General features: G+C 38.5%; 1 protein-coding gene across 1 annotated transcript; it reads left to right on the top strand.

The window, feature by feature from the left end:
• The first annotated feature begins 25,428 nt into the window (after positions 1-25,428).
• On the top strand, positions 25,429-66,293 carry LIPK (lipase family member K). Its single transcript, XM_005897709.2, has 10 exons — positions 25,429-25,505; positions 48,455-48,570; positions 49,489-49,603; positions 51,591-51,789; positions 54,458-54,567; positions 55,473-55,609; positions 58,924-59,070; positions 59,566-59,637; positions 62,228-62,299; positions 65,532-66,293. The coding sequence occupies exons 2-10, from the start codon at positions 48,466-48,468 to the stop codon at positions 65,763-65,765; spliced, it is 1,191 nt and encodes a 396-aa protein (XP_005897771.2). The 5' UTR covers positions 25,429-25,505; positions 48,455-48,465; the 3' UTR covers positions 65,766-66,293.
• The last annotated feature ends 895 nt before the right edge of the window (positions 66,294-67,188 follow it).

Below are 67,188 nucleotides of genomic sequence, written 5' to 3'. Positions count from 1 at the left end.
TTGCATGAAATGTTCCTTTGGTATCTCTGGTTTTCTTGAAGAGATCCCTAGTCTTTCCCATTCTGTTGTTTTCCTCTATTTCTTTGTATTGATTGCTGGAGAAGGCTTTCTTATCTCTTCTTGCTATTCTTTGGAACTCTGCATTCAGCTGTTTATATCTTTCCTTTTCTCCTTTATGACCCATTAACCATAGGTAATCCAAGCCTCTGCCCCAACCAGCAACGCTGAAGAAGCTGGACAGTTCTATGAAAACCTACAAGACCTTTTAGAACTAACACCCAAAAAAGATGTCCTTTTCATTATAGGGACTGGAATGCAAAAGTAGGAAGTCAAGAAACACCTGGGGTAATAGGCAAATCTGGCCTTGGAGTACAGAATGAAGCAGGGCAAAGGCTAATAGAGTTTTGCCAAGAGAACGCACTGGTCATAGCAAACTCCCTCTTCCAACAACACAAAAGAAGACTTTATACATGGACATCACCAGATGGTCAACACCGAAATCAGACTGATTATATTCTTTGCAGTCAAAGATGGAGAAGCTCTATACAGTCAGCAAAAACAAGACCAGGAGCTGACTGTTACTCAGATCATGAACTCCTTACTGCCAAATTCAGACTTAAATTGAAGAAAGTAGGGAAAAACACTAGACCATTCAGGAATGACCTAAATCAAATACCTTATGATTATACAGTGAAAGTGAAAAATAGATTTAAGGGACTAGATCTGATAGACAGAGTGCCTGATGAACTATGGATAGAGGTTCGTGACATTGTACAGGAGACAGGCAGCCTGACCATCCCCATGGAAAAGAAATGCAAAAAAGCAAAATGGCTGTCTGAGGAGGCCTTACAAATAGCTGTGAAAAGAAGAGAAATGAAAAGCAAAGGAGAAAAGGAAAGATATAAGCATCTGAATGCAGAGTTCCAAAGAATAGCAAGGAGAAATAAGAAAGCCTTCCTCAGTGATCAATGCAAAGAAATAGAGGAAAACAACAGAATGGGAAAGACTAGAGATCTCTTCAAGAAAATTAGAGATACCAAGGGAACATTTCATGCAAAGATGGGCTCGATAAAGCACAGAAATGGTATGGACCTAACAGAAGCAGAAGATATTAAGAAGAGGTGGCAAGAATATACAGAAGAACTGTACAAAAAAGATCTTCATGACCCAGATAATCATGACGGTGTGATCATTCACCTAGAGCCAGACATCCTGGAATGTGAAGTCAAGTAGGCCTTAGGAAGCATCACTACTGGAGCCGATTTTACAGAGTGAAGTAAGCCAGAAAGAAAAACACCAATACAGTATACTAACGCATATATATGCAATTTAGAAAGACGGTAACAATAACCCTGTATGTGAGACAGCAAAAGAGACACAGATGTATAGAACAGTCTTTTGGACTCTGTGGGAGAGGGAGGGGGGGATGATTTCGGAGAATGGCATTGAAACATGTATAATATCATATAAGAAACAAATCGCCAGTCCAGGTTTGATGCAGGATACAGGAAGCTTGGAACTGGTGTACTGGGATGACCCAGAGGGATGGTATGGGGAGGGAGGTGGGAGGGGGGTTCAGGATTGGGAACACGTGTACACCCGTGGCAAAGTCATGTTGATGTATGGCATAACCAATACAATATTGTAAAGTAAAATAAATAAATAAATAAACCACTTGTTCAAAAAAAATCTTTTAAAAAAATAAAAAGAAAGGGAAGCATCATTACGAACAAAGCTAGTGGAGGTGATGGAATTCCAGTGGAGCTATTCCAAATCCTAAAAGATGATGCTGTGAAAGTGCTGCACTCAATATGCCAGCAAATTTAGAAAACTCAGCAGTGGCCACAGGACTGGAAAAGTTCAGTTTTCATTCCAATCCCAAAGAAAGGCAATGCCAAAGAATGCTCAAACTACCACACAATTGCAGTCATCTCACACACTAGTAAAGTAATGCTCAAAATTCTCCAAGCCAGGCTTCAGCAATATGTGAACCGTGAACTTCCTGATGTTCAAGCTGGTTTTAGAAAAGGCAGAGGAACCAGAGATCAAATTGCCAACATCTGCTGGATCATTGAAAAAGCAAGACAGTTCCAGAAAAACACATATTTCTGCTTTATTGACTATGCCAAAGCCTTTGCCTTTGTGGATCACAAGAAACTGTGGAAAATTCGTAAAGAGATGGGAATACCCGACCACCTGACCTGCCTCTTGAGTAACCTGTATGCAGGTCAGGAAGCAACAGTTAGAACTGGCACAGAACAACAGACTGGTTCCAAGTAGGAAAAGTAGTACGTCAAGGCTGTATATTGTCACCCTGCTTATTTAACTTATATGCAGTGTGTATCATGAGAAATGCTGGGCTGGAAGAAGCACAAGCTGGAATCAAGATTGCTTGGAGAAATATCAATAACCTCAGATATGCAGATGACACCACCCTTATGGCAGATAGTGAAGAGGAACTAAAAAGCCTCTTGATTAAAGTGAAAGAGAAGAATTTAAAAAGTTGGCTTAAAGTTAAACATTCAGAAAAATAAGATCATGGCATCTGGTCCCATCACTTCATGGGAAATAGATGGGGAAACAGTGGAAACAGGGTCAGACTTTATTTTGGGGGCTCCAAAATCACTGCAGATGGCGATTGCAGCCATGAAATTAAAAGATGCTTACTCCTTGGAAGGAAAGTTATGACCAACCTAGACAGCATATTAAAAAGCAGAGACATTACTTTGCCAAAAGAGGTCTGTCTAGTCAAGGCTATGGTTTTTCCTGTGGTCATGTATGGATGTGAGAGTTGGACTGTGAAGAAGGCTAAGCACCGAAGAATTGCTGCTTCTAAACTGTGGTGCTGTAGAAAACTCTTGAGGGTCCCCTGGACTGCAAGGAGATCCAAACAGTCCATCCTAAAAGAGATCAGTCTTGGGTGTTCATTGGAAGGGCTGATGCTGAAGCTGAAACTCCAATATTTTGGCCACATCATGCAAAGAGTTGACTCACTGGAAAAGACCCTGATGCTAGGAGGGACTGGGGACAGGAGGAGAAGAAGACAATGGAGCATGAGATGGCAGATGGCATCACCGACTCGATGGATGGGAGTTTGAGTGAGCTCCAGGAGTTGGTGATGGACAGGGAGGCCTGGTGTGCTGCGATTCACGGGGTCACAAAGACTTAGACACAGTTCAGCAACTGAACTGAACTGACTGAATATGACCTGTTATTACTTTTATAACTCCAAACAAAATCTTGGCTTTAAGCTGGACTAACCTACTTAGTGAGAAGTTCATAGAACCATCAACATTATATGTACTGTCTACTGAACAGCAGGCCTCATGACCTTCATACTTCTCTTGATCCTCAAGACCTACAGGAATAATGTGAAGGCAGACCTAGATAAACGCTGGATGTACAGTGTCTCTATGTCACAGTGAGGATTCCTATGCTTAGGAAACCCCCAAACTTATGGGGGGAGGCAGCGAGTATACCTATCTCCCTGCCCCCAAGAGAGATATTTTCTTTATCATGTTGGTCAAGAACCAACCTGCCTTCTACCTTGGAGAGAGCTATTACAGCTATCTTTCAAAGCTCCTGGCTATACAAACATCCTTGAAAAAAAAAAAGTCTAGGAAAAAACTACTCTGAAAAGTGCAGAAATATCCTGGAAAATATTCTTTCAGTGCCAACCTTTAACGTACATCAGAATCAATTGAAAGTCTTTAAAACACAAATTGCCAGGACTAACCCCCAGTGTTTCTGACTGGGGTCTGGGATGAGTCTAAAAATTTCTTTTTCTAACAATTTCCCAGGTGACACTGATGTGGCTAGTCAGAAATACTTGAGAATCTCTGTTCTATGTCTATTAAAAAGATGACATTTTGTCGTGTTGCTTGTTGTTGTTGATTCACTTTCCTTTGGCTATGCTTGAAAATCGGAAACTCACATTTCTAAACTACCTACATCTATTGTAATCTATTCATTGAATCTGATATGTAATGTTATCTCTCAGTTCAGTTCAGTTGCTCAATCTTTGTGACCCCATAGACTGCACCACACCAGGCCTCCCTGTCCATCACCAACTCCTAAAGTTTACTCAACCTCAATCCATTGACTTGGTGATGCCATCCAACCATCTCATCTTCTGTTGTCCCCTTCTCCTCCTGCCTTCAATCTTTCCCAGCATCAGGGTCTTTTCAAATGAGTCAGCTCTTCGCATCAAGTAGCCAAAGGATTGGTGTTTCAGCTTCAGCATCAGTCCTTCCAATGAACACTCAGGACTGATCTCCTTTAGGATGGACTGGTTGGATCTCCTTGCAGTCCAAGGGACTCTCAAGAGTCTTCTCCAACACCACAGTTCAAAAGCATCAGTTCTTCGGTGCGCAGCTTTCTTTATACTCCAACTCTCACATCCATACATGACTACTGGAAAATCATAGCTTTGAATAAATGGACCCCTTTGTTGGCCAAGTAATGTCTCTGCTTTTTAATATGCTGTCTAAGTTGGTGATGATTTTTTCTTCCAAGGAGCAAGTGTCTTTTAATAACATGGCTGCAGTCACCAACTACAGTGATTTTGGAGCCCCCCAGAATAAAATCTGTTTCTGTTTCCACTCTTTCCCCATGTGTTTCCATGAAGTGATGAGACCAGATGCCATGATCTTAGTTTTCTGAATGTTGAGCTTGAAGCCAACTTTTTCAGTTTCCTCTTTCACTTTCATCAAGAGGTTCTTTAGTTTTTTTTTTTAACTTTCTGCCATAAGGGTGGTGTCATCTGCATATCTGAGGTTATTGATACTTCTCCCAGCAAATTTGATTCCAGCTTGTGCTTCATCCAGCCCAGCATTTCACATGTTGTACTCTGCATATAATTTAAATAAACAGGGTGACAATATACAGCCTTGATGTACTCCTTTTCCTATTTGGAACCACTCTGTTGTTCCATGTCTAGTTCTAACTCTTGCTTCCTGACCTGCATACACTCAGGAGGCAGATCAGGTGGTATGGTATTCCCATCTCTTTATGAATTTTCCACAGTTTCTTATGATCCACACAGTCAAAGGCTTTGGCATAGTCAATAAACAGAAGTAGATGTTTTTCTGGAACTCTGTTGCTTTTCCTACTATTGAAAGATGTTGGCAGTTTGATCTCTGGTTCCTCTGCCTTTTCTAAATCCACCTTGAAGATCTGGAAGTTCACAGTTCATGTACTATTGAAGCCTGACTTGGAGAATTTTGAGCATTACTTTGCTAGCTTGTGAGATGACTGCAATTGTGTGGTAGCTTGAGCATTCTTGGACTTCCCTGGTGGCTCAGGTGGTAAAGTGTCTGTCTACAATGTGAGAGACCTGGGTTCAATCCCTGGGTTGGGAAGATTCCCTGGAGAAGGAAATGGCAGCCCACTCCAGTACTCTTGCCTTGAAAATCCCATGGATAGAGGAGCTTGGTGCAGGCTACTATCCGTGGGGTTGCAAAGAGTCAGGCACGACTTCACTTTCACTTTCACTTTGAGCATTCTTTGGCATTGCCTTTCTTTGGTATTGGAATGAAAACTGAATTTTTCCAGTCCTGTGCTGAGTTCTCCTAATTTTCTGGCATATTGAATGCAGCACTTTCACAGCATCATCTTTTAGGGTTTGAAATAGCTCCACTGGAATTCCATCACCTCCACTAGCTTTTTTCAAAGAGATGCTTGCTAAGGCCCACTTGCCTTCAAATTCCAGGATGTCTGGCTCTAAGTGAGTGATCACACCATCTTGATTTTCTGGATCATGAAGATATTTTTTGTATAGTTCTTCTGTGTATTCTTGCCACCTCTTCTTAATATCTTCTGCTTCTGTTAGGTCCATACCATTTCTGTCTTTCATTGTGCCCATCTTTGCATGAAATGTTCCCTTGTTATCTCTAATTTTCTTAAAGAGATCTCTAGTATTTCCCATTCTATTGTTTTCCTCTATTTCTTTGCCTTGAACACTGAGAAAGGCTTTGTTATCTCTCCCTGCTATTCTTTGGAACTCTGTTTTCAAATGGGTATATGTTTCCTTTTCTCCTTTGCTTTTCATTTCTCTTCTTTTCTCAGCTATTTGTAAGGCCTCCTCAGACAACCATTTTGCCTTTTTGCATTTCTTTTTCTTGGAGATGGTCTTGATCCCTGCCTCCTGTACAATGTCATGAACCTCCGTCCATAGCTCTTCAGGCACTCTGTCTCTCAGATCTAATCCCTTGAGTCTATTTCTCACTTCCACTGTATAATTGTAAGGGATTTGTTTAGGTTATACCTAATGGTTTTCCTTACTTTCTTCAATTTCAGTCTGAATTTGGCAGTAAGGCATTCATGATCTGAGCCACCATCAGCTCTCGGTCTTGTTTTTGCTGACTGTATAGAGCTTCTCCATCTTTGACTGCAAAGAATAGAATCAATCTTTTTTTGGTATTGATCATCTGTTGATGTCATGTGTAGAGTCTTCTCTTGTGTTGTTGGAAGAGGGTGTTTGCATGACCAGTGTATTCTCTTGGCAAAACTCTATTAGCCTTTGCCCTGCTTCATTCTGTACTCCAAGGCCAAATTTGCCTGTTTCTCCATGTGTTTCTTGACTTCCTACTTTTGCATTCCAGTCCCCTATAATGAAAAGGACATCTTTTGGGGATGTTAGTTCTAAAAGGTCTTGTAGGTCTTCACAGAACCATTCAACTTTAGCTTCTTCAGCATTACTGGTGGGGGCATAGATTTGGATTACTGTGATATTGAATGGTTTGCCTTGGAAACGAACAGAAATCATGCTGTCATATTTGAAACTGCATCCAAGTACTGCATTTCAGACTCTATTGTTGACTCTGATGGCTACTCCATTTCTTCTAAGGGATTCTTCTCCGCAGTAGTAGATGCAATGGTCATCTGAGTTAAATTTCCTCATTCCAGTCCATTTTGGTTCACTGATTCCTAAAATGTCAATGTTCACTCTTGCCATCTCCTATTTGACCACTTCCAATTTGCTTTGATTCATGGACCTAACATTCCATGTTTCTACGCAATTTTGCTCTTTTTGGCATTGGACTTTACTTCCATCAACAGTCACATCCACAACTCAGTGTTGTTTTTGCATTGACTCTGTCTCTTCAATCTTTCTGGAGTTATTTCTCCACTAATCTCCAGCAGCATATTGGGCACCTACTGACCTGGGAGTTAATCTTTCAGTGTCCTGTTTTTTTGTCTTTTCATACTGTTCATGGGATTCTCAAGGCAAGAATACTGAAGTGGTTTGCCATTCCCTTCTCCAGTGGACCATGTTTTGTCAGAACTCTCCATCATGACCTGTCTATCTTGGGTGGCCCTACCCGGCATGGCTCATAGTTTCATCGAGTTAGACAAGGCTGCGGTCCATGTGATCAGATTGGTTAGCTTTTCCTCTTAAATCAGGTCATACACATTTTGTCAATTGATCCTGCTTATTCTCATTGCGGCTTCCCAGGAGGCGCTAGTGGTAGAATCCACCTGCTAGTACATGAAATGTAAGAGACGCAGGTTTGATCCCTGAGTCCGTAAGATCCCCTGGAAGAGAGCAAGGCAATCCACTCCAGTGTTCCTGCCTGGAGAATTCCGTGGACAGATGAGCCTGGCAGGCTCATAAGGTCTCAAAGAATCGGACATGACTGAAGCGACTTAGCACATACACACACATGAGCATTCTCATTTTATGTAGTAATTTGAAGAGGAAAAGTTAAATTTGTACATAACCTCCTGCTCATTCTGCCTCTGTAACTCAGCTTGCTTCTTGCAAAGTCTGGGTCATGTATGTCACGTAGTCTCAGAAAGTGGGGACTTACAATACTAGGAACTGGAACTTATCTCACTCACCCTTGTCCTACTCTTTGCAATTGCCCAGCCCCTGCAAACCTGCTTAATCATGCCTGTCTGTGTAGAGGTCAGGCATCTCCCTCCCCATCTTGACTGCGGGTCCCACACGCTCAAAACCGCTTAGTTTAAACCAGCCTATTAACAGCTAGTGTTGCCCACTATAGTATGTCTATAAACTCTGAAACCCCTTTGTTTGGGGCTCAAAGCTTGGAGTGTTAACTACTCTGGGCCTGCCAGCGTAATAAACCTGAGTTCTCCAGTTCTCCAAGGGTGGAGCTTGGTTTCTCGATTACTGGTTTCTGCAACATATTAAGACCCTGTGTAAAAACTGTAGAAAACTTATCTCAAAAAATAGGAATTGAGTCCGAGAGAAGTTCACAAAACATAAGATAGGGAAAACAAGCACTTTGCTTAGTTATTTATAATGGCATCACAATTCCCACAAAAATATTACAAACCTGACATTATAGCAATTTTAAGAAGTAGGATGATGCGGATAAATTCCTTATGCAAAATCTCACAGAAAATAGTGGAAAGAAAACTTTAACTCAATTCTGTCTGACTTGAAAACCCAAGTTTGTTTAATATTCCACAGCACCAATTCCATGCCTCAGATCAAGTCCTAATACAAAAAAATCTTTCATATGATAGCATGCAAAACTACATTTTTACCTCTTTTATGGCTCTTACCACTTTCCTTTGTGCAGGATGTATGTTTGATGTATTTTAATCATGTCTGTGTATATCAAGTCTGTAAATTCAGGGAACCCAGTTTGTTTCTTTTTATATCTTCTTTTATGTGTGGCACAGGCAGACACATAGGAGCTTTCATTTAATAATTGAAGCTTATTACCATGTGTGTCTGTAATTAATGCCTTTACTAATTTTGTATAACAAAGAATTGAACAAGATTTTCTCCATGTGCCTACCGTCCATTTCTTTAATATGCCAGATTGCCTTAAAATCACATGTAGATAGCAAACACTTGGAACTGGCTTAATCATTAAAATACTGTTTCCAAAAATTAATGCAAAACTCACAATTCTCTAAATTTTATCTGCTTCATTTCTTATTAGTTATTTTTTAAAAGCTTTTATTTTTGAATTTTTCACATGCTTAAATTGAGAATCTAATATGGTCCCCAAATATCTACCATCCAGCATAAATAATTATTACCCATAGCCAAGTTTGCTGTATTTATATCCCACCACACCAGCAATAGATTGTTTCAAAGCAAACTTCCAGACATCATATCATTTCGTCTGGAAATAAAGACAATTTAAAAATACAACCACAATATAAACATCACACCTAGACACCAAGCAGATCAAAAAGTCCTCAATATTATCAAATATCCAGGCAATGTTCACATTTCCATGATTGTCTCATAAAAGTGTTTTTTACAATTAGTTTGTCCTAATCAGGACATAAACAAACACTTCCATATGTTGTATTTTGTTTATAGATTATCTCAAGACTCTATATATTCCAGTTCTTCCTGTTTTCTCATTTCTTTCTTGCCATATATTTATTCTTCAGTCCCATATATTATACCACATAGTTTTCAATCCCAGTAATACAGTCTATCCTTGAGAACACTTTATATTAATTCTCTTTTTTTAAACCAAGTGCAATTCTTTTCCTCTAAAACAATAAAGGTATAACTGATTTATAATCCTGTTTTGCTTTTTAATGTTTCTATTTTTACCCCTAAATGGCCGCATAAACTCAATCTAGGAAAGGAAATAAAGGAAAAGTAACTCAGTTGTGTCAGACTCTTTGCAACCTCATGGACTGTAACCTGCCAGGCTCCTCTGTCCATGAGATTTTCCAGGCAAGAATACTGGAGTGGGCTGCCATTTCCTTCTCCAAAGCTCAATCTAAAGAAGTGATATATTCCTGTTAGAATTACACTCCCTAATCCATTTTAATCATCTTTTCCTACCATATAACTACAGTAGTATCAGGACCCCATCTTTAACCTCACCTTATTTAATGCTTAGTTTTTTTTATTTCATCTGACATAATGAGGCTCTCACAATTTCTACCTCTGAATTTAACCAATAGAAGCTTAATGTCTCAATCAGAATCAAGTTTATTTCTGAATTTCTTTTTAAAAAAATGTTTATCATGACACGACAGACCTGTGATATTAATAATATCCTTACACAATCACACCTCAGAGATACTGCGGTTTGGTTCCAGACAACTGCAATGAAGCACTATTGTGATTCAGCCACTAAGTCATGTCCAAATCTTTGTGACCCCATGAACTGCAGCATGCCATCACTGTCTCCCAGAGTTTGCTCAAATTCATGTCCATCAAGTCAGTGTTATCTAACCTTCTCATCCTTTGCCACCCCCTTCTCCTTCTGCTCTCAATCTTTCCCAGCATCAGGGTCTTTTCTAATGAGTTGGTTCTTATTATCAGGTGTTCAAAGTATTGAGCTTCACCTTCAACATCAGTCCTTCCAATGAATATTCAGGGTTGATTTCCTTTAGATTGACTGGTTTGATTTCCTTGTTGTCCAAGAGACTCTCAAGAGTCTTCTCCAGCACCACAATTCAACAGTGTCAGTTCTTCAGAGCTCAGACTTCTTTATGGCCCAACTCTCACATACATACAGGACTACCAGAAAAAAGCATAGCTTTGACTAGAGGGACTTTTGTCGGCAAAGTGATGTCTCTGCTTTTTAATATGCTGTCTAGGTTTGTTATAGCTTTTCTTCCAAGGAGCAACCATCTTTTCATTTCATGGCTACAATCACTGTCCACAATGATTTTGAGACCCAAAAAAATAAAATCTGTCACTGTTTCTGTTTTTTTCCCCCTTCTATTTGCCCATGAAGTGATAGGACCGAATGCCATGATCTCGGATTTTTGAATGTTGAGCTTCAAGCCAGCTTTTTCACTCTCTTGTTTCATGAACCTCATCAAGAGGCTGTTTAGTTCCTCTTCACTTTCTGCAATAAAGTGAACATCACAATAAAGTGAATCAGGTATTTTTTTGTTTACCACAACATATAAAAGTTATATTTATACTATACTGTAATCTACTACAGTGCAATAAAATAATAAAATAATATCTAAAAGATACTAAAATAAAATAATATCTTAAAAAGTACATGCTTTAATTTTAAAAAATACATTACTGCTTAAAAAAAATGCTAACCATCATCTGACAATGCAAAATTGCCAAAAACCTTCAATTTGTAAAACAAAACAAACAACAAAAAAAATTCCACCATATCTGAAAAGCACAGTCAAGCCAAGTACAGTAAAACAAGATATGCCTGCATATGATTTAAAAATAAACAATGGACTCAAAATGGAATTAACTGTGCTAAGCTCCTTGTCTGCAAGGACAATTTAATTGCAATGGTAACTTCATGAAGGAATGATACCTTTAACCAGACAGTCTGGAATTTCCTGGCCAGCATTAAAGAAGCAATCCACCTGATAGATCTCTGCCTTCACCCAAAGGAAGTGATCTTGCCTGAAATAATCCTTTCTTCTGTTTATGACTTTCTTATCCCAATCTCTTTCTGCCTTTAAAAACCATTTCTTTTCTGCTACTCTTTGGAACTTCTATTTCCTAGATGAGATGCTGCTCAATTCATGAATTGTTGAATAAAGCCAATTAAATCTTCAAATTTACTTATTTGAATTTGTTTTTTTTTTTTTTTAACAAATTTGGTTAAACACAGACGTGACACCTACAAACCCTTTTGAGCTCTTTGTCTTTCTCACCATTTCTAAGGGCCCTAGATAAGTTCCTCTCATTTCTGAGGTCCAGGATCTTTGTATGGAGTTTCTGATATAATCTACTTTTCAATACAGGGCAAGTCAGCTTGAGCTGGTAAATAGTTCTGATTGGAGCAAAGCCTCTATCTTTTACTTCAGATCACAATTGTCATTAATCAATGAAAACTCTTAATCTTTGATTTTGTCTCAAGATCCATTTGGGAACTGCTAGTGGCATTTCCCAGTTCCCCTTTAACGTAGAGCCACCAGTTCTCAGTCCCCAGTCCATCTTCTCTGCATTCTGAGGTTCCATGATGGGAGGTGTTGGTGGTGCACCCAGGGCCTTCTCTTGGCCAGGATGCAGCAGCATCTCTTGTTAACTGCCTGGATATATTAAAATGCACATGTTTGCTTTCTTTTGTATATATAATGGCTACTACCAATGGGAATCTTGAAAGTCAAAAAGTGGTGGGCATGGATTGAGTATTGCACTTACCACCTAATCTAAAGACTTCCATGTTAGGATATATTGGTCATAGATTGGGTTCAATTGACACTAGGTAGCTCACCAACCTCAAGAAAAGTTTTGTGCAACGGGGTACACTGTAAAACACAACACAATTCCCAACCCAGTAGCACATACCTTTTAAGTATTAGTTTGGCTCCAACAGCCCCCAAAACTTTGCTAAAATAGACAAATAAATAGGTTTCAGTTCAGTTCAGTCCCTCAGTCATGTCTGACTCTTTGTGACCCCATGGACTGCAGCACGCCAGGCCTCCCTGTCCATAACCAACTCCCACAGTTTACCTAAACTCATGTCCATTGAGTAAGTGATGCCATCCAACCATCTCATCCTCTGTCATCCCCTTCTCCTGCCTTCAATCTTTCCCAGAATCAGGGTCTTTTCAAATGAGTCAGTTCTTCACATCAGGTGGCAAAAGGATTGGCGTTTCAGCTTCAGCATCAGTCCTTCCAATGAATATTCAGGACTGATTTCCTTTAGGATGGACTGGTTGGATCTCCTTGCAGTCCAAGGAACTCGCAAGAGTCTTCTTCAACACCACAATTCAAATGCATCAATTCTTTGGCGCTCAGCTTTCTTCACAGTCCAACTCTCACTTCCATACATGACTACTGGAAAAACCATAGCCTTGACTAGACAGACCTTTATTGACAAAGTAATGTCTCTGCTTTTTAATGTGCTGTCTAGGTTGGTCATAATTTTCCTTCCAAGGAGAAAGAGTCTTTTAATTTCATGGCTGCAGTCACCATCTGCAGTGATTTTGGAGCCCCAAAAATAAAGTCTACCACTGTTTCCACTATTATCCCATTTATTTGCCATGAAATGATGGAACCAGATGCCATGATCTTAGTTTAAATAAATATGGAACCTTTGAATTCTCAAGAGTTAAGCAAGCCACCAGCACACCTATCTATTTTATTTCCAAGAGCTGTGGTCTTAGAAGATACAAATGTCTATGAATGTGACAAAATCCTACTCAAAACAAATAGATTTAGACAAGATTACTGTTTTGTTTCCTCAGAACTTAGCTTGGTAACCACCAGGTTGGGAGCCCCCAGATATGGCCAGACAGAAATATGAGTTCACCTTGATTGCAGCTAAGATCCTACTGAATTACAGGCAGTCCTCAGGGAAATTACCATGGCCATAATGAGAAACATTCTAATTAAATAAGATCATTTAAAAAGCATGCTTGAAAATAGGATCCTGAAAGTAAACAAAATGAGATTCTTCAGTATTGAAATTGCTTCCTTAAAAAATTTATTGGAAATGCTAAAGAAAATTAAAGACACACACAAAAAACTCAAAAGACAGTAGGTGTTGTGATTGCTACTGCTCTCTTCTACCACCTTTTATTTGAGTACTCATTCTAGTCATTCTCTGTCTTGTCTTTCCATTCTAGAGAGACTGCTGCTGCTGCTGCTAAGTCGCTTCATTCGTGTCTGACTCTGTGCGACCCCATAGACGGCAGCCCACCAGGCTCCCCGTCCCTGGGATTCTCCAGGCAAGAACACTGGAGTGGGTTGCCATTTCCTTCTCCAATGCATGAAAGTGAAAAGTGAAAGTGAAGTCGCTCGGTCGTGTCCGACTCTTAGCGACCCCATGGACTGCAGCCTACCACGCTCCTCCATCCATGGGATTTTCCAGGCAAAAGTACTGGAGTGGGTTGCCATTGCCTTCTCCATCTAAAGAGACTACAAGACTGTAAACTAAACGTTGCTAAGTTAGTTACCTTATGGTTACCCTTATGTGGTTGTAATTCAGTCACTAAACCGTGTCCAACTCTTTTTGACCCCATGGACTGGGACGCCAGGCTCCCCTGTCCTTCACTATCTCCTGGAGTTTGCTCAAATTCATGTCCATTGATTGGGTTACCCTTATATCTACCCTTAAAGGACAGCTCCTGTATGGAGCCCTCCCAGGGTCAATGGGACTCTGAGAGATTTTCTAGTAAACTGCTATGTTATTTCCTTAAACAGCCAAGAGAAAACTAAAATTAATTTTTAAAAGAAAGGTTTTAAAAATTAATTTTAGTTTTCTTGGCTGTTTAAGGAAATAACATAGAAAAAACATGTGTAATATATAAAAAATTAAAAAAATAAAATATTCCTAAAAAAATAAAACTAATTTTCATCCAAATTAAAAAAAAGAAAACCTTTCCAAACTCTGATAGATATCTAAGCTACAGATAGGATCCTGGGAATACTAGAACTGGCAAAGGGTGAGAATTCTTACCAAAGTGAGTTGGCCCAGATCCTTCTATAGTACTAAGGTAGAAGACGGAAAATAATATAGCTTTTGCACCCTTATTGGGAATATCACTTGAGTTCAAGAAGTTGCTCAGTACTGCAGAAATATTTATTGTTTTTCCCAGCTGAGAACTGAAAGATATTTAAAAGAATTTTTTTTAAGTTTTTAAGCCTTTTCCCATAAGCTAAAATGAACCTATGTTACTATTGCAAAAATATTGCAATTTGCTTAAGGCTCAAGTGATGGTTAGTACTTTTTAGCAACGAAAGACTTCACAATTTAGGTATGTACAGTATTGTTTTAGACATAATGCTATTGCACAATTAATAGACTATAGTATTGTGTAAACATAACTTTTATATGCACTGGGAAAGCAAATAAAGTCATGTGACTCAGTTTATTGTGATATTCACTTTATTGCAGTGATCTGGAACTGAACCTGAAATATCTCTGAGGTAGGCCTGCAAATAAGTCTATAATCAGAAAGACTTCCTTGACTCTTGAAAGTATTGGGGATATATAAAACAATAGCTGCCCAACAAAAATCCTTAGACTCACTGGAAAAGTTGTTCTTATAATACAATAGGAATAGTAATATGTGGAGAACTTGTTGTTTAGGGGCTAAGTTGTGTCCAACTCTTTTGTGACCCCATAGATTGTAGCCCACCAGGTTCCTTTGTCCACAGGGTTTCCCAAGCAAGAGTACTGGAGTGGGTTGCCATTTCCTTCTCCAGGGGATCTTCCAGACCCAGAGATCGAACCTGTGTCTCCAACATTGGCAGGTGGATTCTTCATCACTGAGCCATTTGGGAAGCCCTGTAATATGATAACCCTGAATTATCCTTTAGCTGAGCAAAGGGTTATCTATGCTGTGATCAACACCATGTACTGCACTTGGATTGGTGCCTCTGGGGACATTGAAATTCAGTTACATAAGATCACTGAGCAGCCACCTGGCTTAACATGATTATTCCCTCAGTGGGATCTTTCTTTGACTTATTTGATTTTGATAGGTTTGGGTCTCACCAACTATGGCTTCGAAGCACACTCCAGACATTGAGAATTATCCTGCTTATAACAATCATGGTAATTCTGCTGGTGCCTTGTATTCTCTCAAGGACTTTAAATGCATGTTCCAGATACTGCATGCATAAGCCCAAGCATATGATCTCCTTAAGACAGGAACATCAAAAATAGAATAAAGGGAATGATCAAATGGAAAAAAAAAAAAAAAAAGCGAACCTGAAATTGTGACCTATGACTACAGGAGAGGCTCAACAGAAACTTCAGTACCTGTCAGTATCACACTGAGAATCAGCAAAAACTGGGCGAACTCCAGAGCAGTAGCTGCCAGCGGCTCTATTGCCTTAAATTTTGATCACATCTCTGAACTAATCTGAGGATCTGATCAAAAGTGGGGAAGTGTTTTAGTTTGTTTTGTTTTAATGCTCAAAATGAAGTCACTTGTGCCAAATTCTATGTCAGGAAACCAAGACTTAATTGCAGTTTCAACCTTTTCCAGGAATATGAAATTTAACCAGTCAATCTAGAATTACACAGCCCAGCAGTAAGGAGGCAACCGACCTGATAGACCCCTGTCTTCCCCTACAGGGAAGTGAGCTTTCCTGAAATAATCCTTTCCCTTGTTTATGACTTTCTTGTCCCACTCCCTTTCTGCCCTTAAAAATCTTTCCCAGCCTGTAGCTCTTTGGAATTCCTTTCTGTTTAGGGAAAATGATGCTGATTCATAAATCATTGAATAAACCCAATTAGATCTTTGAATTTATTCAGTTAAATTTTGTTTTTTTGACAATATTTAAGACTATATCGCCATTACTTGAATTTTCACCCTCCTATCAAAATATCAAGATGTGCTTTCAGGAATAATTAGGATTAATGAGGAGGCTTTTCTTCCTGGACATATTTGGTTACCTGTTTACCCAGGTCAGAACTTTATTTCATTTACATCACATGCATGCATGCATGTATGCTAAGTCGCTTCAATTGTGTCTAACTCTTTGTGACCCCATGGACTGTAACCTGCCAGGCTCCTCTGTCCATGGAATTCTCCAGGCAAGAATACTGAAGTGGGTTGCCAGGCCCTTCTCCAGGGGATCTTCCCCATTCAGGGATTGAAACCTAGTCTCTTATATCTCCTGCTTTGCAGGTTGGTTCTTTACCACTGGTGCCACTTGGGAAGTCCCTTATATCACCTGTGAGCAAACTATTCTTAATAACAATTAAAAGCTCTTTCTGGAGTCTGTTTTATATCCATTGAATAAACAGCATGGTGGAATAAGAAAGGCAAATCTTTCCAGAGAAGCCGTGATCATCAAGGACACAGGCAGGTGGTTAATAACACCTGCCACTTGTTCTGCAAATGCTGCAAGATTCCAGTACCAAGTCATTCGTATGTGTTTTCAAATTATTAAGGCAAGTGTCCTCAATCAAAAGTATATCCTGGACCCTAGTCATACATGATCCAAGGTATAGCTCTTCCTGTATTTTATTTTATTTTATTTTATTTTTCTTCCTGTATTTTTAAGTTGAAGTCAATGCATAACACAATTAGGGAAATACCTTTAGGCTGATTTAACTGCACTTTAGTCTGAAGTTATTGAGCCAAACAGCACAGACAAATATTTGAGCTCTTAACAGAAGAATTTTAAACATTAAACTATTTTCAAACACTAATCTTAAAGTCTTGGTTAGTTTGTACAGAGGAAATAAACATAGGCTCAAGAGAAGATCTTTTCCCCCCACAGTTTATGCCATATTTTTTTTTTCTTTATTGCAAGACAGAATATTAGAACATAGGCTTTAGAGTTGGGTCTAAATACAGATTTCAATTTATGACTAATAGTGTTGAAAGGGAGCAAATTGTGTCACCCTAAGACATGCCTCTTTGGCATAATGATTATTTTAGTCTGATTATTTTTTTAATTTAAATTTATTTATTTTAGTTGGAGGCCAATTACTTCACAATATTGTATTCGTTTTGCCATACATCAACATGAATCCGATTATTTTTTAAGAAACAGCACACAGAGGAAAGGCTCTAACTGAGTACAAATTAGAAGTGACTTAGCAGCAACAGCAGCAGCATCATTTTGTGAGAGACACAAGTTTATAAGTGAAATCCCCACTTGTAAGGCAGTCTCCATGTCTTTTTAGAAAGAGAAGAATGACTTTAAATCTCTAGACAACCTTGTGTATGGAGAAGACAGTGCCTTAAATGTGCATAACTCTTTACTGTGTTTTCTTGTTCATCTCTCATAACTGCTCCCTGCACCCCAAGATCTTTTTTGTCTTTAGCTGGAGATGGTATTTAAGGTGGTGGCTTGGGCCATTTCTGGTAATGACTCAGTTTTCCTGGATCTCTTCTATGTTTTATACAGGAGGCATACATGGTGTGAAACTTGCTTGTTTTTTTCTCTTACTAAATTGTCTTTTATTACAGTGGTGTCTCAGCCAAGAACCTAGAAAGTTAGAGGGAAAATTATTTTTCTTCCCCATCAGTGTTAGTTTTGGAGGTTTTCTATTAATATCATCTCAAAATTTAAGAATGTTTTTAATGATTCCTTCTTTCTAAATATGATGCTTTTCCTCTAAGATCCCAAGACCTATCCAACTAATTTTCCCATTCTAACCTTTAACATACATGTACCTCTTTACTCCACTGAATGTATATTATTTTTATTGTATATTATGCAATGTATTTGGGGCTTCCCCAATGGCTCAGCAAGTCAAGAATCCACCTGTAAGGCAGGATACACAGAAGATATGCGTTCAATTCCTGCATCAGGAAGATATCCTTTAGGAGGAAATGAAAATCCACTTCAGTACTCTTGACCAAAAAACCTCTTGGACAGAGTACCCTAGTGGTCTACAGTCCCTGGGGTCACAAAGAGTCAAATGTGACTGATCAACTGAGCACACACACATGTGATATATTATATATTACATTTTTTCTATTTTGTGATTGCTTTTGGTTTATGTATTCTGTTTTGTAAATCTGTGGTCAATTCTTGTACTATGATACACTTTAAAAATTTTCAATAGCTTTAAAATATATTTTAAAATAAAGCTGGATAAATTCTATCTTGTTACTCTAAATATTTTAAATAAATAATATTTTAAAATATTTTAAATAGTCTTGCCCTTTTATTCTTAGTAGAACTTACATTTTCAGCAAGTTTTCAAAAATTATGGGAATTTTGATTAAACTTGCATTAAGCTTTTGCAATAAATTGCAAAGAATTCATAATGCTTCCACAGTCACTTTTTAGATGAAAACCTTAGTCATGAAGATGTTTAAATTCTATTTAGTAAATGAACCCCTGCATGAAAGGGTGGTTTTTCATTATCAAATGAACTCAGTGGTTTTAATGAGTTCCTTTCCATTGAGGGATCATAGTATTTGTCTGAAAAACAAACAAACAAAAAAATAACTACAAATGCCTTCTGCATTTTTAGCTATTTGTGTACACTTCAAACTTCTACCACTAAACTATAAGTTTCTGAATGAGTAAATCCTTTCTAAAAACATTGCTGTCACATAATAGTCGATATATTACAGAGAATACATACAGCCTATGTGTATTGATGAAGCATAACAAATCTAATGCTCTAAATTCAAATGACGCATGAGAAGAAAAGATTACCAATTCTGTTGTGTCCACCTGTGTGCTTGTGATTGACAAGGGGAAAAAATGGTCCCTCAGGGATATATTTGCCTCATAATCTCTGGAATCTGTGAATGTTCTGCAAATAATCTGTGTGTACATAGTTATATATACGTTAAACTTCCTTGTGACTTTTAGTAAATGAAAACAGTAATTTAGTAAAATTAACACTGTACAGAAAATCAGTTCTAACCTTAGTTCTGTTACAACATTTAAGTAATTCTAACTTTTTTAAATGCAACTTTTCTTTAAATGAAAAAGTATGAATACATAATATCTGAGTATTCCATGAGCCCTAAAATTTCATGATTTTATGAAGAAATTTAATGAAGTACCTGAAGAGAGAGAATAAGTAAAAGTTTAATATAACTATCAACTGAATTTGGAAACAATTCTCATTTACTTTTTGAAGTAAAATCCACATGCCAACAGAAATAAACACAGTTTTATTACTGGTACTTCAAAAAATTGAAATGAGTGCTAATGCATTAGAACTATATTTAACCTCTTTCTTTAATAAACTTAAATTGGTCAAACTTTAACATTTTATATATTTTTGCTTGCACTTTATTGTTGTCGCTGGTGGTTAGTCATTAAGGTGTGTCTGTTTTGTGACCCCATGGACTATAGTTCTCCAGTCTCTTCTGTCCATAGGATTTTCCAGGCAAGAATACTGGAGTAGGTTGTCATTTCCTTCTCCAGGAGATCTTCCTGACCCAGGGAGTGAACTCACGTCTCCTGCATTGGCAGGCAGATTCTTTACCACTGAGCCACCAAAGTGAAAGTCGTTCAGTCATGTTTTACTCTTTGCAACCCCATGGACTATACAGTCCATGGAATTCTCCAGGCCAGAATACTGGAGTGGGCAGCTGTTCCCTTCTCCATGGCATCTTCCCAATCCAGGGATCAAATCCAGGTCTCCGATATTACAGGCAGATTCTTTACAGGCTGGGCCACCAGGGAAGCCCTCTGAGCCACCAGGGAATCCCTTATATACTTTATTACACTAAATTAAAAATACCCCTACTCTTAAAGTGAGAGTGTTAATCACTCAGTCATGTCCAACTCTTTGCAACCTCATGGACTATAGCCCACCAGTTTCCTCTGTCCATGGAATTCTCCAGGCAAGAACTCTCGAATGGGTAGCCATTCCCTTCTCCAGGGGGTCTTTCCATTCCAGGGATTGAATCTGTGTCTTCTGGCATTGTGGGCAGATTCTTTACCATCTGGCAGATGTGTCTGCCATTGAATCTGTGCCTCCTGGCATTGTGGACAGATTCTTTACCATTCTTTACCACCAGGGAACCCAACCTTAGAGAACTCAGAATCTAATGGGAAGAACATACAACAAATGGATAGATAATGTGTTAATTTTCTATTGCTGGACACCAGGAACAACACAGCACAGAATTATTACCTTATAGTTCTGAAGGTCAAAAGTCCAAAGTGGGTTTCATTGGACTAAAATTAACTAATCAATTTTTAGGTTTGTAGTAGCTCTTGAGGGAGATAACATGGAAAGTTCTATTTAGACTCAATGCAATAAAAACAGTATGCCAAAGTGAAGGGCTATACTCCTATGCAAGATTAACAACAAAGGTAAGAGGAAATGTTTCTTTGATTCTCATACACTGTTGGGTCATAAACTGGGCCCATACATTAAGAGTAAGGAGAGATTGAAGAAAGAGGCAGGTCTCTCCAGATTGGCAGATGACAGAATTTGATAAGGAAAGGAACTTATTTAGGAGGCTTGTCTTGGACGGCCACAAGACAGGTTATCTCTGCACCTGTCCACTAGAATCTTAAACATTTATATAGCAATTTTAACTGGGTCCAGTCACATACATAGCCCAGATGGTCTCAACAGCAGCTTACTATGTATATATGTGAATGAATCACTTTATGGCACACCTGAAACTAACACAACATTGTTAATCAACAATACTCCAATATAAATGAAAAGTGAAACAAGCAAACGAACAAACTTATTATCTCAAAGCTATGTCTTTGGGGTAGCTTCTAATGCAGAAAGAGCAAGCAGAAGACACGTTCCAAGGACAGGGGAGCCGGTGAGGAACCTCTGGTTACCCAGATCCAGCTCATGGGTCAAGCAACAGTCACTTCCTCTCAATGACTTCCTCCAACAAAGATAGTAAGGATCTGAAAAGGTCAGAAACTATGGGTTTCAGGAGAGGGTATTTGGAGAAACCTAATACTATGCTGTGTATTCTACCTCTTCTTTTCCCTACACATTCTCCCTCCTCCAAGGAGCAGAGATGTGAGTACCTGCCTCTCAATTCAGGACCAAGGAAGGGATTTCAACAGAGCAACTTGGAGAGGGTAAGGTATTCTCTGGTGACTCAGACAGTAAAGAATCTGCCTGCAATGCAGGACACCCAGGTTTGATCCCTGGGTCTGGAAGATCCCCTGGAGAAGGAAATGGCAGTATTTCTTCGCTCAGTATTCTTGCCTGGAGAAGCCCATAGACAGAGAAGTCTGGCTGGCTACAGTCTATGGGGTCACAAAGAGTCAGACACAACTGAGTGACTAACACTTTTCTTTCACTTTCAAGGTATATATGCTACTGTTTGGGAAAAAACAGCCTGATATCCAAATTCACCTGGAAAGCTAAAGATCTAGAGATTCCCTGACTGGCTGCACTTTAAGCTAGGAAAGAAGAAGTGGGATAGAAGCAGGCAAAGAAGAGACAGTTACCATAGGTTTAAATGGGAGAACATATTTGCAAATGATATATCAGTAAGACATTAATATCCAAAATACACGAACAGCTCATACAACTCAACATCAGAAAAGAAAATTTTTAATATGTTTATTATCCAGCAGTCTAGTGATTAGGATGCTACACTTCCACTGCAGGGAACACAGGTTCAATCCCTGGTCAGGGAACTAAGATCCTGTATGCTGTGTGGTGAAGAATAAAAAAGCAGAAGACCTAAGTGGACATTTTTTCAAAGAAGACATTGATGGCCAACAGGCACATGAAAAGATGCTCAACATAGCTAACCATCAGAGAAAAGCTAATCAAAACTATTATCCAATGAACTGTCACCTCACACCTGCCAGAATGGCTATCATCAAAACAAAAGTTGTTTATAAAAAGCCCCTATAAAATTTAACTGGAGGAGGACATGGCAACCCACTCCAGTATTCTTGCCTGGAGAATCCCCATGGACAGAGGAGCCTGGCAGGCTACAGTCCACGGGGTCGCAAAGAGTTGGACACAACTAAGAGACTAAGCACAAAGCACATAAAATTTAAAGACCAGATATTTGGGGCTTGCAAAATCCTAGGTGGTTTCACTTCATCAGATCAGATCAGATCAGTCGCTCAGTCGTGTCCGACTCTTTGCGACCCCATGAATCACAGCATGCCAGGCCTTCCTGTCCATCACCAACTCCCGGAGTTCCCTCAGACTCACGTCCATCGAGTCAGTGATGCCATCCAGCCATCTCATCCTCTATCGCCCCCTTCTCCTCTTGCCCCCAGTCCCTCCCAGCATCAGAGTCTTTTCCAATGAGTCAACTCTTCACATGAGGTGGCCAAAGTACTGGAGTTTCAGCTTCAGCATCATTCCTTCCAAAGAAATTCCAGGGCTGATCTCCTTCAGAATGGACTGATTGGATCTCCTTGCAGTCTATGGGACTCTCAAGAGTCTTCTCCAACACCACAGTTCAAAAGCATCAATTCTTCAGCGCTCAGCCTTCTTCACAGTCCAACCCTCACATCCATACATGACCACAGGAAAAACCATAGCCTTGACTAGACAAACCTTTGTTGGTGAAGTAATGTCTCTGCTTTTGAATATGCTATCTAGGTTGGTCATAACTTTCCTTCCAAGGAGTAAGCGCCTTTTAATTTCATGGCTACAGTCACCATCTGTAGTGATTTTGGAGCCCAGAAAAATAAAGTCTGACACTGTTTCCACTGTTTCCCCATCTATTTCCCATGAAGTGATGGGACCGGATGCTGTGATCTCCGTTTTCTGAATGTTGAGCTTTAAGCCAACTTTTTCACTCTCCACTTTCACTTTCATCAAGAGGCTTTTTAGTTCCTCTTCACTTTCTGCCATAAGGGTGGTGTCTTCTGCATATCTGAGGTTATTCACTTCATAGTACAAAGCAAGTGTTTTAACTCTACATAACAGCCAGTCCCCTTCACCAAACACAGTGTAGAGTAAGAAAAGTAGGAAACAGATGAGATTTACTATAAAATACCATGTGAAAACCTTATATACAATATTATGTTGCAACATTTTTGGATAAAATGGAGGGTGAATATGTGGGAGTGAATATCAGAGACAGAGATCACAGCCAAATTATATGAGATAATAGCAAAACAGTAGAGACCCCTTATATGGATGAATAAGTCGACTCACTCTAAAAATTTTCCAACCAGAATGGTATGGATTTCCTTTGCCGAGGGATGCACTGCAGAAAATTTTTGATAATATATCCAACATCAACTATCCAATACTTGAAAACTTCACCTTCCCATTTCTTTTGCTCAAGAATAATCTGATTTTCTAGCCTAGACTGGATTCCAGTTATTTGTGTATTGCCAACATGTATACTATCATTCCAGTTGGTTTTGTTTTTCATTCTGAGACTCAAAATGACATGTTAGTAGAATGCATTGCTTGAAACTGTAATTTTCTGTTAAAAATATAGAGATACGAAAGTCTTTCTAATAAATCAAATAAATGTCTAAATAATTTTAATTACACTGCTGAAAGAGAGTCACAGAAGCAAAACCAATTCCAACTGCAATTTTGAATCAAATCAACTCCAATCCAATTACAAATTGACACAATCCTAAAAAATCTGAAGATATTTAAATTAGTTTCATGCCACTGGGTTCTGGCTTCCTGACCAAAATTCTGAGACAGGGTGTTGACAGCATCTCCTATATGCTGAGTGGAAACAGATATTCCTGACTCAGTGATGAAAATTCACAAACTAACAAAAATACTCTTTCTCCACTTCAGATGACTCTTATTGTTTGTAAAATGTTAATTTTGGGTCATTTTAGAAGTTTGGTTAGTTTTTTAGACAAATTAGAACTGTATTCTTGCAAGTATGAAAGTGGAAAATAGAAACGTGCAATTCTAAAATTTTTATAGGTTATCTAACACTAAGTCCCTATAAAATTTAAAAAGCCCTTATAAACCCCCTATCTAAGCCCCTATCTAACACATCATAAAGGAAATCAGTCCTGAATATTCATTGAAAGGACTGATGTTGAAACTGAAGTTCCAATACTTTGGCCACCTGATGCAAAGGACTGACTCATTGGAAAAGACTCTGATGCTGGGAAAGATTGAAGGCAGGAGGAGAAGGGAATGACAGAAGATGAGATGGTTGGATGGCATCACTGACTGGATGGACATGAGTTTGAGCAAGCTCCGGGTGTTGGTGATGGACAGAGAAGCCTGGCAAGCTGTAGTCCATGGGGTCTCAAAGGATCGGACATAACTGAAAAACTGGACTGAATTGAACACCAAGCCTCCTCTGCCCAGTGTAGACACAGGAGCTTCTTACTTAGTGGGAATGACTGGTTAGAGAGTAGGAGAAAAAGCTTTTTCTTTTTTTTTTTTCTGTTTTTTGTTTTATTTGTTGCCTTTATCCAGCTGGAAATCTTAAATCAGATACTGTTTTTCTAGGGCTCAGTTGAAAGGATTAGAAACAACATTTTCTGTGTCACCTGCCAATTCTAACATGAAATTTATAGAACAAGGCAGAGAAAATTTGGGGGCTCCCCTGGGGGTGCAGTGGTATAAAATCCCCATGCCAATGTGGGAGATACATGTTCAATCTCTGGTCTGGGAAGATCCCCTGGAGAAGGGAATGGCAATACACTCTAGTATCCTTGCTTGGAAAACCCCATGGACAGATGAGCCTGGTGGGCTATGGTCCACGGAGTTGCAAAGAGTCAGACACAATTTAGTGACTGAACAAGAAGAAAAAATCTAGGAAAGCTAAGGCAATAATTGGAAATAAATACAATTACAGATATTGTAGTTGGATGATGCAGGAGATTAGGTAGTTTACAGAGATGCTTATATGACTGGGACATTGCAACCATCCTTGGGTGAAAATTATTTTCTGAATGGACAGTCTATATTCTGCTGAGAAGCTCTCAATCCATTTATCCCTGGAAGCACACAACTCAGGCACTACTCGGCAGAAGCAGGAACTTTGGTCCATTACAACTCTTTTTTTCATCACAGGCTAAGAACTCACCTAACAAGGTTGTCTGGGAAGCATGTGTTGTGTTTCAAGGCATGATTAATCTGCCTCCAGTTGAGAAATTTCTGGTTGCAACATCTTCTGAGCTGTTTCAAACAGATCATGCTCCATTGACAGCTGTCTCTGAAAGAAGCTGAAATCTATCTGAAGCTCCCAGGATTTGAAGACAGATCCCCGGACATTTCAGAGATTGGGTAATGACTGTTTATTTATTTGCAGAGCCTGGATCATGGTATTTCAATGAGACATAGGAAATATTTGGAGGTACAGAACTTTAGTTGTTGGTAAGGAATATCGTATATTGATAGCAAAAGACAGCAAGAATAAAACATGGCCACTCCAAATGGAGAAGATAGATTGCCGTTTTCTAGACACGTCAGGGTGAGTTTTCACTTTCAGAAAGCTGTAGCACTTACAAAGCAGACATTGCTATTTTTGAAACTCAAAGAGAGGTGATATCACAAATCTGTACCTGGAAATGCTAGTGACTGATACTTTTTTAAGAATTTAAGAGATCTTTCCTCAGGGGTGTGTATCTAGAGGTTTGGGAAGTAATATTTAAGTAACATTTTAAAAACTGTTCAGCATTTAAAGCCCTTTATTGTCTCCTTCCAAAGGCCTGAAGCCTGAATACTCTTTCTTATGAGTAGGGTCATCTGCAGGGAAATGTGGGACCAAGTGATTGACAGAAGTCACTGTACTAAGTCATACACCTGCTTCTGGACATTATGAACACCCTTCCAAGAGTTTTTGAAGGTCCTGCCACTTTTTGCTGCTGCTTCATAATGAATAGCCTTGTTGAATGAGTGAAAAAGTGATTTATATTAATGTTGATGTTAAGAGTATATTCTCCTTCAGTCCTCATGATTACAGACCTGCATTCAAAGCTAGGGAGATGAAGATGAGCCAATTTGATGGACTAGTATCTCCATCCTCCCCCAGACATTGAGAGATTGAATGATTATCCTTTAATTCTATATATCAAAGTCAGCAGGTTGTTTTGTTTGTTTTTACAATATACTTATTCTTTATTTTCTGTTTCTAGAATTAAGAAAGAAGTTCTTACCAGGTTTTCCTCTTGTTTAAAAAATATGTATAATCATTTATCTATCAAATAAATAATCATGACAATACATTTCATACTTCAAGCAGGAAATATGACAATACGGAAGGAGTCATTTTACTCTAATGCGGCTTGCTTTAATAGTTCTTCAGGAAAAAAATATTTCCTCCACACCTCCTCCTTGCTTGGTAGCTCAGCTGGTAAAGAACCCACCTGCAATGCAGGAGGCCCCAGTTTGATTCCTGGGTGAGGAAAATTGCTGGAGAAGGGATAGGCTACCCACTCCAGTATTCTTGGGCTTCCCTGGTAGCTTAGCTGGTAAAGAATCCGCCTGAAATGTGGGAGACCTGGGTTCGATCCCTGGGTTAGGAAGATCCCCTGGGGAAGGGAACAGCTACCCCCTTCAATATTCTGGCCTAGAGAATTCCATGGACATGGGGTCACAAAGAGTCAGACATGACTGAGCAACTTTCACATTTTACTTAACATCTCCTCCTTGGTTATTTATCTTATTATTTTAGATTTTGAGGCATCAAACTTTCAGAGGTTACCTTGCCATGTAGAACAAGTGCTTCATTCTTCATATTGTAGAAGAGCCATGAAAATATATGCTATTTATTTTTCTTTTCTCTTTTGCGTTTGCTCTTCCCATTCACTCTAAAACTCCTTTCTCTACTGTTGCCTTTGGTGTTGGAGCACAGAGCTATTAGCCTCTCCACCCTATTTAAAGATCTTGTCACAGTTGCCTAGTCCTTCTTCCTTTGACAGAAAGGTTCTTAATCCTCAAGTCTGAAATTTGCAGGCCTAGACATCTGATTGCGCAATGATTTCCTTTCTTTCACTTGTTAATAACCTCATTAGTCTTTCTGAGTCACTAAGTCTTTCCCTCTGTGGGAGGGGGAATTCAAAAATAGAGAACAAATTTAGATCTAGACTCTGTTTAACTTTGCTCCTGATGTTTGTGTGATCTTATGAGTCACTATACTTTGGTAAGAGATGAGAATATCAGACTTTTGTGAAGGTTGCTGAGATAAAGGCAAAACGGAATCTAACTTTTTGTAAACACAACGATAGCAAATCCACCTACAATGGCAGGAGACCCAGATTTTATCCCTGGGTGGGGAAGATCCCCTGGAAAAGAGAATGGCTACCCACTCCAGTATTCTTTCCTGAAGAATTCCATGGACAGAGGAGCCTGGTGGCCTACAGTCCACAGAGTTGTAAAGAGTCGAACATGACTGAGTGACTAACACTTTAATCAGTATCAGATTGAAAATGTCAAATAAAAAGGGAAATTGTGTCAGAGGCCAAAATATTTTAATTGACAGACAATGGGCTTCTGGCAAACCCAGCTGTTTATGTCATTGACAAAAATCTCATAATAAAGAAAAACTGGGGAACTGTGAAAAGGTTATTACAAGGTGGAAATACTAAAACTTGTGGACTTTGCCCCACACGAAGACTTCTAGAGCCTTTATTCAGAGCTCACTGCATTTAAATTTATAGCTAATTATTTCTAAATATCTTTATTCGGTATAAATACATTATTATATTTTATACCATAAATATTCATTATAATAAACTTTTTAGTACATTTTAATTGAAAGAATAACTCAAACTAATAAAGTCATTGAGGAAAATACATAACCAAGAAGCAAATTAGTAGAAGAGGGAATACTTTTAATCCTAGTACTTGAATATAACCATAACCATTTTGCAGTAATCCTTTCAGAATTTGCAAATATCATACTTTTTTGGTTTGTTTATTTGTTTGAGATATTAAAGAAATAAGATTGTAGTTGCTTAAAATTTGGTATTGTTTCTATAGGCCCAAACAAATTTTGAAAAACTCTATAAATGTTAACATATTTTTAGGCTGATATATGAAAAATATTTATTATAATTTTAAATAGTTACAAAGAATGTATTTAAAGGTAGTTCATAAATATTGCCAGTTTAAATTGAAATTATTATAAAATTATTAAAATATATCCAATAGAATAGTTTTTTGATATCTAAAATTATCCATTAAAATATTTTATTTAATGGATTAAATTTTATCTGCCTTTTATTTTCTTATTGAATTCATGTTTCCATCCTAGTTTTTTTAACAGATGTTTTACATATTTCCATAAATATATATCCTAGTGGCATTTACTTATATGCTTAAAAATTATTTTATTGATCAATGATCCTTCTTCTCTAGGACTGAAAAGTGGATATACATTAAAATTTAAGCTGTTTTCACTAAAGTATAAGGCTGTATTTTTCTTTTAATTTTTAAATGATTTATTATTATAACTTTAGTAGAATTCATTTGGTCAAAGGATTATAAATATATTAAAAGTTCAATGAATCATTATTAAGTCTTAAAATCAAATCTTAATAGCAACGACTCTCTTACTGATATGAATGGAACTTTTCCTCTTAATTCATACACCCAGTGAGAATTATTATTTATTCACAGGTGACAAAATTCTTTAATCAATTCTTTTCCATTTATTTGATAAATGTAAGTACTGGAAAACCATGTTTACCTAATACCATTCAACTCTTTTAACTTTTTGAAGCTCCACATCACAAGTCATACTTGTGCATCTACAAAAAATGATTTTTAATGATTTACCTCTTAACAAGTCAAGTAGATCCTTTTTCAATTTTTTGAAAGCAAAGAATTTGCAACTACATGATTTGTGGAGGTTACCTGCTTTTGAAAAAGGATTGATACTTTATTAAACTCTCCCTTTCCTAATACCAGTGTCAATGCTGTAAAGTTAGGGGCCCCACTATCCTTCATTAGAGGCCCCATTTTTTTTTTACAACCTCAGATAATTCATCATAGTTAAGAATTCAAGAGAGGAGAGTTATGCATTTCCTTTGTAACATTAAAAAATGAGAATCTCATTGAAGTTAGAAATCTCAGGCCATATCAATTTGAGGAGAGAATATATATGTGAGTGAAAGATCTAGAATTTGATTCTTTTAAAACTATTTAATTGTCTATGTATCTGCTGGAAAGTCCTTGCATACCTTAGCATAAAGACTATAATCTTTCCTCCCAACAGTAATTTTTTCCCATTTAACATAACATTCCATGTGTGTTTTCTCATTATTATGGAGTCCTTATACACACTTTATAGCAGTTTTCCTGGGGGCTCAGACAGTAAGCAATCCATCTGCAATGGGGGAGACCCAGTTTTGATCCCTGGGTGGAGAAGATGCCCTGGAGAAAGAAATGGCTACCCACTCCAGGTTTCTTGCCTGGAGAATTCCATGGACAGAGGAGTGAGGTGGGCTACAGTCCATGGGGTCGCAAAGAGTAAGACACTGAGCGACTAACACTTTTACTTTCATATACATTTTAATGGCTAGATCTATAAAATTTCACTAGTATTAAAGTTTAAGCTTCGCTTTATAATTTAAATGTTTTTCATTTTTTAAGATAAATAACAAGCATAAAAGCAATTTTGTAAAAAGAAATCTCCCCTGCATTCAAATTTGAGAATTGTCCTCTTAGTATAAATTTATAGAGCAGAAGCTCTGGATATAAGATAAGAATTTTCTTTAAAATTCCATAAATATAACAATACAGATTTTAATTTTTTCTCCAAATTTTAATAATTTATTTCTCAAATATTAAATAGGATATTTACCAGTGTAATCATTGGGTCTGAAATTTGTTTTTTCAAAACAGATTTAATTTCTTTAATAGATATAGGGCTAGTCAAATGTTTTATTTCTGCCTGAAACAGCTTTCCTTTGATTAGTCTTGCTATTGCTTATCAATTTTATTGATCTTTCCAAATTATTGATCCATCTCTTGTGGCCTAGGCCTACAGCCATTTGAATTTTGGTTCCTGGCCAGAGATTAAAGTCAGGTGGCAGCAGTGAGAGGCCTGAATAATAGCCACTAGACCATCAGGGACCAGTGACCAGTGACAAGGCCCTGGCCCGTATGGCTTTGCAGAAATGAATTCCCACAAAGATTGAAAGTAGTGAAACAAGTGGAGTGTTTATTAGGGGAAAAAGATTTCGTGTGGATAGGCACAGAGGCAGGCTCAGAGAGAGAATCACATCCTCATGGTGCTTAAATCACTTATATGGGCATTTCTTTCCAATGTCCTTTGGTCAATCATTTTGCTTTGCCTGGTTCTGAGTCTGTATTTGGTATATCTCAGGATCCTCCTGTGTGCTCGCACACCTTTCAGCCAGGACGGATCTAGCAAAGAGATTTATGAGTAGCTTGGCATCACTCCCCTTTTGACTTCCAAGGAGCAGACAGGTTGGGAAGGTCTCCTTGGCTTTGAGAATGACAAATATGTGGTCTCTTATCTTTTATCTGGGCAGGGTTTAGCCTCCTCTCTCTCTCCTGCTATCTTCATTTTGGAGTATCGGTCCACAGGGAAGGAACTCCAGCTGCTCATCCTGGAGGACTATCTGTCTCATGCTTTATGACCAGCTCTGACTTTGTTAATTTTCTCTAATACTCTCTTCTTTATTTTATTGATAATTGCTTTTTCCCTGTCTACTCACTTTTTGTGTGTCTGTGTGTGCCTGTGTGCTCAGTTGTGTTAGACTCCTTGCAACTTTCAACAACCAGCCTCCTCTGTCGATGGAATTTTCCAGGCAAGAATACTTGAGTGGGTTGCTATTTCCTACTCCAAGAGTTTTCCCTGACTCGGATGGAAACTACACCTCCTAAGTTTCCTATATTGGCAGGCGGATTCTTTACCGATGCGTCACTTTGGGCTTAATATAACTTTCTTTTTCTACTTAATAAAGTAAAAGTTTGGATTACTGATTATAAACCTTTCTTTTTCCTAATAAAGTTAAATATCTGTAAATAACTTTCTAAGTACCACTTTGGCAGCATCCCTGGTTTTGATTAGTAGTGTTTTAATTACCCATCAATTATACATTTTTCCTAATTTTCCTTTTTAATTTTTCAGCTGTGTGGTCTTTAGACCTGTTTTGCAAGTGTCAGTTAGATCAATTTAGCTATAGTATCATTCAGATTTTCTGTATCATTACTGATGTTCTGTCTACTTTTTCTATCAAATACTGAAAGACAAATGTTGAAATCTACAACTACAAAGCTGAATTCCCTTTGGTTCCATCAGGTTTTTTTCTTTTGCATTCCTAAGTTCTGTTATTAGGTTTTTGTTGTTTAGTCACACTTTGGTATCCAACTCTTGCAACCCCGTGAAGTCTAGTCCATCAGACTCCTCTGTCCGTGGGATTTCCCAGGCAAGAATACCGCAGTGGGTTGCCATTTCCTTCTCCAGGGCATCTTCCATACCCAGGGATTGAAACCACTTCTCCCCCCAATGCAAATCTCCTGCATTGCAGGCAGATTTTTTATGGCTGAGTCATCAAGGAAGATCTCTATTATTAAGTACCTCCGCATCTAGGGTTGTTTTGTTGTTCTGATGAACTGGCTTTTGTCTTCCAGGTTAATAAACACTATAAGCATTCTTCTTTATCTCAAACAATACTCTTTGTTTGAGTATTGAAAGTCTGCTTTGTCTTATATCATTATACCCATGTACCCATGCCAGCTTTCATATGCTTACCCCTACATGGCATACTCCTTTATTTATTTTAATTTTAACCTATTTTTCTGTATATTTAAAGTGTGTCTCTTGTGCAAAGCTTGTAGCTGGGCTTTGCTTTTCTATTCAGCCTGACAAGTTCTGTCTTTTAATTAGAATATTCTGTGCATTAACATTTAATATAATTTTTGGTACATTTGGGTTTGTCTGCCATCTTTTCCATTTGTTTTCCATTATCATTTCTTTTTCTCTCTCTCTGTTTCTCTCTGTGTGTGTCTCTCTCTCTTTCCTCCTACTTTCTTTCAGTTCCTGTTTATCTATTTATCCCTTTTCTGCCTTCTTCTAAGATGATCAAAGATTTTTTAGCATTCTGTTTTGATTCTTCTATTGGCTTTGTAAAATATACCTGCTTCTGAGTAGTATTAATAATACTCTACCCTGCTGCCTCATATCTGAAAATAATTGACTTCTATCTATCTATGAGACAACTAGTCTTGTATGGGTTACTGCAGCATGATAGGATAAGTTCAAGTCTTTCATTATGATTTCTTGAATGGAAATTTGGCGTGAAAAAATGAATTTTATACAAATCAATCTGTCAGCAAAATACATAATGATCTGAGTCATAAAGACTAATGAAAGCCCAACCAGGACCCCAGTAAAATGATACAGGTATTTGAAATGAAGCTGTGGGCTAGAGAGGTAGCAGAAGTAACTGAAAATAGTTTTGAGAGAATAACAGCAAAAATGAAAATCTTAGCAAAGTTTTGAAGGAGAGTTTTTAAAAGTTTGAAGGAAGAACATTATTATTTAGTTAAAGATTTGGAGATAGGGTTTGAAGAAGCCATAGAATATAAGAAAATGTCTAAGATCCCAGCTTTCAGAATGAAGGGGGAAAAGAGTCTAAAACTGAGGGGACAAAAGAGGAATTGAGAAAGAAAAAAAAGAGGGTGATTTTATTTGGAAACATGCTGGATTAAAGGTTTAAAAAAGAAAAAGTGGATACATCCTGAACACTCAAGGAAATATGGAATTAGAGCTCAGATGAGTGGTCAGGGTAGGTTGTATGGATTTGATTTCTTTCTCACTTAGAATACATGAAAGCACATGGTTAGGGAGGGAATGCATATGGGACAAGGAAGAGTGAGCAGCGGACAGAATACATGATGCCATTGAATCAGGGGGAACAGGGACAAACAGTGGATGTGGCTAAAGAATGATGGAGCTGGAAATTAGGACACCAGTAGTGAAATTAAAAGACGCTTACTCCTTGGAAGGAAAGTTATGACCAACCTAGATAGTATCTTCAAAAGCAGAGACATTACTTTGCCAAGAAAGGTCTGTCTAGTCAAGGCTATGGTTTTTCCAGTGGTCATGTATGGATGTGAGAGTTGGACTGTGAAGAAAGCTGAGCACCAAAGAATTGATGCTTTTGAGCTGTGGTGTTGGAGAAGACTCTTGAGAGTCCCATGGACTGCAAGGAGATCCAACCAGTCCATCCTGAAGGAGATCAGCCCTGGGATTTCTTTGGAAGGAATGATGCTAAAGCTGAAACTCCAGTACTTTGGCCACCTCATGTGAAGGGTTGACTCATTGGAAAAGATTCTGATGCTGGGAGGAATTGGGGGCAGGAGGAGAAGGGGATGACAGAGGATGAGATGGCTGGATGGCATCACTGACTCGATGGACGTGAGTCTGAGTGAACTCCGGGAGTTGGTGATGGACAGGGAAGCCTGGCATGTTGCGATTCATGGGGTCGTAAAGAGTCGGACACGACTGAGAGACTGAACTGAACTGAACTGAGTGAAGAAAAGGCTGGATTATGAGGAAGACAGCAGGAGAAATCTCACAGGTGGTTTTGATTGTGAGATTTGTCAGTTCATTTTAATAGTAAACACAGGGGAAAGCTCTCAAAGCTTCTGCTAAATTCACGGGGTCACAAAGAGTCAGACACGACTGAGCGACTGAACTGAACTGAACTGAAGTATATGGTTATCAACACTGGATTTCCTGGAAAGTCTCTCTATCACCTTCCAGGAAAACCTTCTGCCCTTGGATCTTTCTAAAGAGAAGGTGCACGCTGCCTTATATTCTTGCATTTTATAATTCTGCATAATTTAAACATGATGTATTTAACATTAGCACCTTGGACCCTCACAATAGCCTGCAGATATAGGCTGCACAGAGCATATATTTTCAGCCTTGAGTGTTGTTCCAGATAGGAAAAGAAAAGCCCAAGAGGTTTTTTGTCTTCCCACTCTTCCAACGTTCTTTCACTAACCCCTAATACATCTTATAATTCTACATTATGATAGAGAAAAGTATTATAAACTTTCCCCACACTGTGCATAGCTGGTGAAATAAGGATGTATTATCTGATGACAGAATAAATATAAACAAATGTTTCATTGCCATATACTAATATTTCACTGGAACATACATAGAGAACATAGATTAAGGGTCATTTGAATTTACTGGGAGTTTTGTATCAGTTCAGTTCGATGCAGTTTAGTCACTCAGTCGTGTCCGACTCTTTGCAATCCCATGAATCGCAGCACGCCAGGCCTCCCTGTCCATCACCAACTCCCAGAGTTCACCCAAACTCATGTGCATCCAGTCAGTGATGCCATCCAGCCATCTCATCCTCTGTCGTCCTCTTCTCCTCTTGCCCCCAATCCCTCCCAGCATCAGGGTCTTTTCCAATGAGTCAACTCTTCGCATGAAGTGGCCAAAGTATTGGAGTTTCAGCTTCAGCATCAGTCCTTCCAATGAACACCCAGGACTGATCTCCTTTGGAATGGACTGGTTGCATCTCCTTGCAGTCCAAGGGACTCTCAAGAGTCTTCTCCAACACCACAGCTCAAAAGCATCAATTCTTCCGTGCTCAGCTTTCTTCACAGTCCAACTCTCACATCCATACATGACCACTGGAAAAACCATAGCCTTGACTAGACTGACCTTTGTTGGCAAAGTAATGTCTCTGCTTTTGAATATGCTATCTAGGTTGGTCATAACTTTCCTTCCAAGGAGTAAGCGTCTTTTAATTTCATGGCTGCAATCACCATCTGCAGTGATTTTGGAGTTTTGTATACTAACCACTAAACATTGGAAAATTACTTAAACATAGACAATTTTAAGATAGGAAGTTAAAAAAACAAAACAAAACCAGCACCCAGATTGCTTAGAAGCGTTAATATATAATTCTTTCTTTCTTGAACTTTTCTCCTATTGTCTCTCTTTTGGGACAGGAAGAATGCTCTTTCTGTGTATTGTTTATCTGGGTTACAATTATATGTAACACTGACTCATTATAAATTTGCATCTTTTACCATTTAGTCCAAATAATTATCCGTGATATGATTACTTTCTTTCTCCCACTCTCTCTTCCTACACCTCTTTTCTCATCCTTCTCAGTTCATTAATTAATAAAAGATGAAAGGGAAAAGTATGCTATCATTGACAATAGGAATGATATGCCATCACTTATGACAGAATTTTCTTACTAATATTATACTTGGTATATATATATACATGCATGCTAAGTTGCTTTAATCATGTCTGACCCTTCGTGACTCTATGGACTGTAGCCTGCCAGGCTCCTCCATCCATGGGATTCTCCAGGCAACAATACTGGAGTGGGTTGCCATGCCCTCCTCCAGGGGATCTTTAAAACCCAGGGATCGAGCCTGCGTCTCTTACATTTCCTGCATTGGCAGGTGGGTCCTTTACTAGTGCCACCTGATATATACATATAAACGTACATATACATATTCAGTTCAGTTCAGTTCAGTCGCTCAGTCGTGTCCGCCAGGCCTCCCTGTCCATCACCAACTCCCAGAGTTCACCCATACTCATGCACATCCAGTCGGTGATGCCATCCAACCATCTCATCCTCTGTCGTTCCTTTCTCCTCCTGCCCCCAATCCCTCCCAGGATCAGGGTCTTTTCTATATACATATACATAATTTTCATCACAGTTGTCACCTCTCCCTTGGGCTGTAAGAATACCACACATTTAAGTTACATTTTATTGTGCTTGCAAACACAGGCTTTCTCTTGTTATTTTTTATTTGGTTGCCAAGCAACATGCATGCACAGAGTTTCATATTTCTTGTCCCTATCTCATTTTCAATTCTGTTGATGATAAGAATTTTACACTCAAATCTGTTATCAGAATTATTCCTCTCTTCAAATCTTCTACTAAGTTACACTGTGCCCAGATTTTCCGTTGTTATTCAGTTGCTAAGTCATGTCTGACTCCTTGAGACCCCATGGAGTACAGCATGCCAGGCTTCCCTGTCCTTCACTGTCTCCTGGATTTTGCTCAAATTCATATCCATTGAGTCAGTGATGCCAACCAATTATCTCATCCTCTGCTGCCCCCTTTTCCTCCTGCCCTCAATCTTTCCCAGCATCAAGGTCTTGTCCAATGAGTTGGCTCATTGCATCAAGTAGCCAAAGGATTGGAGCGTCAACATCAGCATCAGTCCTTCCAATGAATATTCAGAGTTGATTTCCTTTAGGCTTGACTGGTTTGATCTCTGTGTTGTCCAAGAGACTCTTGAGAGTCTTCTCCAGCATCACAACTTGAAATCACCGATTCTTTAGTGCTCAGCCTTCTTTGGTAGCTCAGATGGTAAAGAATCTGCCTACAATGTGGGAGAACCGGATTTGATCCCTGGGTCAGGAATATCCCCTGAAGAAGAGAGTGGCAACCCACTCCAGTATTCTTGCCTGGAGAATTCCATAGACAGAGGAGCATGGGTGAGATACAGTCCATGGGATTGCAAAGAGTTGGACACGACTGAGCCACTAACACTTTCACTTTCAGCCTTCTTTATGGTCCAACTCTCACATCCATACATGGCTACTGGAAAACTATAGTTTTGACATGCAGATCTTTGTTGGCAAAGTGATGTCTCCACTTTTTGCTTCGTTGTCTAGCTTTGCCATGGCTTTTCTTCCAAGGAGCAAGCATCTTTTAATTTTGTGGCAGCAGTCACTCTCTGCAGTGATTTTGGAGCCCAAGTAAATAAAGTCTGTCACAGTTTCCATTGTTTCCCCTTCTATTTGCCATGAAGTGACGGGACTGGATGCCATGATCTTCATTTTGGGAATGTTGAGTTTTAAGCCAGCATTTTCTACTCTCCTTTTTCACCCTCATCAAGAGGTTCTGTAGTTCCTCTTTATTTTCTTCCATTAAAGTGTTATCATCTGCATATATGAGGTTGTTGATATTTCTCCCAGAAATCTTGATTCCAGCTTGTACTTCATCCAGCCCAGCATTTCACATGATGCACTCAGCATATGTTAAGACACCTCTTAATACTTTGAGATATTTTCACTATAGAATATTTTATAAGAGAAGGCAAAATTCAGTGAAAAGAACATGGAGTAAATAAACCTTGTTCAAATCCTAAATTGGCATTTTCTACTTGTGGAAAAATAATAATTTATGATGATTAAGCATATACATGCTCAATCAATGGCTTAAGAAATATATATTAAACATTTAATAACTAAGGTATTTCATATGGTAAAAAATAAGAATTCTTGGTGAAAGTTATAAACAAACAGAAATTTTAAAAATTAATTTATTTATTTTAATTGGAGGCTAATTACTTTACAATATTGTGGTGGTTTTTACCATACACTGACATGAATCAGCCATGGGTGTACTGCCGGGGTCCAGCCCCGGCTGATCCAGGGTATTCGAAGGAGAGACAGCATAGGCGACCTATTTATTTAAATATTTATCAAAGATAGAAAGAGTAATAGAATGAGGATAGCTCAGTAAGAAAATTCAGTGGAGAAAAGAGGCTGAGTAGCTTGGTTTACGCGGGAGACCAATAAAACTTCAAGACAAGAAGTTTGCACCACTTACATAGGCCGCAGGCGTCCTTCCATTCTCCCGAAGGAGAGGAGACACTGAGGCCTCCCCCGTCGGATCTTAGAAGCCCAGGCATAATTAGCAAGCATGACGGGTTCCGTGCTCCAGATGGAGACTCAGCCAGAGTGAGAGAGAGAGAGCGACATGGGGAGACCAGTATTTCGAGAAACTGATCCCAATTCTTTATTTTCCATGGTCTACTTTTATACACTGAGATGTCATGCAAAAGTCACGTGGGGTCAGCAGTCCTGACTTTTATCGAAGTCAGGTGCTTCATACAAATGTATACAGAGGTCTTAGGGGTGTTACATCGTCTTCTGGCCAGGGGACCTGCTGACAATTTATGACCCTCTCCTTGTGACAGCAGTCAGTCAACCAGGACACTTATTTCTCCAGGGGTGATTATTCTTAAAACAGACGCCACCCAAATAAAGTTACATTCCTATAGGGTGAGGGTGTAGTAGGTTTTAGTTAAGGAAAGAATTTACTTAGCCTAAGGTCTAATGTGATTAATATCAAAGGTTAATACTTATTTCTTCTATATATTCATTAATGTGTGTAAGGGCAGGGGATATGGAGACTTAGCAACAAACATTGGCTCAACAAATGAAAAACCCTTCACCAATACAATTTCTAATCAGTCCATTATACTTATACTAATAGTTTTCTAACTTTTCTGAGGAACCTGTTTTTAGAAGGTTTAAAGCATCGCGTGCCTCTCACGGTTGGGAGGCTATGAGCAATCACATGTGGCTGGACAAGCCTGTCAGGCAGGCTAGAGAACCTTCAGAGGAGTTTGTAGGTTAAAACAGTCTTGTCACGCCCAGAAGTTTTTATTAACTGGAGCTCTAAGTTAACTCCTTCTCCGAAAGAGGTGGTGAGGGACAGGCCCCCATAAAGTCAGAGGTGTAGGTGGGAGCACAAAGTAGTAAAGCAGGCAGGCTCTGGTTATGGGGGTAGATGCTCGAGGATTTCCAGGGGGACTCCTGAGGCTCGATCCCGCCTTTGCGTATGTCGAGCCTCCTTCCTCATGACCTTTGCCACGGGCGGAGTGCCTCACTCTCGCCCCCAACAGTGTACATGTGTCCCCCATCCTGAAACCCCTCCCACCTCCCTCCCTATTTCATCTCTCAGTGTTATCCCAGTGCACCAGCTTTGAGTGCCCAGTGTCATGCATCAAACTTGGACTGGTGATCTATTTCATGTATGGTAATATATACGTTTCAATACTATTCTCCCAAATCATCCCATCCTCATCTTCTCCCACATAGTCCAAAAGTCTGTAATTTACATCTGTGTCTCTTTTGCTGTCTTGCATATATGATCATCATTACCATCTTTCTAAATTCCATATATATGCATTAATATGCCATATTGGTGTTCTTTTTTCTGACTTACTTCACTCTGTATATAGGCTCCAGTTTTATCCACCTCATTAGAACTGATTCAAATGCATTCTTTTTTTAATAACTAAGTAATAGTCCATCGTGTGTATGTACCACAGCTTTCTTACCCATTCGATGGATATCTAGGTTGCTTCCATGTCCTAGCTATTGTAAGCAATGCTGCAATGAACACTGGGGTACACATGTCTCTTTCTATCGGTGTGGATGCGCAGCAGTGGGATTGCTGGGTCATATGGCAATTCTCTTTCCAGCTTTTAAAGGAATCTCCACATGGTTCTCCATAGTGGCTGTACTACTTTTCATTCCCACCAACAGTGTAAGAGATTTCCCTTTCTCCACACCCTCTCCAGCACTTACTGTTTGTAGACTTTTTGATAGCAGCCATTCTGACCACCATGAGATGGTACTTCATTGTGGTTTTGTTTTGTATTTCTCTGATAATGAGTGATGTTGAGCATCTTTTCATGTGTTTGTTAGCCATCTGTATGTCTTCTTTGGAGAAATGTCTGTTTAGTTCTTTGGCCCATTTTTTGATTGGGTTGTTTATTTTTCTGGTATTGAGCTGGGAGCTGCTTTTATATTTTTGAGATTATGTCAGTTGCTTCATTTGCTATTATTTTCTCCCATTCTGAGGGCTGTCTTTTCACCTTGCTTATAGTTTCCTTTGTTGTGCAAAAGCTTTTAAGTTTAATTAGGTCCCATTTATTTATTTTAGCTTTTATTTCCATTACTCTGGGAAGTGGGTCATAGAGAATCCTGCTGTGATTTATGTCAGAGAGTGTTTTTCCTATGTTTTCCTCTAGGAGTTTTATAGTTTCTGGTCTTATGTTCAGATCTTTAATCCATTTTGAATTTATTTTTGTGTATGGTGTTAGAAAGTGTTCTAGTTTCATAATTTCACAGGTGGTTGACCAGTTTTCCCAGCATCACTTGTTAAAGAGATTGTCTTTTCTCCATTGTATATTCTTGCCTCCTTTGTCAAAGATAAGATGTCCATAGGTGCATGGACTTATTCTGGGCTTTCTCTTTTGTTCCACTGATCTATATTTCTGTCTTTGTGCTAATACCATACTGTCTTGATGACTGTAGCTTTGTAGTATAGTCTGAAGTCAGGCAGGTTGATCCCTCCACTTCCATTCTTCCTTCTCAAGATTGCTCTGGCTATTCGAGGTTCTTTGTATTTCCATACAAATTGTGAAACTATTTGTTCTAGTTCTGTTAAAAATACCATTGGTAGCTTGAAAGGGATTGCATTGAATCTATAGATTGCTTTGGATAGTATACTCATGTTCACTATATTGATTCTTCTGATCCACAAACATGGTATATTTCTCAATCTATTTGTGTCATCTTTGATTTCTTTCATCAGTGTTTTATAGTTTTCTATATATAGGTCTTTTCTTTCTTTAGGTAGATTTATTCCTAAGTATTTTATTCTTTTTGTCACAATGATGAATGGAATTTTTTCCTTAATTTCTCTTTCTGTTTTCTCATTGTTAGTGTATAGGAATACAAGGGATTTCTGTGTATTAATTTTATCCTGCAACTTTGCTATGTTTATTGATTAGATCTAGTAATTTTCTGGTGATGTCTTTAGGGTTTTCTATGTAGAGGATCATGTCATCTGCAAACAGTGAGAGTTTTACTTCTTTTTTTCCAATCTGGATTTCTTTTATTTCTTTTTTTTCTCTGATTGCTGTGGCTAAAACTTCCAAAACTATGTTTAACAAAACCCTTGTCTCATTTCTGACTTTAGAGGAAATGCTTTCAATTTTTCACCATTGAGGATAATGTTTGCTGTGGGTTTATCATATATGGCTTTTATTATGTTGAGATATGTTCCTTCTATGCCTGCTTTCTGGAGGGTTTTTATCATAAATGGATGCTGAATTTTGTCAAAGGCTTTCTCTGCACCTATTGAGATAATCATATGATTTTTATCTTTCAGTTTTTTAATGTGGTATATCACATTGATTGATTTGCAAATATTGAAGAATCCTTGCATCTCTGGGATAAAGCCCACTTGGTCATGATGTAAGATCTGTTGGATTCTGTTTGCTAGAATTTTGTTGAGGATTTTTGCATCTATGTTCATCAGTGATATTGACCTGTAGTTTTCTTTTTTTGTGGCATCTTTGTCTGGTTTTGGTATTCAGGTAATGGTGGCCTCATAGAATGAGTTTAGCAGTTTATCTTCCTCTACAATTTTCTGGAAAAGTTTGAGTAGGATAGGTGTTAGCTCTTCTCTATATTTTTGGTAGAATTCACCTGTGAAGCTGTCTGGTCCTGGGCTTTTGTTTGTTGGAAGATTTTTGATTACAGTTTTGATTTTCATTCTTGTGATGAGTCTGAAAACAGAAAATTTTTAACAGCTTTGCTGTGTTCTTATTTGAAAAGAGATGTTAGTACATTATAACCTGTCATTTACTCACAACTCAATTCAAAGAGTTATATCATATGTAGCATGAGCAAGGGTAGAGAAATGAAAAATATAAAAGCTTAAATACAGGCACAGTATAAAATGTGGTTTTTACCTTTAAGAACTTATGGACTAGTTTCACAGCCAAGACTTACCCATCTGAAGCAATCACTGAATAGTAGAAGACATGTTGTAATAATAGCTGCTGCTGCTAAGTCGCTTCAGTCGTGTCTGACTCTGTGCGACCCCACAGACGGCCTCCCACCAGGCTCCCCCATCCCTGGGACTCTCCAGGCAAGAACACTGGAGTGGGTTGACATTTCCTTCTCCAATGCATGAAAGTGAAAGTGAAGTCGCTCAGTCGTGTCCAACTCTTAGCGACCCCATGGACTGCAGCCTACCAGGCTCCTCCATCCATGGGATTTTCCAGGCAAGAGTACTAGAGTGGGGTGCCATTGCCTTCTCGAGTAATAATGGCTACTGTTTATTAAATGCCAAACTCTGTTAGATATTTTATAGACATGATTTATCATCTTAGTTATCATTTATCATCTTAAACTAATCTTCCCAGGAAACTAAGTTTCAGGGAGGTTACATTAACTAGCACAGCTAATAGTGATAGCCAATACTTAGAGAGTGCCTAAAATGTTTGGCTTCAGTGGGGACACAATGATGGATGCTAGAGCACAGGAGCTGTGGCTCATAACTAGTTCTACTCCCTGTAGTCATAGATCTGAGATCAAGTTCTCATGGCCTCCACACCCTCCAAAGCACAGATCTAGAATTTTAACTTAAAAATTTTCACAAAGCACTCAGGACTCATTATTGGCTTTATTTTACCATTGAGCTGACTGAGATTCATCAAAGAACCATCCAGAGAAACTGACCTTTGTGTGCTTTCAGAACCAAAGCTTGCTTAGAGCTACCTGTGGAGTCTTTATACCTGTATAATCTGGCTAACTTTCACTTCCATTTCTGCAACATCATTAAGGGTTCGAGTGGGGATTCATTGAAAATGCTGCCCAAGCATCAGCATAATCCCTGGTTACTTGTTTGCTTGGTAAGCTGACATGACTATAACTGAACAATGAGAAAAACAGAATAAAATTCTTCACTATTTCCTTTGTTGAGTAATTGTTATTCTTGGTTTCATCATCAATGTATCTGTCAGTGCAAAATGCATGGCTTATGAGAACTACCTGTATAACCCACATGCATTTGACTTAAAATAGTTAAGGCCAATATGAAGCGGAAAATACACCAACAATTTTTTGGAAGTCTCATAGTACTTCCTGGGGCTATAACAAGAAAGAGAGAAAGAAAGTGATCATTAGAGAAAGGAGATTTTGAACATTAGAGGAAAGTCTTACCATTCTTGGTGTTATCATTTTTAAAACCACTTTCATTAAGTCTCTCATCACAGTCATGGGGGGCATCTGCCTACAGGAAAGTTTTCAAAGATGAGGTTCCAGTTTTTGGTTACTTGCATTGTTTTAGCCTCCCCTTCATCACAGTGTATGTGTTAGTGCTAATTGCTCAGTCTTGTCCAACTCTTTGTGACCCCATGGACCCTGCCAGGCTCCTCTGTCGATGGAATTCTCCAGGCAAGAATACTGGAGAGGGTAGCCATTCCCTTGTCATCAGAGTGTACAATGAAGAGAAAGAGAAAAAATATCAAACAAGCATTTCCTAAGGTTTTCCCTGGAAAATTTGGGTCAAGTTATGTTTAACTGATGTCATTCAAATGATAAAATTCTAAGAGCAAATAAGACTATGGAAAAATAAAAAGTTAAATAGAATCTTGGTTGTAGAACCATACTGAGTCTTAATTATGATATTTTAAGTTAAGACTCTCCAACAATCATGTACATAGCTTATATATATGTATATACAAATATAGAGAGTCTAAAAACATACATTTATGTCTATATATTATAACATTTTCCATGAGCTGATTTTAAAAATACCATTTTGCTATTAAAATGGAAGTCACTTTTACAGCAAAGCAACATAAATGCTTTAGAGTAATATAATCAATATAATCTATACAGATTATATTATCTACATATAAAATATAAATTGTATTCATATAATATGAAAATAATAAATATAATCTATATTGATTTAGTCTGGGTTCTTGAGGCTAAAGGTTTTATGTTTAAAGATTAAAAGTTCCCTGGAATTTACAATGTCTTCTGTCTTCTTAGTCAAACATTATGTCTTCTCTCTTCTTAGTTCTACATGGAATCAGCAGGAGGTCAATGTACAACACATTCATGAGGAAGCTATCCTAGAAACGGGTCAAAGAAATTAGAGGATTGTTGCAGTATCACTAAGGAGGAGTAAATAAGGTAGATTTACCCAACAATTACACTAAATATTGTGAGACTCAGATTACACAGAGCAGGTAAACACATGCCCAGAAAGCACATGTAAGCACAGCCCTGGTGAGAAGTACCTGCAGAAAGGTTGTTTGGTTAGGACCTGCTACTTCTTATAAACATATAACACAAAGACACCTGTTGCCTGGGTGTATCACCCTCCCATACCCAGATCCAACACAGAGGAGAACAAAACAAAGGCAGCCAAATGGGCCTTCCTCCAGTCATGGCTGCAAAATACAGTCTGTCATGACTAATTCATTCTTGTACACAGCTAGGGCTCTTCTAAGCAGCACACAGCCCTCTTCCTGCATCACTACAAGCCCCACAAACTCTCCAGTCTGCCCATTTCAGAAGAGTGTCCAATCTCCTCTAATTCAGGAACCCCAGTCACTTGCCAGTGATTGCGACTCAGAGGCCTCAAGTACCAACCACTCAGCAGAGACTGGAGCATCTAAATTGTCAATGTCTTGAGAGAAAAGACTAATTTTTTAAATTGCCCTACTACCTTCCTGTAGGGGCTTTGCGATCACTTGGTGGTAAAGAATCTACCTGCAAGGCAGGAGACACGAGAGACAGGAGTTTGATTCCTGGGTCTGGAAGATCCCCTGGAGGAGCAAATGGAAACCCATTCTAGTATTTCTGCCTGGAAAAAATCCTGTGGACAAGGGAGATTGGCAGGCTACAATCCATGGGGTCACAAAGAGTCAGACAAAACTGAGTGACTAAGCACACAAATTCCCATAAGATACAGTCATGAATTAAGGACACAATGAACTCTCAAAACTTAGTGTCAGAAAGAGAGGACCAATTCAGTGGGGTAAGATGAAAGCAGACAAGTGATACAAAATAGTGAGTCAATTTGGGATAGTCTTTAAGATTAAATGACAAGTACTCATTCTTTCTTTCACCCATCGATATATTTGGCAAACATTTATAGGCACTGTTGACTAAAAGATATATTCACACACTAAAAGTTGAGAGTTATTATATGCTTTATTCAGTGGACATACTGAAGACTTCAAGCCCTGGAGGTAGCATCTCAAGTAATCCTGAGAAAACTTCTCCAAGTAGGCAAGGGGGTAGTTGGAACACATAGGAGTTTCTCAACAAAAGGTAGGTGGTAGGAACACAAGATTATTGTTAATAAAAGAAAACTAGATATCTCAGGTTAAGGAATGTAGTGCTTCTCTGTGTATGGAAAGATGTCAGAATATGGGCTTACTGAAATCATTCCTTTGATATATACCTCAGCTGTCTGGGACCAGTATCCTGGGTTTTCACAACCTGAGTTTCCTCAGGGCTCACTGTAGGGCGTGGCCACAGTCTGATGCCTGCTAGAAGGCAGGTGTTTTTAATTTCCTTCCTTAGTTCCCACGGGGCTCACTGCTGAAGGGCTGCAATCACTGATGACTCTGACATCCTTTGTTTACTAATATGGCAGGCAATATTTGACTTCTCAGAACCTTCATGCTAGGTTTCAAAGAGGCAGATATGAGAACAAAACTTTTTCTTTTCTCAAGGAATCCAGTCTGTTTTTCACATGTGGAAATACACATGAATCACTTGAAATGAGGGTTTTAAATGCAGGAGCCTAGCTATATACCCATAGGTTCTCATCTGGTTTGGCTGGGGTGGGTTCCAAAAGTCTTCATTGTTTTAACAGTAATTTTGATGTCTGTGATCCATGGTCACATGTAATACTAAGCAGGCACATAGCAGAGGGTCCTAGTAAGTCTATTCTGAATTGTCTTGGTCTCAGAAGGCCTCAGCTTGCAGCTGCTTGAAGCTGGATTTTGGTTTCCAACCAGAGACTGAAGTCAGGCCATGGCAGTGAGAGCTTTAAATCCTAGCCACTAGACCAGAATCAGCAACAAGGTCTGGTCCTTCTCTTTGCAAAAATGAATTCCCACGAAGATATGGAAAGTAGTGAAACATGTTAAGTGCTTATTAGAAGGAAAACGGTACATGTGTATAGAAAACACATGGGCTCCAAGAGAGTCACGCCCTCGTGGTAGTTGAATCACTTATATGGGGCATTTTTTCCCTGGGTTTTCTTTAGCCAATTATCTTGCTTTGCCTGGTTCTGCGTCCGTATTTATATATCTCAGGCTCTTCCCATGTGTGTGCACCCCTCTCTTAGCCAAAGTGGAGTCTAGTGGAGAGGGCTATGGGTAGGTGACATCACTCCCCGTTTGATCTCCAAGGGGCCTTTCTGCACATGCATAGTCGGGAAAGTCTCCTTGATCTTGAGAATGAGAAATATGTGGTGCCTTATCTGGACAGGGCTCAATTCCTTCTCCTGTTCATCTTGGAGCATCTGTCCACAGGGGACAAACTCCAGCTGCTCAGCCTGGGGCCCATATATCTCCTAACTCAGACAGAAAGGTTAAGAGCCTAATGATTCACATTTCCTTTAGAATTAAGCCACCAGAGTTTAGACCTTGGCTCCATCCCTATATGTCTGACCTCAGGCAAACAACTTGACCTCAACACCAGGTTTCATTTGAAATACAGTTGTAATAACATTTCTTAACCCTTGGGTTTATTTTAAAAAGAAAATGAGATCATCACAATCACGTCTGACACCTTACTTGGCACATAATAGGTGTTCAAAACAAGTTATATTAGCTACAATAATTATCACTGTTGGTGGTGGCATTATTACTCTACCATATTGTAGTGTTTTACCAGAATTTGGCTCTATTAATCAATATTTTTTGTATATAAATATATTAACACAAACCTACATATGTATTATGTGAGCTTCCCAGGTGACACTAGTGGTAAAGATCCGCCTGTCAATGCAGGAGATTCAGTAGACTTTGCTTCGATCCCTGGGTCGGGACGGTCCCCTGGAGGAGAAGGTGGCAACCCACTCCAGTATCTTGCCTGGAGAACGTCATGGAGAGAGGAGGCTGGTGGGAGACAGTCCCTGGGGTTGCAAAGAGTCAGACACAACTGAGCAACTAAGCACACACGTACCACATACATAATCCATATATTATTAATCATATTAATTATAGTATAGATTCAAAACGCCAAAACTTTGGCCACCTGATGCAAAGAACTGACTCACTGGAAAAGACCCTGATGCTGGGAAAGATTGAAGGCGGGAAGAGAAGGAGATGACATAGGATGAAATAGTTGGATGGCATCACCGACTCAGTGGACACGAGTTTGAGTAAACTTCAGGAGTTGGTGATGTATAGGGAGGCCTGGCATGCTGAAGTCCATGGGGTCGCAAAGACTTGGACACGACTGAGTGACTGAACTGAACTGAACTGATATACTCAATAAAGATTATGACTTTAACAAATCCAAGAAAGGAGTTCATGAAATTTTCTGTAACAGAATAGTGAAGGCATAGTCTGAAAAATCCTTCCATTTCTTACAGAGTGAGACTTGTCATCATCATTGAGATTTTCATTTTATATAGTGGTTAATGGGAGATCACCTGCAAAATGCCCCCCTCTGTTACTTTTGCAGTCATTATTTGTTTTTTCAACTTGAGTAGTTTAAAAGCCAAATGAGGAATATATTTCATCTCATAATTTTCACAATTTTCTATTTGAAAAACAGCTTCTTTCTTATGATAGAGTAATATTGGACATAGAAAATTTAGAAATGGAGAGTCCTTTAAAAATAAGAAAAAATTTACTGTCTATATATAACCATAATTAAAATTTGATGCTTAGTCCTTTCTTTCTCTTTATAGTTTGTTATATCACTGAGATCAAAATGTATGCACAAATTGCATTATTTTTCCCTTAGTATTATATAATGGGAATTCACATATCATGCAAAAAGATAATATTTGGGTGTTGAATAATTCCATTCTTCCTCCCCCATAATTTATTTTATCACTCTCTTATTTTAGGAAATTAAGATAAACAATAAGGTAAATTTTACAGATGATGCTTTCATACTTTTTTTCTTTTGGATAAACTCTTGGAATTGGAATTATAGAGTAAGGTGTATAAATATTTTTAAATTTCCAATATGTGCTAACACATTTCTTTCCATTAAGGTTGTGTCAATACTTGCTTCCACCATCAGAAGAAGAGTACTAATTTATCTGATAACTAGAGATATTAAATGTGCTTTGATTCATATGTTTGTCCTTTGGTTTTTCTGTGAATTATATATACATTTCCTTCTTTTGTTCAATTATCTATTGTAGATTTAATTGATATTGGTTTTATTTTTTTCTTCTTTCCTTCCTTTCTTCTTTCTTTCTTTTCTTACTAAAAAGTCACCAGTTCAGATTTTTCATGGGATGAATCTTGAATAATTAAGTATATTATTTGTTAGGACACCACCTAGAAGGATCTTTCCACTCCCTCCAACAGTATTCTTATAGAAAGTTTACACAGAATTTCACTTTTAGAATTCTCTTTGATGACAAATATATTAATATTTCCTTTTACAGGTAGATTCCAAATGTGGCAGCTTTTAGCAGCAACATGCTGGATGCTTCTTCTTGGACCTGTATTCGGTTATCACAAGAAAGGATGCACCACAAATCCTGAAGCTACTATGAATATTGTAAGTCGTTCATTAAGGAAAAATATTTAAGATAAGACAATTATTAAGCTATTGTCATTTTAGGGGCTTTCCTGCTGTCATTTTTAGATATGACTGGTATGCCTGTCTAGTTTTTAAAAATTCTAAGTTGACTAAATCTGTGTTTCCAACCTTTGTTCCTTGGCGTCGTTGACTAAACATAGAACTGCAAAACCTGACTCAATTTGGGGCAGTGAGGCTCCCTCTGCTGGTGGCTTGAGCTACCATTTCATTGTGGTTTCTTGAAGAGAAAGTTCACAAATTCCTGTTGATGATCTTTTTAGAGAATCCTTGGGCTCTTCTGAGGTTTTTTATAGAGCAGTTTCTCTGATTTATGAACTACATTTATGTACATTTTAAGTTTAGTAAGCCAGATTTGGTTTGGGCTGCTTATAAACAAAAATATCTCAACAGGCAGAAATTCATATCAGAAGGGGACTAGAACAAAGTGGAATGAAATAGATCTATGCAAACAACAAAAACAAACAAACAAAAAGACCAGTCACAAATGCTTACGATATGCTTCATTCCAATGGAAAACATATTTCTTGTATACACTGTGTACCATCATGTCCCCACCCATACCCATTTGTATTAGAACTTTAAGAATGGAACTATCAATGACATAATTTTTCAAAAAAAACATTTACAGAGTGAACCTGAGTGCCTTAATAATACCATGCCAAGAAAACTACCATGTATGATTACCACCTTACCTTACCAACACCTTGGCATACATCTTCCTTTTAAAACCCTCCTCAAATCATCCTGATTTTCCTGCTGTATTCTGTTCCAAAACATAGATAACAGTAGATTGTGACTTAAAGTATTATATTGCAATGTGGGTAAAAATCTAGGCATTATATCATGAAGGTATACATGTTCCTTTCCCCTTTTTAGAGCCAGATTATTTCCTACTGGGGCTATCCTTATGAAATATATGACGTTGTCACAGAAGATGGTTATATCCTCGGAACTTACAGGATTCCTCATGGAAGAGGATGTCCAAAAACAGGTAGGATTTATTTCATTATGAAAGGAATTATGCCTAAGGGGAGATTCCTGGATGTGCTGATAGCAGCAGGACAGCTGTGATTCTAAAATAGAGCCTATTCTCTTCTGTTCCTCCTTCTAGTGGAGGAAAATCATCACCATCACCTCCACTCTTCCATTTCATTTATATAATGCTGGAGTTTTTAAATCATTGCGGCATGCACTATTCAGTCTTTCCTTTTCTCCATCATTTTGCCCTCTTTCACAACAAACACGGAAACAAAAGAAAATGTGGTCTTATTCTAGGAATACTCACTTTCCAGCTTAAAAACCAGAACTCTAGGGTCATGTTGATGCTTTCTCCCCTCACTTTCTATATCCAGCCAGTCACCAAGACCTACCAATTTTGCCTTCTAAATGTCTCTCTAATCTGAAAACTCTCAGTTTCAATCAAGTCCAGGCTTAGACACCATTATCGTTGACAATATCAGTTATCTTTTAAGCTACTGCAATAGCTTTCTAACTGCTTTTATTCCATTTGTAATTAGTTCTGTACACAAGTCATTTGGATTTTATTTTTTACAGTAAACCTGACCCTATTAGTTCTATACTTGATTGTAATTAAAGAGCTATTCCTAGCTCCCTACAATACAGGTTAGTATCTGAGAGAAGACAGGATCCACTTGGCAAGAATTGTTTGCTTCTTTTCTCATTTCTTAGCGCCTTTTATTCTTTGGAGCTTTGTTTAAACAAACTTTTCAATATTAGAAGGGTTATTTGTCAGAAGATTAAAAAAAAAAAATGTACGCAATCTAGATGGAACAGTGTTGCTCACTTTATAGAACTGACCATTCCCTAAAATAACTCCATTACCTTTGGAAATACTCGTGAGAACTTTTCTTGCCCAAACTTTTACCTTGTCAGTTCTGCCAGGTAGATGCCAAAAAGCATGGAAGGAAAGCTGTCTCTACAATGAGAAGCTGCCTGAAGGCTCAGATTAGAGATGAGCTATGGGTTGTGACTGCACTTTGGTGGTATTTTAGCAGAATTAGTAACACCTCTTCCTTCTGTCTTTTTCTCAAAAGGCGGATTAATGGATATAGATTTTGGTCCTTGCTTCCAGATAGTTGAGGCTCTCTGAGACTCCAGTCTCGCCTACTCAATCTCAGGAAGCTGGTCGAGCCCCAAAGGGGACCTGTGGGAAAGCCTTGTGGTACCAACACAGCATCATAAACCATTTATAAAAGACAGAAATATCCAAGTCACTTCTCTTGCTCTTCTCGATGTTTTCAGCACCACTTCCCCATTTCCTTCTTCTTTTCTCTTTCTTTAGTCAGATTGTTCCAATTCTACATTTTGAGCAGAATTTTTATATCAAATGAAGAATTTTACCTTGTGCACATTTCACTTAAGACCTTGCACTTCACCTCTGACAATGCAAATTAACTAGCACAGTACCTGGCATTCAGTGAAATAGTCAACAAATGGCATTTTTATTGTCTTTGTTCTTATTTGGAAAAATACTAGCTTTGTAATCAGATGCTTTTTGAGAAATAAAATGTCATTAATGTGAATAATTATAGAGCAGGTAATTATTGTGGCTGAACAAAATTATGTGTATTTTAATTCTAATTTAATTCTTATAACTACACCATAAGATAGCATTTTTTATTATCCCCCATTACAAAATAAGTTAACTAAGGCACAAAGAGGTTGATACATAGCAGAAGAAATTTTTGAAGCAGGGCACTCTGACTCCAATAGCTATTTAACAATTCAATGCATTGGACATAATCCCAGTTTTACAGAGAGAAAAACAAGACATGGAGAAGATAAATAACTTAACCAGCTTCAGAAGTAGTTCAAAATCCTAAAACCTAGACTTGCCTGGAGGTGTCAAATTTCCTTTCTTAACCTTTCTTTTGTATTACAGGGAGTCAGAAGAGAGAATTTTCTTGTAGGCACCAAGGAAGTTCAGATAAAAAATTCTCATTGTCTGTGTTTTGCAGCTCCAAAGCCTGTTGTGTATTTGCAACATGGCTTAGTTGCATCTGCCAGTAATTGGATTTGCAATCTGCCCAACAACAGCTTGGCTTTCCTTCTGGCAGATGTTGGTTATGATGTGTGGCTGGGGAATAGCCGGGGAAATACTTGGTCCAGAAAACACCTGAAATTTTCACCCAAATCACCAGAATACTGGGCCTTCAGGTAAGAAGAACACTACTAATGACTAAAGTGTGTACCTTGCTCTTTTATATAGATAACTACCTACCGGGGTCCAGCCCCGGTTGGATCTAGGGATTTCCTCTGGAGAACGGCATTGGTGATTAGAATAGCAAAGCAGAGAGATTAGAGGCTCATTATAACTGGTTTATGTGGAAAATCAATATAACCTGTGACATCAGGTTTGCTCTGACCATGGAGGCCGCAGGCGCCCTCTCGAATCACTGAAGGTGCCCCCACCTTAGGCACCTTCTCGAGTGGGTCTTAGAAGCCCAGGCAAGTAAGTGGTCCCAGAGGACCCCCACGCTCCAATTAAATGTCATGAAGGAAGAACAGAAAAGAAAAGGAGAGAAAAAGAAACAAGAAAGAACGACACGGGGAGACCAAGCTTTGAGCAAGGCTCATAGCTTTATTTTCAAAGGGAGCTTATATACCTTAAGTTGTGCATAGAGGATAATAGGGGGTGTGAAATCGTGCAAAGTCAGCAGTCTTTGATCCTTATTGAGACCAGGCTTTCTTTTCCGCAAACTTATCATATACAAATGGTTTAGGTGATTTACATCATCTTCTGGCCAGAAGGCCTGTTAACATTTTATGACTCTGATAAAGGTTTGTCAACCATAAGACTTATTTTCTCTAAGAGTAATTATTTTAAAGTTTGGCGCCATCCTCCGAAGGTGTTAGATAAAGTTGCATTTCTATAGGACAGAGGTGCAGTGGGTTTACAACAAGGAAAGAATTTATTACCTTAAGGGTCTAAAGTTGTTAGCACCAAGGCCACTACTTATTTTTTCTATGTACCAACTATATTAATTAATACACTTCCAAGTATACAATACAGGGGATGTGGAAACTTGGTAGCAAGTATTGGCTCAACAATGAAATCTTCTACTAGTTCTAACAATTTCTAACTCTCCGAGAGGCTCTATACTATTTGAATATCTTAAGCTTCCAATGCCTCTCATGGTTGGGAGACTGTAAACAATCGTATGTGTAGCTGTAGGAGTCCAGGTAAACCTGTCAGGCAAATTAGAGAGCCATCTGAGGGGTTTGGATTGAAACACTCCTATTATGCCCAGGAGGCTAATTAGCTAGAGCTGTAAGTTGATTTCCTTCAAAGAAAAGGTGGTCGGGGATAGCCCCCCGTGACTGTCAGAAGAGTTGGTGAAAGTTATGAAGCAGTAAAACAGGCAGACTCTGGTTTTGGGGTAGATGCTCAGGCAGGCCCAGAGGGGCACCCCTTGAGTTCTGGCTTGCCTTGCCCACCAGAACTCGCCCACACGACCTTGTCATGGGTGGGGACTCCCGTGCTGACTCCCGGCAACTACCCTTTTGAATTTTCCCTTTTTGTCCAACTGCACGTTGTGGAATCCACAAGATGGAAATAAACATACCTTCTTCTACCCAGGTTTTCTTCACAAGCTCGAAAGAAATGCCATTATTATTGCACTGATAGTTGTTTTAAACACTCCACTTGGCCTGTGTGTATGTAAAGTATATAAGAAAGAAAAAAAATCAAAATGCAAATTCCAGGACTATCACATTGTCAATGCGCAGTCCAGAAATTTACATGGTATGCATAATGAAGAGGAATAATGACACTGATCAAGACATGGGAACAGAGACAATGTTCTGGTTGAAAATCCTGAGAACCAGACATTCGTGTTAAGTCAAAATGAGCCAAGCACTTGAGCAGAGATGACACTCCAGTGTTTATTCACCGAGGAGTGAAGGAACTCTGTCCTCCATAGACTGAGGGTGCTGAAATCTCTCCATGCAGCCAACCTGCCAGCAGCAGTCCCTGGGGGTGCTGTCTGCCTTAGAAGTCAGGCCAGCTGAGTCACAGAAGCAAACCTGGCATTTGTAGAGAAGCTGAGAACCATGCCTTGAAGGTCACTGATGTTGCTTGTTCCTTGACCTCACTCCCGCCTTATTCCTGGAAGCCGTTTGTCAATCCCTAAGTCCACATCCCAATCCAGTTGTGTCACGGCACCATTGCAAACAGCATCACAATTCCCAGGATGAATGTTCTCCTGACCACACGCAGAAGAGAAAGCCCCTGAGGCCTCTTCCCTGAAATGTTGATTCAGTCTGTCTGGGCTGAGGTCTGCAAGTCTCTTCACTTTTTCTGTTTGTAAAATAAGTATCCCAGGTAATTTTTCTTTCCAAAGGAGTTTGGTAAATCTGCTATAGAATTCAGTGAAAAGCCTCTGTAGATTGGGTAAAAAAGCCCCCGATGCTGGGAAAGATCAAAGGCAAAAGGAGAAGGGGGCAGCAGAGGATGAGATGGTTAGATAGCATCACTAACTCAATGGACAGAAATCTGAGCAAACTCTGGGAGACAGTAGAGAACAGAGGGGCCTGACATGCTGTAGACCAAGGGGTCACAAAGACATGACTTAGCGACCAAACAACTGCAACAACTCTGTAGGATTTGTAAGTCAGATTTTTCAGTTTCTTAACACAAAGTTACTCTTGGATCAAGACGAGATCCTCAGAAGATGCCTGACATCATATATTGATTCTAGTCTTATATTTAACAAAAGCTAAGCATCTAGATTTGCAACACGTATTTTTAAGTATTACAAGCCTAACAATGAGATGGATTTTTTTCTAATGCCGTTTTGTTTTGCTTTGTTTTTTCCTTTGGCAGTTTGGATGAGATGGCTAAATATGACCTTCCAGCCACAATCAATTTTATCATAGAGAAAACCAGACAAGAGCAACTCTACTACGTGGGCCACTCCCAAGGCACCACCATTGGTGTGTTTGGGGCAGATGTGATCTGAGGGTGTCAGGAGATTTTCTTCATTCTCATGAAAGGGGTCAGAATTTCTTCCCTCTGTGCAGTCTCTAGCTTGGGAAATTTGAGTTGGAAAAACATCACGTCTGGCTGTCTTTCTGAAGAGTAAATAAAGTGAGGATGACTAAGGGATTTTCCTGCCCCCTCAGGACTAAATTTGGAGATTAATGGATAAGACTGTAAGAAAGTCAATTATTTATTTCTTCATTTGTGTACTCAACAAACACGTGCCAGACACTGGGTTAGATAACAGGAAATCAAAGATAAATATGGTATACATCTTTCCCTTGAAGAGCTCACAGTCTAGTAAGGGAAACTAAAAAGAAAGCAGAAAATTACAAATTTCAGTGATCACATGCCACAATCAATGTGACTTTGAGTTAGGTCCCAGTGGGTGCTAGGGTAGGCTAGATGTGGATGGGCCACATTGGCAGTTCCACAAGGCTCTCCATTCTCTTCTCTGTTGTCTTTTCAGCTGGAGACCTTGACAATGCTAACAGCATTTACACCAGACATTTGAGAGCATTATCATCCATATTTATAAATGGCTGAACTTACAAATCCTTTCTAATGGTGATAATGCCATTAGAAACTCTACTATATATAAAATCTAACCTTTGAAAGAATTTGAATCCTTTCTGTAATATTCTCTGTAAGTAGATTTGCATCCTTCAGAAACAGGAAACTCACTTTATTCTTAATTAGCCAGTTTCATCTTTGGAAATTTAAAAATCCTTGCCCCCAGATTATGCTTACTCTGAGTGTCTTTATGTTCTTTTTTAATATATCTGCTTTTACTATCACTTAAAGTGAGTTAAGTAAGAATTGTTCTAAATCCATGAATTAGTATTTTCTTTCCTTTCAGCTTTCATAGCATTCTCCACTAATCCAGAGCTGGCTAAAAGGATTAAGATATTTTTTGCATTGGCTCCAGTCACCACCTTGAAATACACCCAAAGTCCTATGAAAAAATTAACAAATCTTTCCAGAAAAGCAGTCAAGGTATGTGACAACTTTTCCCCAGGTTTCAGTCTGTAGTAACTAAAACTAGCTCTATGTCTACTGATTTCAAGAAAAGACAACTTGAGACATAAAGTTTTACCAAGTGGATCAGTGGTAAAGAGCCCGCCTACAATGCTGAAGACTCAGGTTCGATCCCTAGGTCAGGAAGATCCTCTGAAGAAGGAAATGGCTAACCCCACCAGTATTCTTGCCTGGAGAATTCCATGGACAGAGGAGCCCAGCAGGCTACAGTCCTTGGGGTCACACAGAGTCTGACACAACTGAGCATCTAGAAAGAATAAAATAGATGCTTGAGGTACACATGTAGGTTTACTGATGATGTACAATTTTGCCAATTGAGTTCAAGATGCTCACTCTGATACCATTCTACTCTACCGTCTTCATTTTTTATTTAGAGGCTGCTCTCTCACGTGATTCCTCAATCACAGATATAGCAAAAGCTGATTTGATTGATGGGCTGATTAATTGGTTTAATTTGTTGTTGTTCAGTTGCTCGATCATGTTCAACTCTTTGCGAACCCGTGGACTGCAGTATGCCAGGCTTCCCTGTTCTTCACCATCTTCTGGAGTTTTCTCAAACCATGTCCATTGAGTCAGTGATGCCATCCAATCATCTCATCCTCTGTCATCCCTTTTTCCTCCTGCCCTCAATCTTCCCCAGCATCAGGGTCTTTTCTAATGAATCAGCTCTTCACATCAGGTGGCCAAAGTATTGGAGCTTCAGCTTCAGCATCAGTCCTTCCAATGAATATTCAGGGTTTATTTCCTTTAGATTTGATCTCCTTGCAGTCCAGGGGACTCTCAAGAGTCTTCTTCAGCACCATAGTTCAAAAGCATCAGTGGTTTAATTTAGTAGGTTAAATTTCTCTCCCGTGCCCCCTAGTGTATCAAGGACAGCATAATGTAGTATTTCAGACTGTATGGAGTCTGATGGCATGAATTTGAATCCTAGGTAGCTGGGTGAATTTGGTCAAGACCTTAATTCTAGGAAATATTTTATTCATATATCGAGTGAGGATAATAGTAGTCTCTACTTGTAGGGCTTCTCTGAAGATTAAGTGAGCACATATATATAAATCTTTTACACATTGTTAGCCTTTAATAAGTTCCAGCTATTGTTATTGTGGTCATGATTTCCATAGAACACTATAAGTCCAAAGTTGCCCATACTTCGTCAACTCTGTTTGTCAACTCCTCAAAACATAGGCAGTATCCTAGACCTCAGATGATTTCTGCTAGCTGCCAGCTAACTAAATGATTATTTGCTCAATGGAGAGAATTGTTCTATGTGAGTTCATGTGTTTTCCTGTTACATAGTAATATGGGCTTCTCCTGTGACAGACAGAAGGTGATTAGACTGTTTAGTGATTTCAGTGAAAGCATATGAAAGTGAAAGAATTTTTATAGAAGCCAGGAGTTCTGATTGGTGAGAGATAAGCAAATTACCCCAAGGTGATTTAATTCCATACCTATACAACCAAGAAAGACCGTAGCAGCAAAATTACGATAACAATGTGAAAAATGCTCACAGATCCCTCATAGTACATGGGCATCTTTCACCACAGATATTTCAGTCCAACCCGGTCCTACATTATCAGGCAAACAGCACCAGACTTCTTGTTAAATTATTTCAGCATTCCCACAAAGTTAAGAGATATTTTGAGACGGTAGGATCTTCACATTCTCAATTTGCACAACTCTGCTTCAGCTTTCAATATGTTTTGATCTACCTATAGTGTAGTGCAGTTCAATTCAATTTTGTAAGAAAAGATGATCTAGGAGCTGCTGTTTCAAAAGCATGGCACCAGGAAACAGCTATGCCTATAAAGCTACTTTTCAGCCAATCGGCATGACTGAAAATTGGGGTACATGTGTGAATGGTGGAAGACTTGACCAAGAAGAGAATGATGGACAGTTCATAGAAAGCAGCTATGTCATGTTAAAGAGTTTTGTTCTGTTGGTGATGGGAAGTCACTGAAGAATGTTGAACAGAGAAATGGATTGATCAGTTTTGTAGTTTTAGAAATATTACCCATAAGATGCTTTAACTCCAATAGAGAAACTACCACATGTGACTAACTCACTAATTCCTAATAGAAATTCCCGCAAAATCATGATAGATCAAAGACACTGACAGACAAACTCAGAGAAAATGTTTCTACTCATCGGAATCACAGAAGACTTCCTGGATGGCATTTCTGAGTTTGGGCTAAACGACAAGATTTCAATTTACAATGTCTTGTAAAAAGTCTTTCCAAACTAAGAGGGAAGTCTGAGTACCATTGAAGGGGTGAAGCACAAGCCATGGGAAATCACATGTAATTGACTTCATTTAGCTTTAAATTTGTGAAAGCCATGAGAAATAATATTGGAAATGTATGAATAGATTCTGTAGGAAATGTAGGAATATTGGAAATGTGGGTTTAAATGCCAAGTTAAGAAGCTTGGGTTATATTAGATATATGGTGGGTGATCATGGAAGGTATTTACACAAAGGAATGGCATGCATAACGCTGTTTTTTGAAAAATTCTCTTGGGGACCAAATGGAAGTGAATGAGAGTAAAAGATATAAGAAGGGCAAAAGATGAAGGAATGATTATAGAAATTATTGTTACACTTCAGTTGAGAAACCGAGCCAGGGTTGTGCAAAAAGAAGACAAAATTTATAGGATTTGACAATGAAATGATAGGCATGGTATCAACTTTTAGAGAGTTAAGATTTTTGTTTTTGTTTTTGTTTTCTCTTTTCCTCTCCTATTAGCCAAACGTTGGTCTTCCGGTTTTTCTCATCAATAGTTGCTTTGTAAATAGTTCTAATTTTAGAGTGCCTGTGGGGAAGATGAGCTTAGGGTCTTCCTACTCTACCACCTTGCCTACTTTGCACTAGATGTATTTTAAATGTGATTTATTATCTACACAGAAATTATTAGTGCACATTTATTTTCTATTTTCTAGTTGAGGAAATCCAGAATAATAGAAAACTAAATATGAGACAGAGTTTAGAATCAAACCAAGATATCACTGACCCCAAAGCCTTACCAATTTCCTATGGAGACTAGTATTTTAGGGGAATGCTCCAAAAAACACTTCAACTAAAGGATCTTGGAAGAAAAAGCTTCAAGAGGTGAGTTGGGAGGACTATAAAGACAAAATTTAATGGGCTTTTTGGTTTCACTGAGGACTAGTACCGAGCGGATGTCACCCATGTCCAGTGCTTGACTGATTTACCACTCATTTTCCACTTGACATTTACATCCATGAAAGTTGATGATGTCTTAAATCGATCTTGCAGGTATTATTCGGTGACAAGATGTTCTCTCCTCACACATTTTTTGAACAATTCATTGCCACCAAGGTATGCAACCGGAAGATATTTCGTCGTATTTGCAGCAACTTTATATTTACTTTGAGCGGATTTGATCCAAAAAACTTAAACATGGTACGTGTAAGTAGTCAGATCCAGGAAAGCAATTGTTTTGTTGGACAGAGATAAGGAGAGTTCATTCTTAATTGCATGGAAACCACATTTCAAAGGTTTTTTGTCTCCTGGAATGCAACTAGCATGTTCTTGGCTTCCAACCCAAGCTGAGAGTTCATCTGCTTGAGTAGGAGGATTTGAGGCTTCATTAACTATCTCTTGACTATATTCTTGGACCTGGAAAGAAAAAGCGCATTGCCTTTTGTCTTTGACCACAGGATGTCCTCTTTGGGCTTTACACAGATACTGCCCTAGGCAGGAGAATAGAGGTGAGGGAAGAGAAAATTCTTAAAGATGGGCTTCTTTGCTTAGTTTGTCTTCAGAGGATGTGGTACATATTTGTTCTGAGAGAGAGAGATTGGGTCAGGTGAGAGAGGGAAAGAAAATACTCAAATTCACTTGTGGTGTGATTTCATGATTAGCCTTCAGGTAAGAAATAATCTTTTTACTTTGCAGAGTCGCTTAGATGTTTATTTTGCACAGAGCTCCGCCGGAACATCTGTTCAGACCATGCTTCACTGGGCCCAGGTATGTACTCCCACTTCCTGATGTAACACACACGTATCTCTGCAAGATCCTCGAGCAGCACGTCTGGAGAGCTCACCCTGTGGGTTATACCAGTGCCAGGTAGATGTTTCCGGAATCAGATCAACTCATGTTGATTTGTTTTCCTCTCATCTATTCTCCAGGTCCTCTGCGTATTCCTAGATATTCTGACCGAATTCTGATCTTCAGATTACTCCTAATTGTCTTATCTAGGAAAAGTTTGTGTTTCTTCTTTCGGGAAATCATTCACTCTAACAGAGCTATACATAACATGATAAATGCTATTCTAGAAAGATCTTTTTACCCTCCAACTGGGATATGGGCGATTTCAGAGTGTGGAAATACTGCTTAATTTAGAGGAAATTAAATGTTAGAGAGGGTTTAAAGTGGATTAAGGGTTTCTGTTTTTACTCTCCATTTAAGTTTTTTTTGTGTGTTACTATATTTCTCAGTATTTGGCAAGCTCAGCGATGTCAAATTCAGTTGGTATAGCTTTCTAAGCCACGTAGGTCTGAGTGTGTGTATGTGTGTGTGCACATGTACAAGTGGGGGAGGTTTAATATTTAATATTTAATTAAATATCTTAACTTTAAAATACTTTAGAAAGTTGAATAAGAATCTGAAATCCCTAGGAATCTGAATTTTAACCTACACCCTGATAAATTTCTCCCATGCTTTAAAGTAGACAATCACTGCTATAGATAGTCTTAAATACTAGTTGAAGATTTCTGAAATTCTTTGAAGAGTTCCACCCTCAAGAGATAAGCGTTCAAGTTCCAAAAGGAAGACAGATATTCCAGATTTAGGGCTTCTTACTGGTGAGGAGACAGGTAGACTCTGAAAGGCATAGTTTTCCAGATAATACAACTTCGATTCCATATTCATTGAGCACTTACAATGTGTTCTTATTGTCCAGATATATATATCTCATTGTCTGTTATGAATTCTCCTAACAATCTTTCAATGAAGCCATTGATATTCCCCACTCTAAAAATGTCATAGCCAATCCTTACCCCTCACAGTTGACTCTTCTTAAAGCTATCTCTTCTCCTTTGATAGAAAGTTCTCTTGAGAATAGAAATAAGTGAGTGGGGTGGGGAGATAAAATATTTGGTTATAAGTTACATAGACAGCTAAAGCAAGGATGAAGATAATGACATGATGGTAACAATATCAATAAAAAGAGTGATTTCTTGACCGTTCCTAGGTGCCACATGCTTTGCGTACATTGAAGAATGCTATTGTCATTTCCATTGCACAGATGAGAAAACAGGTTTAGAGAAGATGCATATACAGCCTGGATCACAGATTTAATAATCCATTAAGCCTGGATTGAAACTAGGTCTGTTTGATGCTAGAACCCAAGTTCCTAACTATTTGGTACATTCTATTGCCTCTCATTGCTGAAAACCTACAGAATTTCAACCACAGCAGACTACCGCCTCTGTGAATATAAATCACAATGGGAAACATTTCAAACAAAAAAATTAAGTCAGTTCATGTGAAAAAAATCAAGTTAAAGGGAAAAAAACCTTTGGAGTAGTCTGAAAATAATTTAATGAAGTGCTTGAGGTAAATGTAAAAATTATGCCTCTTCAATCCAAATGGGTGACAAATAACCAGAAAAAGGAACCCCTAGAAGTGTTAATATTTCTATATTAATATCTGAAGTCTAAAATTTAAAATAAGAAAAGGGCACACACAGGGTCTCAGACACTCAGCCTATAGCCATGTTACTGATGACATGGCAGGCTGTTTGGCCATATAGACAGGAGACAGACAGACACTATCCCTCAGAAAGCCTTGAAGATGTACTTTGAGTGAGCATTCCTTTCAAAGGTAGCAAAAATGTTTAAGATTAAGGAATATACTCATAATATCCTAGACCGTCTGATAAGATAACAAAGTATAAAGTGTAATAATAGTAGCAGTCATTTTTTAATGTATAGCTAGTGCCTTTTAAAAAATATTAAAACTCTTGAAGCCAAGATGTTTAAGAATCAATGTATCATCTTTAAAAACATGTCTATGTACACAGCATAAAATTTATTTAAAGGCATCACTGCTAAAAGATTTTCATTGGAAAAGTATGCTGCTAAGTCACATTAGTCGTGTCCGACTCTGTGTGACCCCATAGACGGCAGCCCACCAGGCTCCCCCGTCCCTGGGATTCTCTAGGCAAGAACACTGGAGTGGGTTGCCATTTCCTTCTCCAATGCATGAAAGTGAAAAGTGAAAGGGAAGTCCCTCAGTCGTGTCCGACTCTTAGCGACCCCATGGACTACCTACCAGGCTCCTCCGTCCATGGGATTTCCCAGGCAAGAGTGCTGGAGTGGGATGCCATTGCCTTCTCCCTGGAAAAGTATAAAAGGGAAGAAAAGATAGTTCCATGAATTTGTATCAATTTTTATCATTTCTATTATTTCACTTATTAAACTTTGACTTTTAGCTCATGTGCTAAAGCGTGGGATATTATGTCAATCCTTTTTGTGTATTTTTTGCTTACTGTCTTTACATGTATGTTGTTTTTGTATATCATTTTAACATGTTTATTATTTGTATTTTTTTATAGGCTGTTAATTCTGGTCGGTTCCAAGCTTTTGATTGGGGAAACCCTGATCAGAACATGAAGCACTTCCACCAGGTACAATAACAATAATCACCAATTGCATACTGCAAATGAAATTTGTAAAAATAGTATCTACTCATCAAACACCTACTCACTATGCTCCATTCACTATGCCAGATACTTTGTATAGATCAGATGCTATTTGGGGGGATCTTACCACTTGCCATATCATTGTTTTTGATTCTTAGCATGACCTCCCCAGATAAGTATTAGGTTAGGTAAATTGTCTCTATTTTTCCAGAAGCTCAGAGAGGTTAGGTGAATTGTCAGAAATTACTTAGCTAATAAAGAACCAGAATACCACCCAGGGTTCCTGGGTCAAAAGTCCTTTCTTCTGTTACACTTACTCCTTCTCAAAAAAATAGAAACTCTCAGCACTTAAGACCATATTTTTAAAGAAAGAATTAAAGATGCGCAATTTTATTTCTAAAGCGTATTCTCTGGCTTCTTATCCATCCTTCATAAATGAACCTGATAAAATGAACTAACATTATCCTAATAAGTTTTTGGATGTCATTTACTGCTCATTCAAAAACAATTATGAATTATTAAAGGTATTCCAGACAGGATTATCACCTTTAGAAAAAAACAATGCTATTTGCCAGATAATGATATGTCCATGTATATCTTGACATTATATATGAAAACTTTCCTTTGTGAAAAAATTTCATATTAAAGTGAATAGGCATTGTTGTTAATTTTTCCAGTATTTAAGGAAATCCAATGATGGCTTTAGCTTCTGGCTAATAGACTGAGCTCAAATTAAACAAGTAGGCAACAAAGATACATGGATTTTTTTCAAATCCGGCATGTGGAAATCTGGAGTTTTTTTAAAGCAATTTCACTGTTACCATAATAACTATGATAGTGAAAATGCATAACTTCAAGTAGTGTGAAAAATCTGATTTTCTCCTAAACTGCTATAGTTGTATGTGTGTGGAGAGGTGTGTGCCCACACACACAAACTCACACACTGTGTCAGAGTGCTATTTACTCTTGTGATTAACAACTCCTTGTACTAGCAAGAGTATGTAGCTGCTTTAGGAAAAGCTTTTTAGATGATGACCTTACCCTATAAGACTCAAATACCTACTTGGATAAAAGCTGAATTACAGGTATTAACTCCATCATTGTGCTCGCAGATTCTATCAAAATACATGGCGGTTCAGGTTCAATTATGGATCTTTTGCTTGGAACTTTAGGGAGGAAAAGAAAACTTAAACTGTAAACAATATATAAGTTTTTTTTTTAATTTTATTTTATTTTTAAACTTTACAAATTGTATTAGTTTTGCCAAATATCAAAATGAATCCGCCACAGGTATACATGTGTTCCCCATCCTGAACCCTCCTCCCTCCTCCCTCCCCATACCATCCCTCTGGGTCGTCCCAGTGTACTAGCCCCAAGCATCCAGTATCGTGCATCGAACCTGGACTGGCAACTCGTTTCTTACATGATATTTTACATGTTTCAATGCCATTCTCCCAAATCTTCCCACCCTCTCCCTCTCCCACAGAGTCCATAAGACTGTTCTATACATCAGTGTCTCTAAACACCAATACAGTATACTAACGCATATATATGGAATTTAGAAAGATGGTAACAATAACCCGGTATACGAGACAGCAAAAGAGACACTGATGTATAAGTTTTAACAATTAATAACCTTTGTCACAACTATAAGTAATATCATCATAAGTTAGGTGTAATTACCAATATAATCACCAAACCTGTATTACTTAAAAAAAAAGTGAAAAAAGAAAAATTCTGAGCCAAAAGCCACCACATTTCATTTGTATCCTGATCTGGATGTTCATTTTTGTTTTGACATCTTCTGGGCTTCCCAGCTCTTTCTGAGTAGGGTATTAAATTACTGCAGTAAATGTATTCTGATTTCAGGAGCTCCTCAGACCCACTTGTGCCTTAAAGCTTGCTAATATTCTTGCTTCCTCTGTGCTGTGTTGCTTTTCTATTCTTTATCTCGCTCTATCCTTGCATTTGAATATTTATACCTTGTATTATTTTACTGAGAACACTACCAAGTCAGGAAAAGCAAGCGTCTTCTTTCATCAATTGCACTTGGCATTGAGTGCACCAGGCTGTCCTTAGCCCACCATTCCCTTGCATGCAGTACTCATTAGTGCTAATCTTCACTGATTTCCTTCTTTGCCCTTAACATTGTCTTTTCATGGCTACACATTCCTATTTACCGCTTGCTTCTAAGCCCAGATCCAAGGTCTCCCAGTATTACAAGGGACTTACACTTAAGATATTTGCTAATGCAAAGACCCATCTGACGGTGACATGTGGAATGGCTACACCAACGCTCTGCCTGAGGATCACTCATGGTGCAGTTACCGAGTCAGGGGTCTCCCCAAGCACATTTCTAGTCTTAGAAACCTCTTCCTGGCCAAAGTTAGTGTTTTCTAAGGATTTATAAGTTGGTCTATGTAACCTTTTCTTCTTAGTCTTTCTGCTGAAATTACCTATGGTGCATTAATCGCCTTTGGCTACTATAAAAAAATCCCATAGACTGAGTGGCTTAAACAACAGAAATATGTTTTTAACAGTCCTGGAAGCTGGAAGTCTGAGAGCAGGGGTGCCAGCATGGTCAGGTTCTAGTGAGGGCTTTCTTACTGGATTACAGACAGCCACCTTCTCCATGCATGTCCACATAGCCTTTCCTCTTTGTGTCTGGTTGCAGAAAGAGGTCTCTCTCTCTCTCTCTTTATCACTTCCCCTTCTATAAGGCCACCAATCCTGTTGGATTAGGATCCAAATCTTATGACCTCATTTAACCTTAATTACTTCCTAAAAGTCTTTTCTCTAAATACAATCACCTTGGGTTAAGGTTTCAACATATGAATTTGCGGGGAACATAATTTAGTTCATAGAATATGTAGGTCTTTACAATGCAAGTAGTAAAAATCACTCTATTTTACATTTTATAAAAATATGGTTTGGTTTTACCGAAATAAGAAGTATAATGATAAACTCACAATAGCCAGGAATATACACAATCATCAGGCTCTCTCTTTCTCCCTGTCACTCTCTCTCAATTCTGCTTGCATATGCTGCTTGCGTTTTCAGACTATTTCTAAGATAGTAGTACAATGGTGAATGTATGTACATAATATACAGTAACATTTAGAACATACAGAACTTGCTTAACAACTGATGATTGATGTTCCTTCTATAATATGATTTTCTGTGAAAACTATTTTTCTCTCTCTTCAATTTTATTTAGCTTACACCTCCTCTATACAACGTTTCTAATATGGAAGTTCCAACAGCAGTGTGGAGTGGTGGACAGGACTACGTGGCTGATCTCAAAGATGTTGAGAATTTACTCCCTACAATTCCCAAGCTCATTTATTACAAGTCAATTCCACACTACAACCATGTGGATTTTTACCTTGGACAGGATGCACCCCTTGAAATTTACCAAGACCTAATTAGAATGATGGAGGAATGGTTGTAAAATTAAATACACTTTCCTTTCTCTAAGGAAGTGGATTTTAGTCATGAGAATGCGGTACACCGACTCTAAGGTAACCCCTCCAATAATCTGTGGTCCACCCAGGAACCACAAATTTATGTAATCCTTTCTCGTCGAGTGCGGGAGGGACCTGAGACTTGCTTCTAGACAGGAGAATTGGCAAAGGTGATGGGATGTCATCCCCTAATTGCAGTCTACTATGTAAGAATCCATTTTAGCAAACTGGAGCAAGAGATTCTCCTTGTTGGCTTAATAAGGCAAACAAATGTGGGAAGGAACCGTGTGTGGCTTCTAGGATCTGCAGGTGGCCTCCAGCTGATAACTTGCAAAGAATTGGGACTCTCAGTCATATATGAGAAAATGAATTCTGCCAAAACCTGAATGAGCTTGGGAGGCCACTGTTTGCTAGTTCGGCCTCTTGTTGAGAAAACGGTCTGTCTAACACCTGGATTGCAGCTTGAGAACCAGTGAGACCTGGAGCAGAGGACTTAACTATCCCATACCTGAACTACTGACCCACAGAAAGTGAGATAATAAATACTGTTTTAAATCACTAAATTTGTGGTCATTTGCTATCAGCAGTGGCAAACTACTACTGTTATTATTAATAATGAATTATTATTATTACCATTATCATTATTTTTTTCTTCAGTTAAACGCTCGAGAAATCCTGTTTCTTATTTCATTATTTTTCTCTGTCTTATTTTTCTTCTCATGATGAACTGAGTTGAATATTTCTTGTTATGCAGATCTGCTAGCAATTCATTCTCGCAGTGTGATACCACATTCTCTTGTGGTAAGGACACTTAACGTAAGATTTACCCTCTTACTATGTTTTTAAGTGTATTTTTAAGTGGGTCACCTACCCAGGGGTGTGGGTTTTGATTATACCACGTCTTCACTCCTCTTTCCTGTCTTGTTGTTCCTTTTTTTATATCTTTCAGTTCAGTTCAGTTCAGTCGCTCAACTGTGTCCAACTCTTTGTGACCCCATGTATTTTCTGGTAGTGCTCAGATCATTCTCATCGATAGCTGCTTTGTAAATAGTTGTAATTTTGATGTGTGCATAGGAGGAGAGGAGCTCAGTTCTCCCTACTCTGCTATCTTGATCACTTTCCCTACACCATTTTTTTAAATCTGTTTATTTTGCATTGGAGTATAACCAATTAACAGTGTTGTGACAATTTCAGGTGAACAGCAAAGGGACTCAGCCATACATATACATGTATCGCTTCTCCCCCAGACTCCCCTCATATCCCAGCTACCACATAACATTGACCAGAGCTCCCTGTGCTATACAATATGTCCTTGTTGGTTATCCATTTTAATTATAGCAGTGGGTACACAACATTACATCTCTTAATCAGGTAGGATTTTCTTGTTTTTATTCCTACATCTTAAAAAAA

Source organism: Bos mutus, chromosome 26 (genome assembly GCF_027580195.1).
Source record: "Bos mutus isolate GX-2022 chromosome 26, NWIPB_WYAK_1.1, whole genome shotgun sequence".
Classification (NCBI taxonomy): domain Eukaryota; kingdom Metazoa; phylum Chordata; class Mammalia; order Artiodactyla; family Bovidae; genus Bos; species Bos mutus.
This window is presented reverse-complemented; position numbering and strand designations above follow the sequence as displayed.

Bases quoted from the DNA above. Each gene is read 5' to 3' on its own strand.
- LIPK (XM_005897709.2), top strand. From the start codon at position 48,466: ATGTGGCAGCTTTTAGCAGCAACATGCTGGATGCTTCTTCTTGGACCT. The intron at 59,071-59,565 runs GTACGTGTAAGT...TTTACTTTGCAG, and splicing joins ATCCAAAAAACTTAAACATG to AGTCGCTTAGATGTTTATTT. The intron at 59,638-62,227 runs GTATGTACTCCC...ATTTTTTTATAG, and splicing joins CCATGCTTCACTGGGCCCAG to GCTGTTAATTCTGGTCGGTT.